Raw genomic sequence first — 60,948 nt, 5'->3', positions numbered from 1 at the left:
TGAGCGAATCCCAGAGCTGCCAGAGGGCTTGTTAGTATCCTTCCCAGCCAGAGGACAGAGATGTCTAGAGCATGGATGTTTAGTCCATTTTTCTTTGCTGTGACAACATTGCTGGGACTGGGTATGTCATAGATCAGGGTGGTTTTCGTAGCTCAGTTTCAGAGGATAGAAATCCAAGATTAGGTAGCCCTGCCAGTTTAGTCTCTGTGAAGCCCTTACTGGTTTGTTTGTTTGTTTGTTTGTTTGTTTGTATCATAGTGGATGGGATCCTAGCAGGAGCAGATGGAACTGTGGCTGGAGTGGCGGGAGCCGAAGCAGTCCTAGTGGGAACAGATTGTGGTGGTGGACACTGGGGGTAATGGATGGGACCCTGGGCGCTGCTGATGGTGAGAGCACACTGGACATGGAGATCACATGTTGAGACAGGAAGCCAGAAGGAGCCGGGGAGGGGCCTGTGATCGTTGTCCACTGGGCCTCCCTTCATAAAGATCCCTAAGGAAACCACACTGGTAACCAAGCTCCCAACATTGGATATACTGGAGTTCTCAGCAGCTACCATGCCAGCTCTCAGTGTAGTGGTACAGCCCTGTGTGGCACCATTGCCCCTCGATGGAAACCAGCTGTTTCAGTGCACTTCCACTTCTGGGTGATAATCTCAATGCTGCAGTTGACCGTGACAGATTTTTTTAAAAATGTAATTGTATTCCTTTAAATTACGTGTGTGTGGGGGGGGGGGTAGGTGTGTGAATATAAGTGCGGCGCCCATGAAAGACAGCGTTGGATCCCCCATCCCAGAGTTGGAGTACAGGCGCCCGTGAGCCCCCTGATGTGGCTCCTGGGAACTGACACAGGTTCTGTGCAAGAACGCTGTGCACTCTTGACTGCTGAGGCATCTCTCCAGCCCTGTGATGACAGGGTTTTAAAAGGCAAACCTAAAGGAGGTGTTGGGTGGGAATTCTGTTGCCCAAATTCTCTGGCCGTTGAAAGCAACCGCGTAGGAGCAGAATGTGACATATCTATAGAGTCAATAGGTAGCCAGGTGTGGTGACAGGCCTGTAGTTCCAGCATTCAGGAGACTGAAGCAGGAGGATTGGGAGTCAAGGCCAGCCTAGGCTGTAGTGAGATCCTGTCTCAAGAAACAAAAAAGCGGGGTTGGAGAGATGACTCTTTGGTTAAGAGCCCTGGCTGTGCTTTCAGAGGTCCTGAGTTTAGTTCCCAGTACCCATGTGGTAGCTCACAACTGTCTGTAAGTCCAGTTCCAGGGGATCTGACCCCCTCATACAGACATGTATGCAAGCAAAACACCTGTGCACATAAAAGTAAATTGTAGTGATGAGCAGTGGGCTGCGTTCCCGCCCGGCTCCTGGCCGCCTGGCTAGCTTATGCCCCGAAATAACAACACACAAATTGTATTCTTTTAAACACTGCTTGGCCCATTAGCTTCAGCCTCTTACTGGCTAACTCTCACATTTTGATTAACCCATATTTAGTAATGTATGTAGCACCACGAGGGGAGGCTTACCGGGAAGATTCTAGCTATGTCCACCTTGGGTCGGAGCTTCATTGCATCTGACTCGCTTCCCTTCTTCCCAGCATTCTGTTCTGTCTACTCCACCCACCTATGTTCTAACCTATCAGGCCAAACAGTTTTCTTTATTAATTAACCAATGAAATCAACAGATTGATAGAAGACCCTCCTCCATCAGTAAATTATTTTTAAAAAGAAAAAAACAAAAACCTTAGGTGAGTACTGTATTTATTTCCACGTTGCCCTTCCTATGTCGTTAAACTGGGCTGTGGAATGGAGGATGGCAGCCATCGGGCAAGGTGGCCTTTATAGTTAGGACACCCTCCAGCAGACCCATGGTCTCTGATCGGCCCCTGTACCCATGCCGTTGTGTCTTTGACCTGAATGTTCTTAAGGCGCACCTGTTGATCTGGGAAGAGAAGCTGTCTTGTTTGCATAGGTTGAGGTGACCGCAGCAAGCTCCTGTTTGTTAAGCACCATCCAGAACACATGAACCCTGCCCAAGCTCCCGGGAAAGGCACTCTTCCCTGAACACCAGGACGGGGTGTGGCTTGTACCTGCAGACAGGCCCTGTCTAGCCCCCTACTCTATCCAAGGGCATGCTGTGGTCCGGTCCCCGCCTGCATCTCTGTGTCAGGCGCTCGAGGAGGCCCAGCAACCTGAGCCTGCACTGTGTGTGGAGGACGAGGGTGACCACCAAGTTAATGCAACTCTCTCCAGAGAGGACCAGCTCTGCGAGGTTCATGAGCAGCTCATCCCTGGGGGAGCCCACATCCTTCCGAAGCTTCAGCTGGGCCCGATGCAGGAGGACCACATTGAAGAAGAGTCTACAGGCAAACATGTTGAGAGCCACAGCCAGTACCGCCCAGTGCCCAGAGGCTGTGTCTCTCGGAGCAGGATCCACCCGCCAGGCTGGCTTTGTAGCATGCAGGAGAAGGAGAACCATCTGAAAGCTCAAGGCAAGCGCGAAGCCCAGGCTGAACTTGACGATCTCATATTCGGGCCATGCCGTCAGTGGATCCACCTGGCACAGAGTGGTTGTGTGCAACTCCCCAGATGTGCCCAGTAGGGACACCAGGATGAGCGAACTACACACAGCACAGCCTCCGATGGCAGCTAGACTGGCCACAGGCCTCACCAAGAGCTGGCGGCCCGAAGATCCCGGCAGAAGAGACTGGACAAACATGGCCCCCTGCAGGTACTGAGCTGTAAAGTAGCAGACATTGGTGAAGAAGGAGAGTGTCCCACAACCCAGGTTTGTCGTGGACATGTAGTCAGGCCGGCCAGCAGCATTGAGGGACAGTAGAGTCACCAGGATGCTAGTGACTGTGAGGCCTGCAAGGAGCCTGTCCAGCACCCCCAGCCTAGTACGGTCCTGGATGAACACGCTTAGACAGAAGAGCCCTGTCACCAGGCTCAGTGGGACACACACTGCTACATACACATGCATGCACCTAGAAATGATGCTCTGTGCTGCAATGACATCCTCCACAGCTGGGGACACATGGCTAGGGTAGCGGATCCAGGACATGTTGTGACGGTCCATCTTCAGGGCAGCGGTCACACCTGCAACAGAAGCACATGCTGTGTGGCCGTGTGGCTGGCCCAGGGAGGGACACCTGTGTGGGACAAGGGGGCCAAGTCTCCAGAGGGTGCCTAGAGCCGGCCTCTGTGTGAATGGAGGGAGGATGTCAGAGCCCAGTCTTGGTGTCGAGAACAAGGGTACAGGTCTAGTGAGCCTGGTGCTAAAAAGTGCAGAATGAGTCGAGAAGCCCCAGGGACACTCACTGCTAACCCACAAGGACCCCTCCCCCTCCCTCCCCCGACACACATGCACACTGTTGCTTGGCAGCTAACAGTAGCCTTTGAACATGGCTCTTAGCATTGGTCTGTCTCCCAGGAAGGGTTCAGCCATCAATTTCCCGGGAACAAGGTTTTAGGGGCCCCAGCACTGAGTCACTAGCACTGGCTGCCGTTGCCGGGGACAGGTATGCCTTTGCATTTGAGACTCTGAGACATTCTAGACATTCTACATAGGCCAGTTTTGACCTATGTAGGGACCCTTTTCTAGAAACTGGGGTGCCATATTATAGAGGCTGGAATGATGTGGGGGCTTCCTGGGATGGCCAGGTTGACTAGGGGTCACTTAGTAGCTATAAATTCCTGGGTAGGGCTTTAAATAAGGACACTGACAGCCCCAGCACTCTGCCCGCCCATGCTTGATAAATGAAATAATTTTGTTTCCATACAAATGGCGCCTTCCGCCCTTTAAAATCTAACTAAATGGTAGTGGAGGCTAGGAAATAATATTGCCGTTTATTCAAAGGAAATTGAGGGTGATAAAACTGGAGCCGTAATTTTAATGGGATTCCTGAAGCCTGGCCTAGCTCCACAGCCAGCTTTTGTTTGCTGTGAAGATGGACCGCCTGTCTGGGGAGGTGCGAGTGTGGGTGTTGGCCTGGTCTGGCTCCTGTACACAGTGTGACTGCACTTTACTGGTATGTGACTCTGAAGTAGAGAGTGGCTATAACCAGCCAGCTTTTCCCCTTAGTAACAACCCGCATGGTTGGCTGAGCTCCTCGGAGCTAGCTATGCACTTGGTGCTGTGCCTGCTCTGTGCCCAGATTTAGTTCTGTGTATCTCTGTGGTGTTTTCGGTGAGATGGTCCCCATAGGCTCAGGTATCTGAGTACTTGCTCCCCAGTTGGTGGCGCTGTTTGAGGAGGTTTAGGAGTTCCGGCCTTGCTGGCGGAAGAATGTGGCCGAGAGCACACTTTGAGGGTGTGAAGCCTAGCCCCCCTTTCAGTTCCCCTGCTCTTCCTCCCTGGTTCATGACTGTGGTTCAGGATGCCCGCTGCTTGCTGCCATGCCTCCTCGCGTGTCGTATAAAGAATCTCTGTTTCTCTACAATAACAAAGGCTACAGCAGCGGTTGTGTATACAAAACACAGAGGGAGATACTGCTTCACTCACAGACAGGTTCCTGATCGGAGATGAGACAAGAAAGAGGGGTGGCAAGGGAGAGCACTGTGTGCAGAGGAGGTTGGAGAAGGGCAAGTAGACCTCTTGGGTTCTGGGCTTCAGGATCCCGCCCCGGTCATCAGCTCACTCGCTGTGCATTGCTGTCCTGTTCAGCAACCGGAGGACAGTTCTCTTTGGGTGTCCCAAGCAGCAGGAAGGTGACCCTTCTTGGCCCTGTGATGCCACACTGGACTTGACGTTGATGAGTCTGCAGTGTGTTTGGATGTTTACAGTGCTGCTGCTGACCAGCCTTTGCCACTCCCTGTGGGCCTGCGGGCTCCTCATCGTATCTGTCTCTTTCAGTCTGAAAAGACAGCAGTGGCCGTGATAACTTCCAGCTGCCGGTGCTTATGGAGCCAGCGGTGTGGAAATGAAGAGTCATGGCTGGCTCGGGAGGAAGCAATTTGAAGTCTGTCTTGTCAGGTGGAATGGGAAGTCGTCTTGTGATCTCTGACCATGGTCAGGAAGCGGAGCTGCTGAGCAGACATCTGATGTATCTCTGCAGCCACTCCATGCCTCATGTGCGCGCTGTGCTTCTGGGTACTGTGTCTGTGGCCATCCGTCACCAAGGGCCTCTCTGGCTGGCAGTAGTCAGCTCTGCCTCTGGCTGGCTATGGCCTGCCTCTGGTTCTCAGCCGGTGGACAAGGGTGGAGGGGCCTCACTCAGGTCCTGAATGCTCTAGCCAGGATGTCCTCTAGACACACAGAGTGGGCTTCATCACCTCAGTTCTTGGGTCTCAGCATTCCAACTACGTACTGAGTACCAGTATGTACTGGGTACCAGTACTCCTTCCAAGCTGGGAATGTGAGAAGAAAGGATGGATTCCTGAGAGGTGGATACTCGTGCAGCGCAGCCACGCCTGGGGGCTCTGCTTCCTGTACTTGACCCTGCTCAAGCTGTCCCTTGAGGGTGGGAGGAAACCCATGCAGGCTAGGTGAGCTTGTCTCCCTCCTGGGCCCCTAGAGCTCCCCAGTCCTGTTCTGCAGAGGCCAGCTGGGGAAGGAGTAGCAGAGCCTTCTACTTCATGCGGTGTGACTACCCTGTACGCAACACCCGTGGCACACCTCAATGCCCTGCTGCCACCTGCAGCCCTGTCTTTGTTAAGGTCGGGGGGTCTAGCCCTTCTTGGGAGCCACATGACTCCAGACCTAACCAACACCTCATCTATCCACGGGACCACCCGGCCACTTTACCAACATAGTCTACGTGGCACGGCCACTGAAACCATCTATTGTTAAAGCTTCCACAATCCACTCTTCACCACCCAGCCTCTGTGACCGGGGCTTCTCTGTGGCCTTGACAGCTCCTCGACTCCCCTTCCTCCACAGTCAACCCCAAGCTGAGTGGAAAGAGGAGGAGAGGCAGCGCGGCTGCCCAGGGAAGCCAGCCTGAGTGGCCCCCAGTGGTCTCTCACTGGGTAATGCTGCACACTAGAACTGGAGTGCTTTTGTCTGATAATGCACTTGAACCTCTCAGTTCAGTTGTGCGGTAGGACAGCCATGCCCTGCTTTAATTTGCCTGGGTCAGCCTAGTTTGGCTGAGCCTAGTTTGGCTGACAGCTTGACCCTCTTCTTGAGATCATTTTAAAAGAGCTTTTGTAGAAATGACACACCTCTTGGCAGATACCCCCTCGGATCTGGACACAGCCCTTGACATAGCTCCCTCCCTGACTGCCCTTGGCACCCAGCCCCTGCAGCCATTCATCTGCTTTATCTCTTGTAACTTTGACATTTCCAGATCAGCATGTGGTTAGTCTCCGTGGAACCTTCAGGTCTTGCTTTCTTGTGCACGCGAGGCGCCTCCCACCCTGCCTGGAGTGACCTGGTTGTCACTGCCTGGCCCTCTAGTAGTCTCTTCCTGTCACTAAGAAGTCCGAACAGTGTTAGCCGCTCTTCCACAGCTTCTCTCGGGCCTCCAGTGCAACCTTTCTTTTAGTCTGGGCGCATATCTGAGAGCAACGTGGCTAGCTCTAGGGTCAGATGAGGCCGCCAGCCTTCCAGGGTAGCTGCATCAGCCTACTCTCCTGCCACAGTCCAACCTAGCTTCCTGGAGAACCTAGAATTCCACAGAAGAGTGACAGACACTCCATGGACGCATATCAGACTGAGAACCTGGTATCTCCAGAGCCCAGCAGAAGAGCTGACTTCAGCAGCCCTGTGTCCTTTGGGAGCTCCCCAAGGCTAGCATCTGAGGACACTGTGTTCCTACGGTGGCTCTTGGCCACCACTCTGTGAATAGCCCTTCAGAATGGTTCCTGTAAGCGTGACCCCCTCACTTACCCAGCACTGCTTTGGTGGGGAAAAGAGGATGGGCAGAGCTCAGGGCATTTTCCAAAGGCCATGAGAGTGCTTCCCAAGCCCTCCACATGGGCATGATGCTCCTACAGACCCTTCCAAACCACACTTATTCTGTAGATCTTTCCAGCAGGGCCCACAAGTTCTGCACAGATGTGGCATGTGTGAGATACTATTGGGTGACCCATGGATGGCGTGGGTGGCCTTGTATCTGTGTGGTACAGCAGGTAAAGTGGCCTTGGCATACTTTTGTGGCACAGGTCACATAAGGATTTGCTGACTCCCCACTACCTCCACAGTTCCATCAGTCTCAGAGCAAGTCTTTTGAGGAATCATGGGTTTGCTGTGATGCCCCACAGACTGCCATCCAAAGGCATGGGAGGCCAGCGAACCCCGTGTGTGAGATTTCAGAGGTTGACAAGCTGAGTCCATGGCTGGCGCATGGAAAGCCAGAGCTGCCCCGGGAGGTGGGTTCCTGTACCTGACCCACTGCGCTCTACCCTGGGGACCCCACCTCCCTTCATCTCCTCAGCTGACTTCTCCTTCTGGCAGGACTTAGCCATTCTAGCGCCTCTGGCCTTGGCTCTGTAAATGTTTCCATCCCAGTCTCCTCCTGTAGACTGGAGAGGACCCGCTGGTGAGTCACTGTGTCTGCTTCACACACACGGCCCCTAGCCAGCCCTCTGCACAGAGGTGCGACCTTGGAGAGGAGCTCGGACTGACATCATGGTGGTGTATAGGACCTCCCCCCCCCCCCCCCCCGCCAACCCAGGGATCTGAAAAGGCAGCACTGGACTCACTGACTGTTCACAGTGGACAACGCAGGCCTATCTGTTCTTGATTGTCCTATTGGTCCCAAGGCTGTCTGTTTCTATGCATTCTTTTAGGAATCAAGACAATCACCTTCATTAAGATAAGGATAATAAACAGTGTCCTGTTTACTTTTCTCGAATCTTGCCGATAAGGTACATGTGCCTTTTGTCTCATGTAGACATGTGTATATGTGTGTGTATACACCAGACACATGAACATGCAAACATGCATGCTCATGTGTGTATACCCAGGCACACACCTACACACAAGTGTCTGTGTGCACACGCATAGGTAGATATGCATCTGCAGACACGGAAACACAAACATGCACACATCAGATGCACCCTGACATGTAGCTTTGTGCGCCTGTGCAGGCACAGCTTTACAAACAGGCACATATGAATACACATGTGGGCACACACCAACACACATTGTACTGTATGTACACATGCACGCGTACACACAGACGCTGGCCTCTGGGAGCTTCAGCATGCCTCCTAGCCCCGTGTGCTGTATGCCGCATGGGCACTCCAGTCCAGTGACCAGTGGCCTAGCTGGGCGGAGCTGCCTGGCCTCACACAGCCTTCATGCTTCCTGAAGACTGGGAGCTCCAGGGGCCTGTGGATAAGAAGGCAGACCCTTCCTGTGCGGTCCGACTGAGGCAGTAGGCCTCCTAGCACCCCCTCATCCTTCTTTTTGGGAACTGTAGCCTACTCCTTCCCTGGCAACATGTTAAATGGGAGCCCTCTTTGTGGTTATTTGAGGCCTGTGTTTTCTCAGCTTCCCCCTCCGTGAGCCTCAGAGATGAGAGTGAAGGGATGGACCCAGAAGGGGTGAGACCAGGGCCCTGGGAGGTTTCTGCATTTGCTGGTTATCTGCCCCTCTTCTGCCTTACACATTGCTGTGTGTGGCACCTTTCCCACAAGACTGAGCTTGGGGAGTGCTGACGAGCAAGCTCGCCTTTAAATCCCTGTTCAGGACTGGTGGTACCAACCCTGAACACTGGAACTGACCAGCCCTGTCACCGGGTGCCACGTACCACCTCAGGCCCTCTGCTGTCCTGAGATCCTGTAGCTTAAACAGCTACTCAGGGTTTTTCTGGTCAAAACCTGAATGGTGCCTATGGCTAGTGTGGGTGACCCACAGTTTCCCCAAAAGCAGGATTTGCCCCAGATACCAAGCAAGAAATCGAACCTTCCTGTGTTGGGCTCTCTGGGGCGGGGGTGGGGTGGGGGGAGCGCTAAGTAGTTCGGAGGTCACCAGGAGAGGTGTTTGGTGTTTTGCGAGTTTTCGCAGTCTTGAGTCACTCGCTGTTGCTCCTCTGAGGATAGACACAGACACCGAAGGGGGTGCCTTCCTACTACAGTGGCAGACCAAGGTGGGGGGGCACATGATCAGACCCTTTCCTGCCCTCACTCTGCAATATCTGGCACACAGCAGTGGCAGCAGTGACCGCAAGAGGGGATGGCAAAGGAGTCTGGTCTAAGCCACGGTGGCAAGGGTTTCTGAGAGTGAAAGTTATTGGTTCTCTCTGCAGCCTGCCCTCCATGGCGCCTCCCTGTGGGTGCTTCCCCCAGCTACAGGTCTTCCTGGCTCTTTTGGCCCGCTGTTCATTCTAGGTCTTGATGGCATCCTGCCTGAGCTGGGTGTGGACAGGAGGAAAACCTCTGACTAGCTAGAGCCAAACAGGTGAACCCCAGAAGAGGGGATAGGAGGGCAGTGGGGCACTTGACTGGGTCAACTTCCCTAGCAGGAGCAAAGGCTCCATGTCATGTTGTCTCTGGGGGCCCAGTGAGCCATCAGCACCACAGCCGTGTCCCCACGTGTCTGCAGGGAGGTGATGAGGCAGGGTTTCCCTTCAAGGCTATGGTCTTGGGCCCACTAACTGGCCCCAAGCAGGCACTGCTGAGCACCACTGGGAGAATCCTATTGGAGGTCTTGGGAAGTGAGCTGAGCCCGCTTGGCGAGGCTCTCCTCGCCTTGGCTCACAGGGACACGTGTCAGGGGCATCACACTAACTCATCTGAGCACAAAGCCCACCTTGTGCAGAAGTAGTCAGCCTGATGGTCCAGTCTCCAAAGGCTCTCTCCCAGCCCCCGCCTGTTCCTACTGTCTGGGCTTCCGTCTCACCCCGCCGCAGTCAAGCCAAAAGACTTCTCTGTTTTCAGGTTTCCCGCCCCGTGCAAACACACATTCCAGATGTGCCCACTACAGACCAGTCTTTATGTTCTGCCACACCAGGCTCTCCCCATCCTACCTCACCCCCTTGATGAAAATCATCCAGTGGTGGTTAGCCTGACAGCCCTGCCGACATTGGCTCTGCTTTCTGATCATCCTCGGACCTGTCCCCATTTCACTGTGAGAGCTGACTAGGGCCACCATGATGAACCCTTCCTTCAGGAAGCAGCTGGATCGCCTTACCAAATGCTAGAGTTTTCTTTTACTTAACGGAATTGACCTGAACCATAAGGAAATTGGTTTTCCACAAACTTCCCCGGGGCACATTCACTGGTAAGTCCGAGGCAGGAGGACAAGCCGAGTGGGCAGGACTGCTACCTCCCCAGGGCATAAGAAAGTGCTCACCTGTGCCAGGGATCCACACAAGGCTCCGTCAGCAGTCGGGGGCTGCTGTGGGACTGGGGCATGCTCCCTGTTCATCCAGCCATTCCTCCATTGCTCCACACTTGCCAAAGACAGCCTGGCACGGACGCCCACAGCTCCTGAGGAAAAACAGGATTCGGCCTGGAGTCATCCAAACCACACACTGTGTTTAAGCGGGCTATGGTTGGACCATGTGACCTAGAAGAATCCAAATGGACCTATGTCTGAGGTGGAAGAGTGACGTGTGTGTGAGTCTGAGGGTTTCCAGAGCTCTCTTGCAGAAGTGTGCGGGCCACTCGCAGAAGGTCCCTCCCAGAAGGCAAAGACATTTGCAACCTAAAATAGGAGCTGAAGCCCCACCCAGTCAGAAAAAGTCCTCCCAACCAGAACAAACCAGCGCCTAGAACCTTGCCACATGGATGAGGGGCTAGCCCCTCTGTCCCTGACACAGGGTGACTCAGGGCAGTGGACACTGCAGCCTGGATGGCAGGTGACACTGGACACACTTACTACCCATACACCAATGGCCAGAGCTGCACCTTGAGATTGCATGGAGTGGGGGCTCTGCCTGGACATGACGCCAGGAGGCACGTCAGCTTGCTGGTGTCCAGCATCCTCTCCACCAGGCCTTGCCCAGGATGCCATGATGCTGGCTGGGAGGAGTCCTGGGCGGAGGCACCATGTTCTGAAGGGAGAGCCTCGGCCAAATGGAGGTAAACAGTCTTGGGAACGCTTTCAAATCTTAAAATGCAGTGGTCTTTACCCCCACCCCCGTGCATGCACACTTTTGCAGCTTACCTTATGTTGTAGGCTGTTTGCATGGCATCGGCCCCAAGCCGCCTTGTGGTACTGGTCTCAGGCAGTTCCTTCAGCGTCCTGAGTACTGTGGAGAGCCATCCCAGCGCTGGGCCTGGGCCTCTGGGTAGTTCCTGTGGGGCACACTGCTCTCCGACTTGAAGGGGTGTTAGAAAGTCATTAACTGGGGACCTGGATCCTTCTTGAGTGCATTTTCAGCTCTGGATGCTGCCAGGATACTGCCCCAGGAAAGGAAGAATCTGACTGGTGGGAGAGAAGTCTGAGGAGGCCCTAATGGCTGAAGAGGCCTCATCCCTATGGCCTCCCTCCTCCAGGACAGTCTCTGCACCCTCCCTTGCCCCCTTCCTGCCTGATGTGTGAAGGCAGCTCTCAACCCACATCCGCTGTGTCAGCCGCCTGTGTTCCCTTCCTGGCCCTGAGTTCAGTGTGGTAGATTCAGTTCATGGACTCTAAGACTGTCTTGGAGTCACCTCTGGTACTTCCGTATTTGACCCCAATTCTCTGTGTGGCCACTGGTTGTGTCCTTCCTAATGACCTTTGACAGTTCTGTAAAACACTATTGTATCCCTACTGAGAATGGTCCCTGAGTGACCTCTGGCCTTTTCCGGTGCCCCTTGCATATCAGGCTTCCCCTCTCCAGCCTCCTTTGCCTCACTTGGGCCTTATCCCAAAGTGTTAGTGCCTGGCCCCTCCCCTGGGAACCAGACAAGGCGTAGAGGCAGGGTGGGGCCTCTGGGCTGATAATCCCCTCCTTCCCAAAATTCTGTTTACCCGCTGGTAAGGGAAGTACAGACTTGTGCTCTGAAGCCTGCTGCTGTTTCCCCTGCCTGTGCAGTTAGTCTTCTTCTGGAGAAGTGCAGCACCTCTCGGCCCAATGGGAGGAGCCCTGGGGACAAGCAGTGGAACTAGAGGCCCTGCAGCTTGAGTTGAGCCACAGTCAGGTGCTGACCAGCCTGCCTGGTGTCAGTGCACAGGCACTGGGACCTCATGGGCACAGCCATCTCCCCACCAGCCTCTCCACCTTGGGAGGGCCCTGCATGCCCTCCAGTCCTGAGGCTTCCTGCCTGCCTGACCCATGCTGGCCCTTAGGTTGACTGCACAGGTGTGGGACAACAGAGCTGCAGTGGCTGCTCTCTCTGGTGTGTGATCTTTAGAGGCAGGCGCCCCATCCCCAGGCCTCAGTTTCCTTCTGTGAGGTGACCGATGAGCGCACCCATGCTCAGGTTGGCTTTTGGGTGAGCTGACATCCCCAGAAATGTGACAGGAAGGTCAGTGGTTCTGGATGGTGCTGGGTAAACTGTGGTTACCTTAGGTGTGACAGGCCCCCAAGTGTGAGTCACCTCCCAGTCAGACTTCCATCCCAGCTCAATGACTGCTTCCTTGGTGTCATAAGGACTTCTTCAGCTTGTGATCCCTGCCTAAGCTGTGACTGCCGGGAGGTGGGCTGTCAGCCACCAAAGTGCTAGTCTGAACTTTTGCTCTGACCTGGCAGTTGAATTCAGGGAGACGTGGCCCCAGTAGCATGTTCATGCCGCCGTGGGAATTTAGCATTCAGGAAGATGTCGCCCCAGATCGTGTGCTCATGCTGTTGTGTTCATGACCTGCGCAGCCCACAGCCCTGCCCCACCAGGAACCCCCAGCACCAAGGGCAGCCTCTAAGCTGGGTGGGAAGAAAGGGAAGGACACTGAAGGTTTGCATAGGGAGGGAAGGGGCAGAGGGTAGATGTGGCTTCCTTCCCTCTGTCCCCGGCCACCAGCTGGGAGGCTTTGGCTGCCTCCACCCCAGCCTTCCCCTCTCATGTATTCATTTCCCCAGCTGAGCCGGTGGTGAGCATGGTGGCTTCATCCCTCCCTGTCCCCTCTACGAGGGTATAACTTGCTTTTTGAATGTTTGGTTGATCTTGTTTCTGAGACACAGTCTCACTATGTAGCCCTGACTGGCCTGGAACTCATCATGTAGACCAGAATGACCTCAGACTCACAGATCCACCTGTCTCTGCCTTCTGGGAGCTGGAATTAAAGGTTTGCGCCGCCATGCCGGACCTACACTTTGAGGTCACTTGTGCAGTGATTACCTGGCCACAGGCCACTAATAGTCCGGGCAGCAAGGTGTCCCCGGTCTTCTCTGTCTGCACTGCTGCAGGTCATCTGTACTGCACTGGGAGCCGGGGCGGGGGTTGGGGGACAGCTCACAGGATGGCCCTCCTTCTCTTAGAGACCTAATAGCCCACCGTTCACACAGCCAGGTGGTGGGGGTAACCAGAGCAGCATACACATCTGTTTGCACAGCCAGACACTGAGCAGGAAGAGGAATGAAGTTCTGATGCACAGCAGTGGGAAGCCCTTGAGACATCACACTTAGTAGGAGAAGCAGGGTGCAAAATGCCAGGTGCCTTGTGTATCCACTTCAGAAGAGACAAGCCTGGGGACAGAAGACAGACAGGGCTATGCAGTGTCATTTCTTCTCTTGTTTGTTTGTTGGTTGGTTTTTGTTGTTGTTTTTTTTTGTTTGTTTTTTTTTTGTTTTTTTTTTTTTGAGACAAGGTTTCTTTATGTAACAGCTCCAGCAGTCCTGGAACTAGCTCTGTAGACCAGAGATCCATCTGCCTCTGCCTCCCTTAGTGCCGGGAGTAATGGCGAGCGCCACCACCATCCGGCCACTGGTGTCATTTTGTGCTGTGCCAACAGTGACGACCTTTCTGGTCCTCTCCACTCTGCCACATCTTTACATTTTAAGCACCGCATCTCTTGAGGTTTGTGTTATAACTCTGCCGCTTTAAACATGTAGTTTGGTTATTTTGGGCACATGTACAAGACCAGGCGCCATCCCCAGGCTCAGGTAGGAATGTTGTCAAATCTTGAAGCTAGTTGGTAGCTCACCCCAACCCCTCTGAGCCCCCGAGACTGCCACAGTGTTGGCCCTGTACAGGGACGGGCAGGGATACCCCGCATCTGAGCTGCTGTGTGGCATCTCCTCCAAGATGCGCTGCCAACCCTTCTCCCTGAAAGTCTGCAGTGTGACCGCAGCAAACACCCCGTTTCACCCTCCTCCGGTGCCTTCCTCTGTGACCCTGCAGTTTGGAAAGTTGATGGTTACTGGATTTTGGCATCTGGGGGTTATGGCAGGAACTCAGGATGCAGCTCAGAGGCTGGGCAGGGTGGAGGCTCGTCTTACCATACTATGCCATGCTGGCTAAGGTGAGGGCCAGTGACTCCTGTGACTTAGGTCTTCCGATGCGACTTTGGTCTTCCGATGCGGCAGCCTAGGGGTCAGGAGGAACATGTTCACAGAGTGACCTGACTGCAAAAAAGCAGGAGGGGGACACAAGGTCTGGAACTGGGGCCAAGGATTGAAAGGCCAGTGTGGGTCCAGCCTCACTCAGCTCATTCTGGGTGGCAGAGGCTTTGTATCGGGTGCTTCTTTGTTGCAGACTAGGAGTCCTCACCGTGCTTGGCTCCTCCTGACCTCTGCTTCCCACCTCCTCCCCAGCTATCTCTGGTGTCTCAGCTCTCTGCCTGGCATCTTTCCTCACTTGTAGTGGCAAGGACACACTGCTTAGCAGACTCTTTGGCCCAAGTGCCCACACTTACTGAACACCAGTTATTCTGTCTCTTGTCTACCTGGAACTCGTCCTCACCTGGGGCAGTTAGTCTGTGCAGGCTGGACCTGGGGGTCTGTCGTGGGCCTCATCGTGCTGTGTCCCCAATGCACTGCCAACTGATCATCTCTGGCTGACTCCAGTGGCAGCTGCAGGCCCTTTCTAGGAATTTAGAGACAGATTTGAGTCTGGAATCCGGCTCTGTAACCTTCAGTTCCTGATCTCTCTGCCTCTGCTCCCAAGTTCTGAGGTTAGAGATGTGCACCACCACACCTGGTTCATGCCACGCTGGGGTTGGAACTCCTGGCTTTGTGCATGCTAGTCAGGCCCTCTACCAGCTGAGCCATGTTCTCAGTAACTTTTTTGTTGTTGATGATGTTTGTTTGGTTTGGAATTTTGCAGTGTTTGTTTTTTGAGATAAAGTTTCTCTGTATAGCCCTGACTGGCCTAGAATTCAGAGATCCACCTGCCTCTACCTCCCAAGTGCTGGGATTAAAGGCATGCGCCATCACCACCTGGCACTGTACTGGCTAATTAAATGTCAGTTTGACACAGGCTAGCGACATCTGAAACAAGGGAACTCAACTGAGAAAATGCCTCCATAAGATTGGACTGTCAGCAAGCCTGTAGGTCATTACCTTAATTAGTGATTGAAGGGGGAGGCTCAGACCATTGTGGGTGGTGGTCTTGGGTTCTATAAGAAAGCAGGCTGAGTAAGCCATGGAGAGCAAGCCAGTAAGCAGCACCCCTCCATGGCCTCTGCATCAGCCTCTGCCGCTAGGTTTCTGCCTTGACTAACTTGAGTTCCTGTCTTGACTAAGTTCTGTGCTGAACTATTCTGTGAAAGATGTGAAAGCCAAATACGCCCTTTCCTCCCCAACTTGCTTGTGGTTCTAGCATTTCATCACAGCAACAGGAACCCTAACTAGGATGCCACCCTTCATCATTGCCTCTTTAAATGAAAGAACTTGGGGTTGCTCTGTCCCTTTTCTGCTATCCACCTCCCTAGCCGTGGGCCGAGGCTCTAACACTGGGCTGCATTAGACATGTAGCCTGAGTCAGACACAAGGAATCTCAGAGCGAAGCCATGATGTGACCCCCAAGCATTGCTGAGCCCTTGGCAGGCACAGTCCTGAGCTGTGTCTGCACCTGTGCTGAGCTGTGTCTGCACCTGTGCTGAGCTGTGTCTGCACCTGTGCTGAGCTGTGTCTGCACCTGTGGCTACTCCCCACCGCCCCCAGCTTGCCGTGCAGAGAGAGCTGCCTTGGGGCTGCATGTTTGTGTGCATTAGTGCTGCATTGTGTGAGTGCGTGTAGTCGCAGCCCAGCCCCTCCTGTGCTCTGTTGATGCTTTCAGCTACTTTCTCCTTTCTGTGTCCCTAATACCTGACAGGGAGCACCGTAAGTGGGGAGGGTTGATTTGGGGCTCCTGGTTTGAGAGGATACAATCCATCATGGCAGGAAAGGCAAAGGCATGCAGTGGTCGCTGCTGGTCACATTGTGTCTGTGGTCAGGAAGCAGAGGGAGGTGGATACTTTGTTTGCTTTCTCCTTTTTATTGTCTGGGATGCCAGCCTATGGAATGGAGCTGCCGCCATTTAGGGAGCCCCCTCCCCCCCTTCAGTTAACTCAGTCTAGAAAATCTCTGACCAACATGTGAGCTTGTCTCATAGGTAATTCTAGGTCCTATCAAGTTGATATAAACCAGCACATTGGTCTTAGTTTCCTGTGGCCACAGAGAGCCTGTGTCCTTTATGTGTGGCTGACCAAGAGGGCAACAGAGATCCACAAGACCTGAGGAGATCTCTATCCTCCCGGCTGCCTGCATCTCATACACAGGACTTGGGAAACCTATAGCTAAATAACCTAGGCTCACTGAGCAGGGCCAGAACCCTTGGACTTCCCCGCAGGCACAATAAAGGGGAATCTAGGGACACCTGACAGAATGCCAGGTTCGTGAGACAAGACTCCTGCTAAGAAGCCACTGGAGCCTGGAAAGTGGAGCCTTGTCCACGTTCCCCACATCCTCTGAGTGTCTGCCACAGCAGGTGTGACCTGGGAGCCCCACGTGGTAGCAGTCCCACCCAGAGAGCAGCCTATACACACAACAGCCATGCCTTCCTTACCACTGCAGCATGTGGAGTTTTCGCCCCTGCTGGCTAGAATGCCAAGGACCTGCCTCTAGGGCTTCAGAAGACTATAGCTTGGGACCTTGTGGGCAAGAAGGCTGCCAGAAAGCAACCCTGGCTGCAAGTGTCCTCCTCAGCAGAGGAAAGGAATGGCCAGTGACAGAACCCCCATCCCTTTGGGAGCCATGTCCCTCAGCTTAGCCATAGCATGGCAAAGACCAACTGTCATCCCCAGACCCACATTTGTCAAGGATCATGGGGTAAATGCTTCAAGTCCACCGACAGCAAGTCCATCAGTGGCCACTGGGTGGAGCTCTGGAAACAAGCCTTTTTCAGACAGAAACCATGAACCTAGCAAAGTGTAAGACAGGCTATAGCTTGAAAGCGAAAGCACTTTTCACATTACAGCATTCTGTACGCATCTCCCAGGTTTGTATCATCCATGATGGCGATGGCATGGCGCTGGCCATCCTTGTCCCCTCCTCAGGGGACACTGAGGATCTCCGGGTTCCTGGCTGATGGGTTCTGACAGGTGCAAGCAGCCACAAATCCAGTGGTTCATTGAGAGACTGTTTCTGTCATTCTAGAAAGTTCCTCAGAGCCCCAGAGAGTGTCTTTTTTCCTGGGTCAGGGAGGCAGGCTGTTGGGTGTTCGGAGCTGTGGGTGGGTGGACATCCTTTCACAGCCGTGGTCCTCCTGTGCTGGAGAGACACGTCTGTCTGTCCATCAGAGGACAAGCTGTCTCCACCCTAGCTCTTGTGAGCACACAGGCTGTGGGGATTCAGGTGTATGGTTAGCTGCCCTTGTTTTCCCAGCCAGTGATCTCAAAGTGGGGACTGGGGAAATGATTTGGTGTTTGTTAAAGCACATGCTACACAACTTGAGTTTGGGGCCCCGGAATCCATGTGAGTTCCAGGTAGGCATGGCGCCCCACCCTTGATCCCAGCCCCTGAAGACCGAGATGGGTCTTCAAAGCAAGCTGGCTGGCAAGATGAGCCATATCAGTGTGCTCTGGGTTTGATTAAAAGACAGACCCTGCCTCTGTAAATAAGGTGGAAGAGCAATCGAGGATTGCCAACCCCCAACCTCCGACCTCCACATGCATGATCACCCCTCTTCAGACATGCACCCATAGTCGAACAGACATGTGTGCACACACATGCATATTGCACACACGCACACACAAATGGAGGGAAAGTGGGGTGGTCAGAACACGTGGTAAGTGTAACTTTCCAGCAGGGGTGGGGTTTAGGTTCTTCCCTTTTCCTGAACTGTGGCCTGACACATTAGCCAGGAGCACCCCGACTCCGTCACTGGGGGCGGCTAGGGGAGCTGAATGGCAGGAGCCTGACTCATCCAGCCTTCCTTTGATAGGAAGCCCCAAGACTTGGCTCTGATGTTTCTTAGATTAGACTGGACAAAAGCCCCGGAGGCCTCATGCGTGCCCCAGAAGGAACCAGTGACTAGATCTGGGGATCTGGTGGATGCTGCCTTCCCTCTTGAGGGCTGAAGTGCATGTGATGGCGTAGCATAACCTCTGCCAGTTGGATGCCCGCCTTAGGAAGTTCCTGTACTCCCATGGTCCAGTCCCTTCTCCAGACTGTGGGGCATGCTAGGTGGCGTTGGAAGCTATGTGCCCTGGGCTTGTGGCCGCAAGGATGTCTCACTTGCTGAGGGCAGTTGAAGAATCTTCCCCATTACCTGAGGGACTCAGGGTCCCTGAGTCATACTCTTAACAGTGTAGGAGGCCCGGGAGACTCACTGCTCGAGTCCAGTCCTTGCACTACCCTGGCATGCCCAAGCCAGGACCATGGAGATCCTCTAAACAGGGTGACCTGGCCTCAAGTTAAGTTGGACCCACTGGATTGGACTCCCCTGACCTCAGCTCTTGGCTTTGCTGATGCCGACTGCAGCATAAGAGTGCCAGGAAAAGCACACCCCCATGCACGTTCATTCACACATGCATGCAGCAAGATCTAGCAAGCTCACGGCATAGTCCAGGCTGCGTGCTCTTTACTGATAGCACCGGGTCCCCTCCGCAAACATCATTCCCAGGTTGTCACTTGTTCACCTATCGCCCAGCACCATGTGCAAAGTCGGGTCAGCTGCTGCTGCTGGGACGGACCTCCCACGTGTTCCAGGAGCTCCAGGAGAGCTGCTAGGCCATGAGCATACCCTCAGCCTGTCCCTAAAGACGGGTGACATTTGGGGAAGAAGTAGGACAGTGCATGGGTGTCGCCTTTCCTTTGCTAATCTGTGGCTGGCAGAGTGACAGGTTCAAGTTCCCTTTGTCACCCCTAAGGCTTGCTGATCTGCAGCAACCACAGGGCATGTGGCATCTGAGTAACGCTTGGCTTATCAGCTTCATGTAATTCTTAGACAAACTACAGAGTAAGCTGAAAATGTTATTTATATTGAGTGGAAACAACCTTTTAAAGAAAGGGTGTGTTATTTATTCATGTGTATTGTGTACCTAAGGAGGCCAGAAGAAGGTATTAGATCCCTGGAACTGGAGATATATAGGTGATTCAGTCCAGGGGACTGAACCCAGGTCTTCGGGAAAAACAGCCAGTGTTGTTGTTTTTCCGAGACAAGATTTCTCAGTATAGCCCTGGGTGTCATGGAACTCACTCTGTAGTCTGGGCTGGCTTTGAACGATGAGGTCCATCTGCTTCTGTCTCCCAGTGCTGATATTAAAGGTGTGCACCACCACAATGGGTTTACAGCCAGTCTTCTTATAATCACTGAGCTATCTTTCCTGCCCTGAGCAACCTCCTTTTCTCTTGAGACATGGTCTCCTGTAGCTGGGCTCAAACTCAATTCTGTAGCCAACCTTGAACTCCTTTGGCCTCCCAAATGATGGGATTGCAAGTGTGTATCGCTACACCAGGGTCACACAGGTGCTGGAGACCAGACCCAGGACTTCGTATGTGCTAAGTAGGCAGCGCTGAGCTCCATCTCCAGCTCAGAAACAGCCAGTGTCGAGGGACTGTTTTCTGATTCCTGATACACTTTACATACCCCTAGAAATGCATGTTTTAGGGATCCAGACATTGGGCCTGCTTGCAGTGCTTACCATGCTGCTGCAAAGCCCTGGTGTTCGATTTCTCCCCACCATTAAAAAAAAAAAAGAACCAGGGTGATGAGTGTTAAATAATTTAATAGTATTCAGATGTGTGAATCTCATCAGTAGTTTCTTTTTCACAGTCACGGAATTTGGCCAGCCGCTGGGGTGGATGCCGTCGGTCAGGAATGGGAAAGCCCCCATCTTCCCGAGAAGCAGACAGGCAGTTTATCATCTTGTCCCTGGGTTGCCCTTTGCCGAATGCTTTCTCTAAAGAACAGGTGTCTGTTGGTTCCTGGGTATATCTGCCCCAAAGAGCACTGGCTCTGGTTTCCTCTGTCATGTCATGTGACATCGTGAAAGAAATCAAAGAGAAAGGTCACTTTCTGGAATCCTAAGTAACGACACACCACAGGCTTTCTTGTGAGTTAATGAAAATAAGAGCATTCATCGTAAATTATAACCATCAAGAAGTGTTGACAGCCAAATTAGCGATCCTTGGGGAACTGTGTGTCCTGCCTGGCATCTTAAACGCATGCGAGAAAGCATTGTGCGCATGCGCGGCTGTTGCAGCGACCTCTTCTCTATGTGGTTAGGTTCTTTCCTACTTTGGGAGAAAGAATTGGAACGCAGACACTGGGGGCTCCCAGGATGAACTCAGCACAGACTCACAGACAGCAGATGTCAGAGCGTCTATGTGGTGCTTGGGTGGCTGTGGTTGGACTGGGACGAGGAGGCAGGCGGTGGGAATAGGGTCCTGAGTGGGAGGGCGAATCACACTAGGGGGTCTCTACAGGGAAGGTCTGCACTGCAGATGGCCACTATTCTAGCCATGTGCAGCTCCACCCAAGCAGACAGCTGGGTGCGCACTGGGCTATCCCTGCAGGACAAGTGGCTATACAGTTGATGCCAGTCACAGGGTCCTGGATTCTAGTCCCTCAAGGGTCCCCTAAAACATGGTCAGTTTGTCTCTAAGGCCACTGAGAAATGCAACAAAGGAACATTTGGGCCTCTCCCCACCTTGCTTAGGGATGACTGGGGTGAAGGATTCCAGGACAGAGCCCTTCCTGGACCTGGGGGTCTGCCCCTCCCTCTACCTGGATCAAAGGGTGTAAAATGGTCAGCAAGGGCAATGACTGCTTTAAGCTGGACACCGACATCATGAACAGCCCCGCCCATCTGGATTCTGTTTCCCCTATGACCCACAAAGCTTAGGCTGACTTTGCTTGTCCTGACCTTGGCCCCTGGGCTTGCTTTCACCATAGGAGAACTACAGTTGGCCTGCAGGGTAGGCTCTGCTAGAACCTTCATGGTGAGGGGTTTTGTTTCCTCAGCCAGCAAGCATTAAGGTGGTCGGTGTGGCTGTGGCCTGGGACCCTGTGAATGAGGCCTCAGAACCTCCATTCAGCTGTATGTCTGGGAGGACAGAGAAAGCTCGGCTTGCCATTTTAAAAACCTCACAGCAACACTTTACAGCCAGAAGCAATTCTGAGACTGTTGTCTAGCCCAGCCTTGTGGTTTACTCTTGAGAACGAGGCCCACAGAGCGTGCCCAGTGATCACAGCTAGGGCTAAGAACCTCATGCACCTCAGTAATTCTCCTCAAGGCAGATTAACTCTGCACTCACCATCCAGGAGATGTAGTTTGCATAAACTAGATAAAACTAAACTTACTTTTAGCTGGAGTTCCCGAGCAGCTAGGACAGCCTCAGGGCCATGTAGGAAGGCCACTGAATATGGATCACACCCGCCTTCTGCAGAGACAGGTTAGACAATCATATGGAGGAGATCTCTAGAACTGGGGAGCAGGGAGTTGTGGGCTTGCAATGTAACCCTAGAGAATGGGGTGGTGACAGTGATGGGGTGGGGGTGGTGGGAATTCTTTTCATGCCCACGTGTTAGAGTAGTTAATTACCAAACACAAGGCCCCAGAGGCATGTGGGTGAGGCCTGGACCCAGACACCTGTGGAAGGCGAGCCTCATCCTGTACCACCCCACAGCTGTGTGAAACCAGCCAGGCAGGGCCCTTAACCTGGATGCCAGTCCCTGGTCATCTCGGGGTGCCTGGCCTCCTACCATCCTGCCTGGCTAACACTTTACCACATCCAGATCTCTGTCCTGGGCTCTTCCGGTTTCTGCGCTAAGAGAGTACTTTCTTCCACTTACTGATGTGCTCGTGTTGAGGCCCTGGAAGGACAGGCCTGTTCTAAGATCAGTTCTCTAGGAGGTAGCCAGGTATGTGTGGCTGGAGAGAGGTCCAGCACTCACGGCTATCGCTGTCAGCAGCTCAGGCCTGGCAGGCACTGTCCTGTCCTCAAGCTGTAACACTGGTACCAGCGACAGCCATGTTCCCTTGTACTGTTTTTATCTTAATACTAGGCATTTTTCTAACACTTCTTTTTATTTAATAAAAAAGGAGAGGAGAATCAAGTATTGTGTCAATGTAAAGTATAAATACTGGCTTTAGATTTCATCACTTCATTTAGAAAGCCCAAATACCAGGGAGGCCGAAGGTCAGCCTGCTTTTGAAGACATGGACCCTGGGAGAAAGGCACACACCTTGCGGGGAAGGTGGGGAGGTTAGTTAGAAGCAGCCCGTTAGCACAAGGCACTGCCGCTTTCCACAAGGCAGCATCAAACCAAGACTGGCCTTCTAGGGAAGCACACAGAACATGTCAGAGACGTGCCCCCTGTGCCATTCTGTTCTCAGCACGTCTCCCGGGGGTGGCAGCGCCGTGCTTGGTGAACAAAGTGCTGTGCATCCGGGTGAATTTGAGTGTTCCTCGTGGTCAAGTCCTCCCCTGGGACCCAAGACCAGGGAGGGGCGAGCTACGCCTGTGCCATCACCTGCTGGATCCCCACAGGGTCAGGGGGGCAGTGCCGGTGCCCACAGTGTATTCTCTTTACCAGCCGTCGGAGCTTGCTGGGGAAGGCTTTGTTGATGTAACGGTAAAGCAGCGGCGTCACGGAGCTGCTTGAGAAGGCCAAGAACTTGGCCAAGTCCTTAGCAACCTGCAGGATGCCCAGATAGTGCCCCTCTGTGGTCCTCCCCCGTGAGGCCAGCACTGTGTGCCCCAAGCTCAGGTAGTAAGGCGTCCAGAGCCCAAACTGTGTGCACACGGTGGCCACCAGCAGCCTATGCACCGAGGGGTCCAGCCTGCTGGTGTCCTGGTCCAGGGGTGTGTCTTCCTTCCCAATCCTTGAGATGAGGGCCAGCGCATACAGCACAGCCAGGCCTGGCACCACATAGCCGATGAGCACCAGGATAGCGTCAGCAGCCTCCGTGTTCTGCATCCGGGCACACTCAGCGATGCGCGAAGACACATGGCTGCAGATGTAGAAGAGCAGAGAGGAGAAGCTGGTGAGCATGGCCCCACCCCAGACGAAGCCACACACGTGCCGGGTGTTGTACACACTGGCCATGTAGGTACGTGGCAGGGCACGTTCGATGTAGTAGTCAAGGCTCAGCAGGGCAGTAGAATACATGATCACCAGGGAAGCCACGTTGAACAGGATGAGCAGTGTCACATGGGCCTCGCTGCTGAGGCTCCACAGGGCCCACCTGGAGTGGGCGGGGCCCAGCAGGTATGCAGGTGCCAAGGCTGTGAGCACCAGCCCGGCCACAGCCATGTTCACGAAGTACACGTCCGGCATAGTCATGCTGTTCTTACTGGTCAGGTTGGCCAGCACCAGCAGGGCATTGTAGCCCAAGCCCACAGGGACACCTGCTCCCAGGTAGAGAAGTGAGAGGACCCAGAGCCCCAGGCGCAGGTTCCGGCACAGCGGCTCCTCACCCCACTCTGTGCTGTTGAGTGGGCCACAGCTCCACATGGCAGCTCACCCCAGCTTCACAGCTCTGCTGAGAGAGAAGGAACAGAGTTAGACTCCAGGAAGCACCCTCCTGCATATGTAGGGGTGTGTGTGTGTGTGTGTGTGTGTGTGTGTGTGTGTGTCTGCAAGCAGGAGGCTCCAGGCCAGGCTGCTAGAGGCAGGCCTCTGAGACTTCAGGGACATTCATGGCCATGGTGAGACTCCTAGACCGTTTCTGAAGGAAATCAGAGTTCCAGGTGAGCCACCAGACTCTTCAGCAGAAGTCTTTAGAAGCGTTTTACACGTGCCCTCCTGTGCCGTGGCCACACCAGCTGTGCCTTTGGCTTCTCACCACCATCAGAACGCCTGCTGCCTTTGGCACTGGGGGCTTTTTGGGGACAGAACCCGCACAACCTCAGACCACATCCTGTGCTGGTCTGCCCCAACCACCGTCCTCACCTGATGGCTATCCCCACCCACTCTCGTGTGTACAAGACAAGCACAGCCTGTCATCTGGGACACACATCTGCCTGGCGCGGGGAGGGGCGTAGGAGAATGTATAGGTGGCGCACGGTATCAGATGTCCCCCAGCACAAGCACACGTGAGCAAATGTGAGATATGAGTGTTGTACACCTGTAGCCCCCGCGCTGTACCCTGTGAGCAGGGCCTGGAAAAGCTACTGCCCTGGAGCTGTGTAGCAACCGGAGGCCCAGGCGCCTCTGAGGCTGATGATGCCTGGGGGCCTAGCGTGGATGCTCCATTGTGCTCATAATTTCCATAATTTCTCTCAGACGGGCTGGCCCTTTGTAGTTACTCTTGAGGCTTGCTGGATTTGTGGGCAATGCTGGGAGACGTGGGAGGCCTGGGTGAGCCCAGGCGTTCCTTTTCCTCCCCCAGGGTCACTGACCTATGGGGCAGCATAGAGCCCGTGTTGCAGTTTGTCCAGGTAATCCTGATGTAACTGTGGATCTATAGAGAGCATTCTTCTTTACTTGTTCTTCAGGGACATGCAGCTCTTAGGGGAAACCTTACATTCAAACTGTACTTCAGCCCAACCAGACCTCCTGCCCACACAACCAAAAAAGAGAAAGCGTCCAAACAGACACACTGGAAGCGAACATTCCCATTTCCCAGAGTGCAGGGGACACAGCTAGGAAGCTAGGCTGCTGGTGTTGGCACTGGTCCCGCCAGCCTTAGGCCCCCCACTGGGAGGAAGCTTTGCCACCCAAGCGCTGTTCTTCACTTGCTCGACCCAGCATACAGGAGTGTACTGACTGGGTCAGGGCATTGAGTGGCGGGTCTTCCTGCCATGAGGGACACTACGGATGCACAGGTTGGCAGCAGGCTCCAGATGGGATGGGGAGGCTCATCAGGAGGAAAGAGAGACCCACGCCATGGTCTGTTCCAGTGGTAGCCATCATTCTGATGCCAGGTGCACTGTGCATTTCTGGACATCAGCTTGTACCCTCTTCCTCCCCAGGTCAGGCACTCAGGGTTCAGCTCAGCAAGTAATGCTGGGACCCTCATTCAGATGCACATGAGAGGCCACTGAGTAAGGACACTGCAGTCCTAGCCTGTGCCCCCAGCAGCTAGAACAGTGGGTGAACAAAAAGCAAGGCCACGGAGCGGGGTCCTGGGAAGTGCTAAGTGGCTCTGCCTCCTCCAAGGACAGATGCTTGCTGTATCCTCCACCAGACATGGGTTTCACTTGGTGACCCCCCTGCTTGCTGCTTCATGGTAGGGGGCTAGAAAGTGGCTACTGGGGGGTTGGTGTACCCCAGCACTACCCTCCTGGCTCCCTCCTGAAGGGTACCTCTTTATGGCTTCTGCTATTCCGGTCACTCTGCAGGGTCTACTTTGTTGTTCCTTCTGTTCTGCAGCACCTCCCTGCACACTCAGCACAGAAGGCCCAGTCTCCAGGCAAACTGGCTCTCCCTGGCTGCCTGGCTTTGGAGGCCAGTGATGGCTGAACAGAGCACACATAGGAATCTCATCCACCAGACTACAGTTCCACGGTCTCCAGGGAACAGTGGGTATTCTGTGGCCACTGTGGCTGATATTAGTGAGTGTTCTGTTTTCTCCTGGTCACCAGCCCACAGCCATGTTCCTGATGACCTGGTCTTGTGTAGCCTTATGGACCCAGGCTTTATGGATCTTCTCCACCTGGTCCCCTTTCAACCCTCCTTCCTCAACATGGGACAGAGGCTATGAGAGCCCACGGGTCCTCTGATGAGAACAAGCTCCCCAATACTGATGACAGGGACCATGACCTCCAGCTCACTCGGACCCTGCATCTACAGTACTTTTATTTGAGTAAATCTGTCCAGGAATTCGGGTTCTGTTCTGTCCTCCATGTCTGTGAGACCCTCACTAGTGGCAGGCAATCAGTTCTCTCCTCCCGTGGGACTGCCCTCCCTGGCCTCCTCATTGTCAGCCCCACTCAGCTGGTAGCAGCAAGTGACAGCCACCAGGCTCCTACCTGTATCACAAGTCCCTCCTTCCTTTATACTGTGAACTCCAGAGGCCGGCAGCAGGCAGCATGGCAGAGCCAGGGCCCGTGTCTCGGGAATCCTAGCCTCTCTGCAGCAGCCAGCGATGCGCGTGAGCGTGGCGCACACTCCTGCTGCACTTGTTTTCCTTGAGTCAATTACTCACACGGTCGCTGCCTCCCTTGGCAGGCATGGAGGCCCCTCCCTATCTGTGTTTACAGCTGGTTTCGAGAGGGGAGGCGGCACTTGGACAGTTTGCCCTCCAGATCAAGTGTGCTCCCGGCCTCTGCATCCATCCCATGGAGCATCCAGCCCCTGGGTAGGGCCTGCAGGTTGGGTACAGGCAGCTCAGGTCCTGAGACCCAGAGCTTAGTTTAGTTCAGCCCTAAGTTCCCTTTTCTCTTGAGGAAATGAACTGAACAGACGTTTGTCTGTAGAACTGAGGACAAAATAGTTGGACCTCACTGAGACTCTGCCATAGAGATGCTGGCTGCGTTCACTGCAGACCCAGGGACACACAAGGCTCTTTGAAGACACAGCAGTAGCACAGGGGCAGGCTTAGAATGGAAAACATTGGAACTGGGGTAAGGGGTCTGTAGCCTCCCACACGTGCATTTCCAGATGTACGTGCATGTGACCTGCTGGGGGCCACAGGAGCAGATGGAACCTCCTCTTTGGCTACAGAGTGCTGTTCCTGGCAGGGCTGCTTGCCCCGCTGTGCCCCCATGCAGCCTGGTGGGCACAGCAGCTGCCCAGACTGCTAATGGCCTGCAGTAAGAAGTGGAGCAGGAGGTAGGGCTTAGGGCCTGCACTGGGCGAGCATCTGGGCTCCAGGGGAAGCATCGTGTGGAACAGTCAGGTTAGAATTCACTCAGTGTTCACACGCTACCTGCCATGGCCTGGCCCCTAGGTCTGAGAGCTGCACAGCACCGTTTATCCAACCTGGATGCACTGCAAAGGGTGTTTCTGGCCAGCTTGTGGGTGCCGAGCAGCTGATAGGCTTCATCCAGAAGCTAGGTTTAACTACTGTTCAAAATAGTCTTACTCGGCAGAACTTTTATTTCAGATGACAGAAAAACAGAATGGTTGCTTTCATTTATCTTCTGAAAGTGATATTCTTTGCTGCTTGCTATGATGTTGCTCCCAGGAGGTGCCTCCTCCTAGCAGGGAGATCCCAAAAGCAGAGTGGCTGTGTGGGCTGCGACATCCATGTTAGGGGTGTAGGTCTGACAGAGTGTGTCACTAGAGCCTGTGTCCCATCTTCTTTGCCCTGGGAATGTCCCTGTGGCCACCCTGAGAGTGTCCCTCCCACCTTAAGGTGTAGGCTGCGGTTTGGGGAGGAACAGCTGGGTATGGCCTAATGACAGGTGGACGCAGCAGGCAAGGCCCCAGAACCACAGCTGGTCCCTGTGCTTGGCTGTAGAGCTCTGGCCATGGGAACCTCAAGTCTAGGCAGTTCCCCTTGGGGCACCCTACAGTGGGGCTCCACCTGTTGAGGCTGTGGGCACCTAACACTAGTGTCTCAGTGAGTCCAGGGGCCTCAGCCAAATACCTTCCTTAGCCACAGAAGGGGATCAGGAAGGCTGACCTTCATGGCGTGTGGGTGTGGATGTGTTCACAGGCCTCTCAGGGTTCCTATCTCCCTACATCTTCACTTCCTCCCTGTACTCCTTGCTGTTGGAGAAGATGGACTTCCTGTAGCCAGTGAACAATGATTTGGTTTCTACCCTCTGACCTGGGCTAGGCTGTCTTTCCAGTTAGCCAGGCCATCTGGTAATTTCCTTCCTGAGAAACTGGCTTACAAACCAGTGGGAGGCTGGGAGAAATCTGATGGTCTCCACAGAGGTGTAGTCTGTACCTGACGGTGTCAGGGAAGTTCCAGGGCGGTGCCCCCCCCATGCAGCAATGTGGGGACAGCAGAGATGGAAGCCCAGCATGTAGACTGCTCCCAGAGGTGTCCGCCACGCTCTGCCTGAGAAAGTGCAGTGTTCATTCATGACCCAGCTTCTGGAGCCCCGCCAACTGCTGCCACCAGGGAGAAAACATTCATTCCCTCCAGTCAAAAAGCACTGCCCACCGGCCCATCACACTTCAGGGTCCCTGCCTGCCCCTCACCTCTCAGCCATCTTTCCCAACACCACCTTCCTCGCTTGTCTCTCTTGCCCTCATCATGGCTCCCTTCCGCTCTCGATCTGGCTATTCCCATCCCTGGAACCCTCCCCCACAATTCCTGCCATTTCTACCCAGGTTTCCTTTGATTCCCACATCCCTCAGACATAGTACCAGATCACACCTCTCAGGCCAGGCCAGCCCCTGACCCTGTCTCCTGTTCAGTGCTCTGTCATTCCTCCTGCTTGTCAAGTCCTGACTGGACAGCCACGGGCTCCTCATACTCATAGCCCAACCTTGCCGAGTCCTTCCACTGATAAGCGGCCCCCACACCATCAGAGGGGCTCTTGGTCTCTTCTGCCCTCCCTGTTTCTGAAGGCCCAGCCTCCCCATAGCTGGCCTGTCAAGTTAGTTTCAGGCTCCACTGAGTCCAAATGTGTCTTCCTCTAGAAGTACCCCCAGAGGATACTGTGGCAGCCCCAGCCCACACCCTCTCCACATTGCCATGGCGCTGCCCACTAACCCTCAGAATCCGGCCAACACCAGGCCCACACTCACTCCCACCTTCTCTGGGTGCCCTTATATAGTAGGTCAGCATGTCCCTCACCCCAGCAGGGGAACCTTGTCGAAGAGAGCAAAGGAGCTAGGGCCACACAGGCTACCCAAGAGGACTGCAGTCAGTTCGTTAACAATTTCATTAATGATATAGTGATTCACCTGCCCTCTTTCATACTTGCTTTTGTTTCCTTAATTACATTCATAAAAGAGTAAGGGGGTGGAATGGATCAGTTGCTAAAGCACTTCCGTGCAGACATGAGGACAGGACCTCCAGGATCTATATAGCAGGCTAGGGTGACTCTATACGTCTGTAACCCTAGCACTGGGGAGGCAGAGCCAGGCAGATCCTCAGAGCTTGCAGGCCAGCCAGTCTGGATGAATCAGTGAGAAGCGAGACTGTCTTCAAAAATAAAATGGAGAAGACGACACAGGATGTTGATCTCTGGCCTCCACATTCCTATCTTTTCTCTCTCTTTCTCACGCGCACACCATGAGACTAGCAACGGAAGCACCACCTCAGTTGAAAGCTCTTAAGGTTCCAGCATGTGAAGTCAGCAGAGGACGAACGAGAGGGCAAGGAGGCCAGCCTAACTGGGCACATCTGCTGTGTAGGACAGAGATGGTCCTCACTCGGCACAGTGTAGCAAAGGGAAGAGCAGGGCACAGGTGTAACAGGGCTGAGAGCAGAGCAGGACCAGACCAGGCATCGGGACCAAGGTGGTGGGAGGCGCTCCTGTGGCACTGGAATTTGCTTGGGGCCTGAGCAAGGTGTTGCCAGAAGACTGGAGGGAAAGACAATGGTGCAAAGACAGTCCCTCACCCCAGCCAGGGTGGCAGCTCAGAATAGCCACCAGGGAGGAACTTGGGGCTCTGCATTCCTATTTCCTGCCCAAGCCGCCTTGCTGACTCCGGGATGACCTCAGCCAACCTGTTCATCACCCTTCAAGTCTGACAGAAAGGCCGCGTAATGAGCGCCGCCTCCATCCGGGAGAGGTGAGGCCTAATTAGTACTTGGAGCTGAGCAGGCCGGTGGGCACCTAGGCGGTGGCTCTCTTTCCTCAGACACCACCCTTGAGTTTCTGAGGACTTGGCTGTGGGCCTCCTGCTGAACAGCCCTTCCTGTCCAGTGTTCTCAAGGGTGGGAGGCAGAGATGCCTTCCTGCAGCCCCGTTATCTCCCCCATTCTGGGCCATCCCAGAGCACTAAAGAATGTAAGCCTCATCTGGATCCCAGCCCATGGAGACCTGCAAGATGGATCTTTAGCAAGAACACAGCTCTCCTCTGTTGACTTGAGTTCCTAAGAAGTGTCTGTCCAGGCTGGGAGTTCCCACCTCACTTTGGGCCCTGAGCATATAACTCTGGCGTCTTGAGTTTTGTTGAGACAAGGGTTTCACTAGGTAGCCCAGGCTGGCCTCAAATTGTGATCCTCCTGCTTCCACTACCTGAGTGCTGGGATTCCAAGTGTGTCCAGTATATCTGGCTCACCCTTGGACAATCTCAAGGCAATTGATCAGGGCACTCTGTGGCACTACTGCCAATCACCAGGTCCCTGTTCAGAGCTGGGTGCAGACAGGACTGAGTGGAACTGCACCCTGTGGTGTTTGCTCCACTGCACAGCCCACCCTGTGGCACCCGTGATGAACAGACCAGAGCATCTGGGGTCCTGAGCTTCGGGGGACCAACAGTGTGGACGTTCCTTTCCTTAACTATGCCCAGGGCTAAGTTTGCAGTGGCCACTGGGCCTGACTGATAAAATGGGATAGAAACAGGTGCACAACGGGCACTGCTGTCCCTACAGGGAACCTAGGGCTTCTGCATCCCTAACAGGCCACATCAGGGTGTTTCAGGCACAGTTGTGTTAGCCCTAAATAAAGGGTTGAGGTTTTGTTGTTATTATTTGTTTGTTTAAACAGGGTTTCACTCTGAAGGCCAGGCTTGCCTTGAACTCCTGATGCTCTTGCCTCAGCCTCCTGCATGCTGGGATCACAGGCATGAGTCACTGTGCAAGACCTGAATAGCATCCTTACTTACAGACACTGATTAGATCCCTGGTCTGATGTATGCTGCACTGCAGGAAGGAGTGTGAACATGTGGGTGTGGCCTGCTGGACGTGGGGGTAGTGAGGCTCTTGGGACACTCAGCCTGTCTTCCTGTGACAGACAGGCATGGGGGCTGAGACTTTCGTGCCAGGCCTTATGCCCCTCTGGTTAGGCAGGTTGTTGCCACCCTGTCCCTCAGTTTCCCCAGATTTAGATTAGGAAACTCCTCCCAAGCATGTGAGTGTGTGGTGGAGGGGGAGGGAGGAGATAAGGCACCGAGGGTGCCCCTGTGCTAGCTAAGCCCAGGAAGTACTGGGCACAGCAATCCAGTCTTTTCCCTGGCTGTCATGAGAGCAGCAGAAGCTGGTCTGTGACCTTTCGCTCAGACTCTGTCAACTGACACTTGGGAAGAGGAAAACGGAGGGAGGCTGGGCAGGAAAGCACGTGGGCTCAAGAGACACACTGCACGTGAGCCTTCATGGGGGGTGGGGAGTGCTGCTACCAAAGCAAATGTCAAGAAAGGCCTTCCAGAATTCTCTCTGGGGACATGGCCACATGTGGCAGAAGCTTTGCAAATGTAGTCTGCTTGGGCTTGGGCTTGGGCTTGGGGATGGCACAGAGAGCTTCCTGGTGTTACTCTACTATGAACCCACAGGTAAATAGTTGGCTTCGCAGACTTGTATTCACCACTTTCCAGGGAATGTGGAATTGGGAAGGGAAGTAGTTATGGGGGGGAGCGAAGAGGGGTGTTCTGCTCGTAACTTAAAAGTTTTTGAAGCTCTGCGTCTTGCAGTGGACCCCTCATGGGGCTCTCTGTGTAGCACAAGCACGGCAGTGACCCTACTCAGGGTCACAGTCGCTAAGGACAAGAGTCCATTCTCAGGCTGACGGTGAAAGCGTTTCAAGGTGAGACGCTGTCGTCTTTTCTGTATGTCTTATTCTGAGAGTCCATGGGGTCTAAATTAGGTTGTTACTAAGGAATTTCTCTAGCAACAAAATGACCAGCCTGAGTGAAAAATAGTGATCTCCTACGACAGTGGGTGACCAGAAGTAGCCAGAGGCAGCAGCCCCCAGAAGAGACTGGCAATGCTGGCAGGCCCAGACCCAGGGGCTTCCTGTTCCCATGTGGCCGGAGCAGACTCACTCACATTTGTATTTCATTCTTTACCTACGAATCAGGCAACCCCATCCTCTGCTGGGCATCTCTGTCGCCCGCTGCCCCGCAGTTCAGCACCATTTGTCTACTAGGTGCCATGGTACAAGTCTGGTATCTTCCCTGCTCAGGAGGCTGGGGTAGGAAGATCCCAAGTTCAAAGTCAGTCTGGGTTACAGAGTAATGTAAGACCAGCGTGGGCAACTTAGAGAGACCCTGCCTTAAAGTAAAAAGAGGGCTGGAAGGTGTGGCTTGGCAGGAGGTCGCAGGGCTGAGGGTGACTCAGCAGGAACCACTTTCCTACCTTCATCCCCAATACCATCCAAAAGAGAGAAAAGAAAAAAAGAAATCGAGATGAGACATTTTACAGATCTGATCATTAGGACTGGGAGCAGTGCCCATTCCTTTTATAGGATCGTGTTTTAACTGTTACACCTGTGCCCATTAGAAACTGAGGCATAGGGCTGGAGAGGTGGCTCAGGGGATCAGAGTACTGACTGCTCTTCCAGAGGACCTGGGTTCAATTCCTGGCACACGTGTGTTGGTTCACAACCTCTGAAACTTCTGTTCCAAGGGATCTAATATCCTCTTCTGACTTCCAAGGGCATGAGTCAGCCCCTTGGTTCACATGTCTACATATAGGTGGTCAGCCCACCCGTGCATATAAAGACCTTGCTCCCTGCTCATCTGGTATGTCTTTGAGCGCACCTTCAGGGACACTTCTCTGACCCTCCTCTCCTAAGACCCTCCACCAGACACTGGATGAGACCATCTCCCCAATGGGGCGGCTTCTCTGCTGTGTCCCAGTGCCTGGCCGGAGATAAGCAGACGAAAGGACAGCAGACATGGACATGGAGCCCCCGGTACAGGACTGTGGTCATGCCCTAACTCCTTCGACATTCAGATCTCTATATGAACGGTCACAGCGGGCCTTCAGCTGCTGTAGGCCTGGTGGGTTATTTTGTTATCAAGTGGCCTGCTGTGCACCAGGAGATGCTCAACTTTAGTTGTGTGTCTGGAAACAAAGTGCTTCAAAAATGACTTCTAGATGTTTATCTCCCTTTGCAGTAGTGACCGGAAGCCTTGGTAAACAACACTCCGCTGTAGGAACTCATGGCTCAGGAAGGCAGGGGCTGCGGCAGGCCTTCTGCGCACATAGATTGCGCAGGCTAATTCCCGTAGCCACCCCTGCACCTTCCTGGCGTGTGATAAGAGCCAAATGACGTACAGGAGCGGTTTTGATTCTCATAGCCTTTTGCTTTTCACAGTTCACAATGCAGAGGAAGGAGCATGGGCCAAGCAGCCAGCCTCAGATGCATTCAGCACAGCACCCTGTCTCTCTCTGTTTAGCTCAAACTTGGACCCAGCAGCCTGCCTGAGATGCATAAATACATCAGCACCCTGTATTTATTTATGCAGAGGAGCCCGCCTCCTGCCAGCTGCATGGGTGATAGATAGGTTGGGACCAAACCACCCCTGCCTCGGAGCAGGCAGGGTGCCTACATGGGACCCTGGGCTGTGTCTTCCCCTGGAGCAACGTGGAACTCATGCTTTTGCTCTCAATTTACTCGGTAACTTGACCTTCTTTCCCTGACTAACAAGGTTTGAGGCCTTCTCAGACGCAAGATGGGGGAAAGAAACAACAAAAAACATAAAAAAGAGGCATCCTGAGAAGTGCAAGGAGCACACTCAGCACAGATAGATTCTCCATGTCAGTCACTGGGTAGACACACACCCCATGTGGGCGCTGATAGCCTCCAGCTTCTATCTGATGTGGCTCCACCTGCAGGAAGCGGTGGAAGCCACAGATCTTATCATGGCTCTGCTGGCTATTTTTACCATCCTGTCACAGTGGGTCTGGTCACAACAGTTGCTGGCTGGGTTTGCTTTGGTCCTAATGCAGATGGGGAAACTCCTAGCCTCTCCTCCTGTTGGTATGAAAGGGGCCCCAGGGTGAGCACTGGGGTGCACGGGTTGGCTGCTCCATGTCACTCTGCCCCCTCTGCTTTGTCTTAGGGTACGGGAGCTCTGTCAGCAACATCTCAAAGGAGACAGAAAACTCACAGCTCTGCTCTGTGAAGCTTCAGAGGCATTGGAGTCCTGGGCCTTTGAGAGCCTAGGGATCGATGTGACCCAGTGCTGGCCAGACTTGTAGGTTAGTGAAAGCCTAAGAACCTGCAAGCAAGAGGAAGTAACTAGGGCAGGTTTAGGGAAAACAGAAAATTCAGTCATGAGCACTTACTCTGTAGACCTGTGGTCTACTCCCCAGAGGCATGGCTGTGGTGTGCATCTCAGTATGTTTGGGCCACTAAAGGAGGGAATCATTACCACTTCAGAATTCCAAAGGACATCATGGGTGAGGAAAGCCCAGGGAGCAGCAAGCCCCTCATCCAGCCAGTGAGCCACACAGGCATTTACCCCCAACTTGGCATTTACCATTCATTTCTCCACCACCATGTAGATCTGCTCAGCCTACACCTCCTGACCTAAATCCCCATATGCCCTCACATAAGGTCTGGGTGGATGTGTCTCCTCTTTCTCATGAATTCATTCAGGGGTTACAGCCACACCAAGTCTACCCTGACACATTGTACCCTGGAAGACACTAGAGGTTCTGGATTGGAGATCTGGACCTTGTGGTGGGTAGTTCTTCATACCCTTAGTGTAATTATTAATAGTGTCTCTGCACTCTCAGCGATAGTATCTAGTCCCCTATGCATGAGTGGCATTGGGACATGGTCAGAGCCATTTCAATGGTATTAATTTACAGTTCTTTAAAGCTAGCTTGTCCCCAGGTCATCAATTGCCTCTGATACATGCGTGGATGTGGGGATGGACACAGATGTCCGGCTGCTAGGTCAGGACATGAGCAGGATTGCAGCTCTCAAGTGTGTAATCACAGACGGGGCGCTAAAGTGGCAGGTGCTGTTCAGGACAGCGGGTACCAAGTTAGCCCTGGTCGGCATGCCTGCAGACCTCATCCTTCACCTGGGATTTCTAGTTGCTGGTGTTGCCTCTCGTGCCCGGTGACTGACCAGGGCAGACGGCGCCAATTCCGCTATCTCCATGCTCTTAACCCTCAGAAGGGACGCAGAGGTAACCGTAGCGTCCCAGGAGAGCCCGTCGCGGGCAGCAGATCTGCCGCGCGCCCGGGGTTCAGGACCGCACGCCCGGCCCCTGGCGCCCGCCCAGCTTAGCCCAGTTTAACCCAGCGCGGTCCCCTCCCGCCCAGGACGGAGCTCTCGGGGCTCCCCGCCCCGGGCCCCACTCACCGCTCGCTGGGCGGCGGCCCGCGCACCGGCCACTGGCGGGCAGCTGGGCTCACAGGCGACAGAGGAGCTCACGGCGCGCACGCCGCGGGGGCTGTGTACACACGTGACCCCGTCCCTCCCCCGGGGGCCGCTGGCGTGGTCCCGCCCGCAGAGCAACGCCGTCAGGCCCCGCCCCCTCTCCCGACCGACAGCTCCTGTGGCCCCGCCCTTTTCCTGGAGCGGCCGCTTATTTCCCCGTAGTCCCCGCCCCCAGTCCGAATGGACAGTCTCCGTGGCCAGCCCTGATTGCCATAACTCAGGCGGGCCGCGCACCTGCCTCCTTCCAAGTTTGTGGCTTCCACGACCCGTGACTCCCGGGCCCTAGGGGCCTAAGTGATGTGGTCCCGGGAAAGCATCCTGACCCACTGTGTAGCTGCTGTCCAACGTGAAAGTGGAAGGATGCCATTTACTATGCCATGGTTTGGCCTCACACTCTGGATGTGAGGACGTTTTCTTTTTTTACCTAGGTTCAGAAAGCCCTGCGTTTCTTCCTCAGCACCACATATGCCAGAGGTAGTGGCAGACACATGGAATCCCAGAACTCGAGGTAGAACAGGAAGGATCAGAAGTTCAAAACCATCCTTGACGGCGTGTTCAGGGATATGTGAGATCTTGTTTTAAAAACAAACAAACAACAATAACAAAAAATACGCACACAAGAGACAGCCCACCTGGACATGGTGGTGTCCATCTATTTCCTCAACACTCAAGGCAGGAGCCAGGAGGCCTGCCGTAAATCCCAGGCTGATCTGGCTTACACAGCAAATTCTGGGCCAACTGGGATTACAAAGCAAGACTGTCAAAGAGGGAGGGAGGGCCCTGGAGTAATAGCCCATTTCAGGGCCTATGTTTGCTTCCTGGGAACCCATGTCAAAAAGGCTTGGAATCCCAGTACTGGGGAGGTGGCAGGCAGATCCCTAGGGCCCCTTGGCCAGCTGACCAGCCTAGCTTACTTACTGTTTCAGGCCACCACCCCACCACCCAAAAACAAAAACCCAAGCCGGGCGGTGTTGGCGCACGCCTTTAATCCCAGCACTCGGGAGGCAGAGACAGGTGGATCTCTGAGTTCAAGACCAGCCTGGTCTACAAGAGCTAGTTCCAGGACAGGCTCTAGAAACTAAGGGAAACCCTGTCTCAAAAAAACAAAAAAAAAAAAAAAAAAAACCAGTTTTATAACAAGGTGGACAGCACCCAAGGAATGACAACTAAGATTGACCTCTGACCCCCATAGGCACACATACAAAAACAAAGCAATAAATAAATAGCCTAAACCCTCAAGATTCCTGGTCAGAGCCTGGGCTGTAGTACCCATCTCTGGAACTTTGGGCCTCCAGGGGCCTAGCAGAAGGTATCTGTGAGGCCTTTGTTCACAGCTAAGAAGTGCCGCGGGTTAACTGAGCCCCTAGTACGGAGGGCCCGCTGGGTGTCCATTCTGCAGAACAGGAAGTGCAGTACAGGAACCACAGTACAGACTTCAAAGTGAAGGCATCGCTACAGGACAATCCAGGCAGGAAGACCATGGCAGAGGGCCACAGCCTCCCTCTGACTCCCATCGTGTAGGCTGGTCCCCAAGATAGACATCTCAGGTGTGGTAGGGGGTGTGTGAACCTGTGTCCTTCCTCCTGCTCTGGGGTTCATGTGTGAAAATCACCGGAGGTTGGCCTCCCCCGGGCCGCAAGGAGGCCTCCTAAGGGTCAGGCACAGCCCCTGCTCAGGCCGCCTTCATGATATGTACGCTATGATCACGAGTCTCATTGCATGCTGCAGCCCAGTGCCCTGCTAAGGCCAAGCACCATGGAAACGCCGGAACTTCCCTTCCCAGGCCACATTCTTGGGACTTGGCAGGTCTTCCTGGCTGTGCTGGAGTGGCAGTCGATAAGAGCAACCGCATTCCACAACAAGGGCACTTAGGACTGCTGGGCAGGAACCTGAGAGTGGCCCTGTTTCCCAAGACTTTTCATCTGGTCTTTCTGGGGTTTGGGGTAGTGCTGGATTTAATCTGCCCCCACCAGACAACAGCTGGTTCCCCCTTTTCTCTACTTTCTCTTGTGCGTTTGTGCATTGTTAGGTAGATTAGATTCCAGGGGACACACTGGCCAGGGGAGAGAATGTTTTTAAGTTAGTTTATTAGTTTTTGATGGGGGCTAAGATGTAGCTAAGTTGGTAGAATGCTTACCTAACATGCATAAACCTAGGTTGCGTCCCAGGATGGCACCATTTCAACAAGGTGTGGTGGATGCCTGTGACCCCAGCACTTAGGAAGCAGGACCGAGAGAACTCAAGACCAGCCTTGCCTATAGAGCAATTTTTAAACCTAGCTTGAGCTACATTAGGCTCCATAAATAAATATTTTGTTTGTAGCGTTAATATAATATAATGCCACCAAGGGCCTAGTGTATTAGGGACTCTTTTTTTTGGGGGGGGGGACACCATCTTGCCCAGGCTAGCCTTGAATTTGTGATCAACCAAATAAGCAAAGTTGGAGGAGTTGAGCAGGGGTGGGGCAGGTGGTTCCTACATGGACAGCCACAGGTCTCATCTTTGTCAGCACAGGTGCCCATGCCACTTCCTGGTACCCCTCCTATTCCTTCTCATCAGATTCTACCTCCCTGGCTGCCCACCAGGACTTTTCTGTCCCCCATGGAAGCAGATCTTCCCACTAGTAACACAAGAAGGGACAGGCTGCATCTCCAACCATATCTATCTAAGCCTTCTGGCCTCAAGATGATCCCATGTCATTTTTAGTTGCTCTTGGCAGAGAGAGCCTGGCATGCACTGACACAGTTCATACACTGCAAAGACCATGCTGGGCTCTTCTGCTGGGCACAAGATGGAGTAATCGGGACTAGTGGCTAACGGAGTGCCTGCCTTGACCAAGTGTCCTCTAGAACCCTAGTCACAGGCATGTGAGCAGCTCCTAAGGCTCTGGGGAAGACTCCAGGAACAGCAGGCATTTGCCTGCATGTGTGGCGCAAACAACCAGCCATGGGGTCCTGCCAAGATACAGCAAGCCTTTCTCCTGTAGCCCTGGGAGCCCTGCTTCCCCTAGCCTCCTCCTCCCCGTCTCTAGCCTGAGGCTGTGGGAGCTCTGCACTAGGACAAGCCTACCTTAGCCCTGCTGGTTATGGACCTGGAAATTCTGACCCCAGAGATCACTGTAGAAATAAGCAGTGGCAGCTGGAGAGAGGGGAAGCAGAAGGAGGTGGTTTTCCGGCTGGCAGGTGCTAAAAATAGAGATGTATGTGTCTGTCCTCGCTCCCGGCCTGTCCTCTTGTGGTCTGTGTGCTGGAGATACTGTTCCCAAGCAGACAGGGCTACTCAGGCCATTCTCACTGCTGACTAGGTAGGGGATAAAGAAGCGGCACCACCATCTACACTGTCTCCTCACCTGAGGGCTATGGTACCTCCAGCTCCCATTTGTCACTGTGTGCCTCTGTTTGATGCACAGATCCACAGAGGGTCACCTTTGTTGCCTGAGCCTCTGTCACTCATGGCCATTCATGGCACTGAGTGACAGGGAATGTTCCAGCTGAGAGTCAGCAGAGCAGAAAAAGGACAGCAGGCGATGAAAACCACGCAGGGATGCAGGCTAGGCTGACCCACCTTCAGCACTGTGCTGGGAGAAAGTGGAGCCTTCGGAGCCATTGAGTACCCATAAAACAGTGTAGGAGACACACTCCTGTGCTGGACTTCATGCACGACAGGGATGGTCTAGTTGATTTTCTGGGTTGACCCCAGTGAGGTGAGGCAGGAGCCTACCTCTTGTTAGAAAGTGAAGTCTTTTTTTTCTTTTTGTTTTTTTTTTGGGGGGGGGGGGGGAGTAGGTTGGTTTTTCGAGACAGGGTTTCTGTGAAGCTTTGGAGCCTGTCCTGGAACTAGCTCTTGTAGACCAGGCTGGCCTTGAACTTACAGAGATCTACCTCCCAGTGCTGGGATTAAAGGCACGCGCCACCACCTCCCGCCCAGCTAACAGGCATGCATCTTTCAAGGTAGGTCCAGCAGTTCCTCTGCTAGACCCAGGAGGAGTGCCTTCCCTCTGGCTTGCTTAAGTGCAAATGGTCACAGAGACACCTCAAATTTACTTAGGCTTGTGATTGCAAAAAGTCTAGTGCAAGCCTTCAGGAGCCTGGATCAATCGGCTTCCAACTGTTGTTGTTGTTTGGTTTTTCGAGACAGGATTTTGCTGTATAGCCCTGGCTGTCCTGTAGACCAGTCTGGCCTCAAACTCAGAGATCTGCCTGCCTCTGCCTCCCAAGAGCTGGGATTAAAGGTGTGTGCCACCACTGCTGGGCAGCTTCTATCATCTGAGAGTTAAACTTAAAAGCAATAGTAGATGCTGCCTTAAGGGTCATTCACTGGGTCCATCTGACTGACAGTCACTTTGTTCACGGCACCTTGGCAAGCAAGGGTGAGCCCAGCAGCTGCCAGTTAGGGAGTCACATTGCCTTTCCCCCACGTCTTTGCTAGTTTACAAGGAAATGAACATCTTACTGGACTTAAAGAGCTTATCGTTAATGTTATTAGTGTTATGATTTTTGGAGTCACTGCGAGCCGGGATGTGGTGATGCACACCCTTAACACCTGAGTACTCCGGAGACAGAGGCAGGTGGATTTCTGTAAGTCTGAGGCTAGCCTGGTCTACAAGAGCTAGTTCCAGGACAGGCTCCAAAGCTACAGAGAAACCCTGTCTCAAAAAACAAAACAAAACAAAACAAAAAGATCCTTACCTGTGATTGGTGCAAATAGAAGACTCATTGCAAGTCAGGTTTGCTGTGATTAGGGCCTGTGGCCTTCTCTAGCTATATAAACAGATTCAGCTGAGGGACAGGCTCACTGCTCCCCTGGTGCTGTGCCATTGGGGGTGCTGTGCCATTGGGGATACTGACAGGGGCAGGGGAGACAGCTCAATGGATAAAGTGCTTGTTGTACAAGTGTGAGGACCCGAGTTCAGATCCCCATTACCCTCTAGGTGCCTGGTGTTCATGACCTGTATGTAATTCCAGCTTTCAGAAGATGGAGATGGGATCTCCAGAGCAAGCTGGCTAGCTGACTAGTCATGTTGATGAGCTCTAGGCCCAAGTGAGGGATCCTGACTCAGATAATAGGATGGAGAGCAATCTGAGACTCAACTGTCAATCTCAGACCTACACAAAGACACTGCCCATACATCCACAAGCTAAAAGAAAAACAAAAGCCTCCGTGGGCAGCAGAGCACCCAGTCCACTGAGCCACAGAAGCCAAGAAGCTGTTTGAAAGGATTGTTTAACCGCAGAAGTAGAGCCATAAGACAGACCGCCACCACCAAAGCAATGGCAGCAGCTGGTGAGAACAGTTCTCAGGCCTTGGGTGTGCCCCATCAGGGTGGCAGCTCCTTGGCGCTCTGAGCGCTGTCAGTCTGCCCTCTCTCATCCCTTGTTCCTCGAAGCCATCTTTCTTTAGTTCCCCCTCTGTTCTTCTGAGGTCTCTTCTCGTCTCCACCACCTTAGCTTCTTATCATCTGTGCGCTAGCCAGTCTCTCTTTTTTTTTTTTTTTTCCCGAGACAGAGTTTCTCTGCAGCTTTTTAGAGCCTGTCCTGGAGCTAGCTCTTGTAGACCAGGCTGGTCTGGAACTCACAGAGATCCGCCTGCCTCTGCCTCCCAAGTGCTGGGATTAAAGGCGTGCGCCACCACCGCCCGGCTCTAGCCAGTCTCTTGTCCTGTCTTCTCTTCATGTCACCAGCACTGCCCACTCTACTAATGATCAAAAATTAGGCGAGGAGAGACCGCTAGGATCGCCTTACCCTGAGCTCGTTGCCACCATGAGCTGCCTAGGCAGTAAAGGGGTGAGGCTAGTGTGCTTGCACCAGTCACAGCAGTTCTGCGTGCAAGTGAAAGGTTGTGTGTGCATTAATCACAGACCATCCTCTGGGCTGCCAGCAAGAAGTGCCCCAGTCCCAGCTGGCGAAAATGATGGCCAAGTAATCTGGAATTCACTGAGGTCCAGTAAACAGTCGTGGCTATGATGATGTCCTTCAAGGTGGCTACCTCACCGGCCTGTGGAGTGTTCAAAGCAGGTGGTCTGCCATGAGGGTGGTCCAGCCACAGCCAGCACGTGTGCAAACACTTGCGTGTGTATGCAGGCTAGAGGTCAATGTCTGGTGTTTTTCTCAATCTCTCTGCATCTTCTTTTTTGGTCCAAAGTCCCTCCCTGCCCTATTATCTTATTGCTATTGCTGTGATGAAACTCCATCACCAAAGCAACTCGGGAGGGACAGTGCTTATTTGGCTTACGCTTCCATAGTACTGTTGTTCATTGTCGAAGGAAGGCAGGACAGGAACCTGGAGGCAGGAGCTGATGCAAAGGCCATGGAGGGGAGCTGCTTACTGGCTTGCTCCCCCTGGCTTGCTCTACCTGCCGTCTTATAGAGCTCAGGATCACCAGCCCAGGAGTGGCCCTGCCCACAGTAGGCTGGGCTTTCCCGTCAATCACTAATTAAGAAACGCCTCACACAGGCTTGCCTACAGCCCGATCTTATAGAGGCAGTTTTCTCAGTTGACTCCTCGGTTGACTCTAGCTTGTGCCCAGCTGACATAAATCTAGCCAGTTCACCCCCTGATCCTGGAGCTCACAGATTAGGCTAGGCTGGCTGTCTGTAGAGCTCTGGGAATCTTCTGTCCCCACCCCCAGTACTGGGATTAGCCAGTGCACCATGTCCGGCTCTTTACTGGATGCCAGGTGTGATGGTGAGAGTCCATTGTAAGCTTGACAGGCTCTAGAGTCACCCAGGAGACAGGCCTCTGGACATTCCTCTTCTGGATTAGCTTGAATGTGATAATTAATGTGAGAAGATGGGCAGGAACATCCCATGCCTCGGAACCCGACTGTGTACATGTAGAAAGGGAGTTGAGTGTTTTTCCCTGTTTCCTGATGACTTCAAGTACTTGCCTTGACTTCTGTGATTGTTTTTTGTGGTTTGGTTGGTTTCGTTTGTTTGTTTTGTTTGTTTTTGAGGCAGGCTTTCTCTGTAGCCTTGGATCCTCTCCTGGAACTATTCTGTAGACCAGGCTCGAACTCACAGAGCTCCACCTGTGTTCTGCCTCCCAAGTGCTGGGATTAAAGGTGTGCGCCAACACCGCCTGGTGACTTCTGTGATCTGGTGGACTTGACCTTGAACTGTGAGCCAGAGTAAACCCTCTCTAGCTTTCGTCAGGGTCTTTTCTACAGCAGGAGAAGAAACAAAAGGCACTGAGGTCCTAGGTCCTCACGTCTGTGCCCGCGAGCTATCCCCAGCCCCTCCTAACAGTTTCCATGGCGCCTAGAAGCCCTGGAAGGGTTTGTGTGGGGCTTAATGAAGCTCACCCCAGCTTGATTCTGATGCCCTTCAGTGGCACTCGGTTGTATTCAGAGAACTTCACTGTTGAAGTTGAACTTCACTGTTGGGCGTGGAGGCAAGAGGATTGCTTTAAGTTTGAGGCTATCCTGAGCTAGAGAGACAAGGGTCTCTCTAAAGAAGACAAAGAAGACTTAGCTGGTAAAGGCCCTTGGCACCAGCCCCGAATTCGATCCCAGGAACCCACGTGGTAGAAGGAAAGAACCAGTTCCTGTAAATTATCCTCTGCCCTCTTACTTGCCTGCACCCTTGGGTGCAGCAGGTGTCTGAGACTGCTCTTCATTTACAGGATGTCCCACCTTGCCTATCAAGCAGCAGCGGCTTTCTCCCAGGAAGCGTACATTGAAGGACCCAGGTCCTTGGATCTAGCCAGCCAGGTCTATGTGGGCAGGTACTGAGGACAGGTCCAGAATGAGCTTCGCTCAGAAGCTGTTGTCCACCCAGGCTTGAGGAGACAGGCTGGCTTGTTTTGTGTTAGGACTGGGTCTCATGTGAGCAAGACTAGCACTTTATTACGAGGCTATATCCAAGCCCTACGATTTCATGTTTTAGCCTGACACACCCTGATGAAGGCAGGAGGAAACCCATGCTGTTCTGGGGGAAAGTACTGAGTCAAGGGAGGCTTCCCATGACGGGGTTCTTTCCCCAAGGTTATCACCATTAGTTCATGGCTCAAGTGAAGTCAGCTCCCCTGGGCTGCTCAGGCTAGCCCAGGTGTCTTTGTTAGGCTTTCTTTTGCTATGATAAAACACAATGAACCATGCTGGGTGTAATGGCACACATCTCTCTAGGCTGAGCCAGGAGGATCTCTGTGAGTTTGAGGCCAGCCTGCTCTACAGAGCGAGTGCCAGGATGGCCAAGGCTACACAGAGAAACCCTGCCTTGAAAAAAACGGAAAACCACAGTGACCAAATGCAACTTGGGGAGGGAAGGGTTTACTCCTTCATGTAATGCTCTCAGGCCACCCGTGATCACAGAGGGGAGTCAGGGACTGAAGCAGACCTTGAAAGAGTGCTGCTTACCGGCTTGCTCTCCAGGACCTGCCCAGTTTGCTTTCCTTCAGCACTCAGGACTAGCTGCCCAGGGATGGCACCACCCACAGTGGGCTGGGCCCTCACACATCAATCACTAATAACAGAGAAGGTGCCCACAGATTTGCCTACAAGCCAGTCTGATAGACGCATTTTCTTAATTGCTCTTCCTCTTCCTAGATGACTCTGGCTTGTGTCAAATTGACAAAATCTAGCCAGGACAGCTAAAGCCCCAAAGATGCTCCGGAGAGTCCTCTTCTCTACCGTTGCTATTTTCAACTTTGTATTTTGAAATAGTTAGGGGTTTCCTGGTTGGAAAAATAGCACAGCAAATCCTCGTAACTGTCTCAGTGTCCCCACAGGACCAGGATGCCGTGTGTCCTGCACCTTGTCCGTGGCCGGCTCTGATGCCGCAGGTTCCTCCCATATCTCTCCAGATATGCCAGCCCTGCTTCCTGGCAGCCTTGTGATAGGAGGATTTTTCCGGTGCTTTATGAATAGAGCCCAGCCTGATAATGGCCTTGGGGGCAGACTATCATCACATGCCCTGAGGTCAGCCTTGGTGCATCGCCATATTGTCTTCACTGCCAACGTCAGGAGTCTTCGGTGTGGAAGTGCAGCGTGTTCTTAGCCTCCAGCTGTAGGTGTTCTTGTGTGAGCACCCGGCAAGGTGGCTTAGTCCAGTGATGACATCACTTGGAGACTGAGGCAGGAGAATCGCTGAGCTTTCTTCTTTGCCTTGTTTATTCATTTATTCATTATTCATTCATTTTCTCTGTGTGTGTGCTTGTGCGCACAGTTTTGTGTGTACACATGTACCCCCGTTGAGCTGGAAGTGCAGATGGTTGTGTGTTCTGGAAACCAAACGGGCCCTCTCAGCAGCAAGTGCTTCCAACTGCTGAGAGCCTCTCCACCTCTTCCTTAATTTGCGAACCCTGTGTCCAGAGCTATGAAATGCTGGTCCCCAGCATCCTGGAACGGGAGCAAGGCACTATAGCACTCCTGGTTACAGCTTCACCTGTCCTTGGATGCGGCCACCCACATCCCCGACACTAAATGCAGCCCCACGGTGCAGGCACGTGCGCTGGCAAAGACCACGCCCACCACATGCCAAGGGCACTTATGTGCCTGCATCAGGGTCCAGCAGGCTGAATCTGGTTCCGGCCTAGTCCCGGGCTCGCTGTTGTGGAGCATTGGGGTCCCAGCTGCCCACACCAAGGACTCCCGACTGTCTACAAGGGAGGTCAGTGCGTGATCAGGTATAGGTGGCTCGAGGTGGCCCCAGGCTCGGGTGACAGCTCACCATGCAAGGTTGCCTGGGTGTCCCCAGCTCCGCTGCCTATCCGCAGCTGTTCCACTGGTTTTGATATGACTTGCCTGGTTATTTAGCCAGCCCATGGTGTGGACACTTGAGACTGTCTGCGGTGTGTGCAGAGCCCTAACCCCAGAAATAATGACTCAAATAAAAACTACATGTAAATAGTGGGATGGGCACAATGACAAACTTAATGAAGTCCCCGTGTAGTGTTATTCCGCTGTTGCCTGCTTCAGTAGCCTGTTGTGTTTCTTCTCCCAGGGGGCAGATGTTCTTGCAGGCCCTCTCAACAGCGCGAGGCCAGGTGCGCCCTTCTGCAGGAAGCCCTGAAGCCTAGGGTAAAGGTGGTGAAGTAAGGACCCTGAGGTGAGACTGCAGTCCATGCTACAGGTTGGCACTCACAACATCACCGGACCTGGAGAAGGAGGAGCCTGGTTTGATAGTCTTACTGTGCGCAGTTGTGGCTGTATGCACCTGTACCTTGTGACTACACTTTGCCTAGTGGACTTTTCAAGCTTTTGGAGTCTGGTTTGCATTAAAATAGCAAGATCAGCACGAACTAGTAACAGCTGTCAAGGAGCATGCGCCTGTACGCGTGTGTGTCTGTGTGTGCTATTTGTGCCTCTGTGTCTGGTCATCTCTGCCCTCGTTGGCCCAGAGCTATCGTCACATTTTTGCTAAAAAATCAGTGCCATTTTAGATTCCTATGGAGTCACTTGTTTTTCTTTTTTTGTTAATATTTATTGAGCTCTACATTTTTCTCTGTTCCCCTCCCTGCCTTTCCCCTCCCCCTTCAACCCTCCCCCAAGGTCCCCATGCTCCCAATTTACTCAAGAGATCTTGTCTTTTTCTACTTCCCATGTAGATTAGCTCTTTGTATGTCTCTCTTAGTGTTCTTATTGTTGTCTAAGTTCTCTGGGATTGTGGTTTGTAGGCTGGCTTTCTTTGCTTTATGTTTAAAAACCACCTATGAGTGAGTACATGTGATAATTGTCTTTCTGTGTCTGGGTTACCTCACTCAAAATGTTTTCTAGCTCCATCCCTATGGAGTTACTTTGTACAGGAGAACAGGGCCAATAGTAGCAGGAGAAATGGCCTTCCTTGGGCACAGCAAGAAAGCTTCTGTGAGCCTAATGTCACTTGTGAGTCCACCAGACAGTTTTGTGTTTGGCCACAGCCGCTGTACCAGAGGAAGCCAAAATCAAAGGACTTGTCTGTTACCCACAGGCTCAACTAGAATTGGAGGATGCACTGTGGGTGGGGCCTGTGGGACCAGGAGCACCAGGCCAGCAGGTGGGAGCAGCCATCTCTGGATGGTGGGCAAGCTGTAAATCTCTAGAGAAGGGGAGGTGGGGACCTGACCCTGACTAGAAAGAAGCCTACTGGCCAAGGGGCTGCAAAAGGAGAGTGCCCGAGAAGCCTCTTCAGACATTTCCTAAAAAGGACCCTCAGCTAGGGTGAGGGAAACAGATTGCTGCAGAAATTGAGCAAATGAGATTGGGGCTCAACTCCAGGGATGCAGTGTGGTCTCTGCACAGTGCAGAGGGTCTGTGCAGGCTGGCTGTCTGGATTGGGAATGTTCAGTTATGTGTGCAGAGGAAGGTCGGCCCCTGTCTGCCTGCCTCGCTTACGTAGAAAGCTGTGTGCCGCTTCCTAATCGTCCCAGAGCCCCGCTCTTTTCCTTCAGGGTCTCCTACTGCGGGTGTCTGATCAGAGACCTCCCTGTTTCCCAGCCCTGCTGATGGCCGCTTTCTGCTGCTTCTGATGCTGGGAGCCTGGCTAGCACACCGTGTGTGTGTGTGTGTGTGTGTGTGTGTGTGTGTGTGTGTGTGTGTGTGTGTGTGTGTGTGTGGCAGGGACTGGTTTTATCCTTGCTCTTGGCCCAAAGGCTGCTCTCGTGGATGCAATGGACTTCACACTTGAACTTGAGCCAGAGCTGAGCTGCTGGGACCAGTTCCCTGTGACTTTCAGGCAAAGGGACGGAGGTGGTGGCTTTTATCTTCTGGGGCCAGCCCTTTATCCTAGTCAACAAAACCTCCACTCCTGCCCATCTCCTCAAGCTCCTGGGGTCTGTCTGTTCCCGTGGTGGGACTGGGCACGCAGTGATGGTGGACTCGTGAGTGGCTGGCCGTGAGAGAGCAGTGGTGGAGCTTGGGACCTTTGTAACCTTGTCACTGGGGCCAGGCAGCCTGAGTCAGGTGGCTTAAGGACAGAGAACCAAGAAGACCCTTCCCACAGTAGGGGGCTGAAGGACTCCCAGCCTAGAGGTCATGTGTGTGGTCTGTGCTCAGGTCGGGAGAGAAGTAGCTCTCTGGGTTCTGTACTCCCCTACCTTCAACCTGAGGTCAAGGTCAGGTTTTAATTTGTCTGTTTAACCTCCAAGTGACACATAGTGTTTTTGCTATGACGGCAGAAGGGGCTGTGTGTGACCTGGACAGAACCTGATCCTGGTGGCAGTGACACCGTCACCTCTGGGGATTCTTGTGTCCTGTGATAGCTGGCGATGGCTCAGTCTCCTTCACCTTTGCTTCCCAGGTGGGACCTCAGATATGCCGCTCAGTTCCACCGTTCAGCTCACTGAGGTGATGCAGGGGTGCCAGGGCTGATACCAAGTTTAAGTAGCATTTTGTATATCTACACGTGCTACCTTGTGCATTTCAAAAGCCATTTCTAGAAGGACTCCTTAGGCGGACGTGACCCTTGCCTTGGCACCGAGGTGGCAAGCGCACAGCTATGCAGAGCTGGACGGGGCAGCCACTGTCCCTGTCCTACGGGAGCTCACGTATGCCTGCCTGTGAGCGGCTTGACAGCAGAGCCGGTGTCTCCCCCCCTGCACTGCCCACGGTCCCTTGCAACAGCAAGCTGTGCAGTCCATTCCGGAGTGGAGTCTGCAGGTCATCCCATGGTTCAGAATGGAGGGGACTTTGGTTCCTCTGTGCAGCAGTGACACAAAGCACAGATGCCCCTGGTGTCCAGATCATCCTAATCTAAGCAAACACTGAGGAGGGAGGGAAGCGAGAGGGAGTGGGCCTCGGAGGTACTTCCCTGTGTGTGCCCTGTGTGGCGCCAGTTGGAGTCAACTGTGTATGACCTGGTAGGAGACCAGTTGGCTTGGCAGTTGGTGTCCCTGGGTCACTTCCCACATACACCCCCTGTTTCAACATCCTCTCTAAATAAAAAGCCTCATTGAGAACACATTCCCTCCTCATTCTTCCTTATTTTTTTGTGCTCTGGGTTTTGTTTTGCTATTTCAGAAAAAAGTTTGCTGCTGTGTGTGTGCATGGTTGGGCAACAGTCTGTTGAGGTCTGGGCTCTCAAGGTTGTACACTCCTGTGGGATCCTGCACTTGGCTGGAACCCGAGTGGGTGGAGGCCGGGTGACTCTGGGCTGTGGAGTGGGAACAGGCTTCCTGTCTCTAGACAGACTCTACTGGCCTTGTCATTCAGCTCCTGACGTCTCTACGGCTCATGTTCCTCCCCTCAATCATCACTGTCACCTGGAGACCATACCCACAGCATTCCCAGTGGCTGGTGAACAGGTACAGGGGCATTAGGAGACCACTCTTCAAACCGTAGGAACATCACCTGGGTATACGGGAGAAGTATGACCTGGTGCCGGCCTCTGTCAGTCAGCCCACCTGACTATCATGTGTGAAAGACCGGTCGGTGTCCCTGCCACATGCTCAGTTGTGTGCCCAGTTCTGCCGCTCTGTTCACATAGAGGGGGTGGGGACAGGAGAGGGTCATTTCGCCCTCACCTGTGTTCATCCTTGCACCTGACCTTAGTGACTCCCAGGAAAAGGACCCCACAGAGCAGTATGGCATTGGGCCCGAGCCATGCAACTCACCTTTGGGGTATTTAGTTTTGAGACAGATTTGCTGCAGATCCCAGCCTAGCTTTGAGTTCTCAATCCTCTTGAGTATTAGTTATTCTGTGTGTTCAAAACTAAAAGCGTGGCCAGCGGGGAGTGTGTGCTTAGCATAGAGTGAAGAAAGGTCCCTGGGACCCTGTGGCTCTTGAACCTGGGACAGTGCATCTAGAGCACGCGGGACTGTGGGGACTGAGAGAGAGCAAGCCCTGCTTTGCCCCCCACTGACCACTGCAGCCGAGCTGAAGGTGTCCTGTTGTAGGAACACTGCCTTAGGTAGGCTTTTTCCTGAGAGAAACACGGGCTAACAGTTAAGTGGCCTGGCCCAGTTTTTGGCAACTCCTGAATCCCCTCTGGGCATTCACCAGCCACCTCTATGATTCTAAGAATATTTGATCAAGACATTCCAAGCCAATGGATGCTCAAAAACCCCTGGGTGCTCACAGCATGGGGGCCCAGGACAGCACAAATCCCTATTAGAATGTACCCCAGTCACACTGGCCCCCACACACATCTTTGATGGGGGCCAGAGGTACAGCCCCTTCACCTGCACAAGTGACATCCTGGCCAGGGTGAGCAGCTCCATTCCTCCAGCTCTGGGGAGAGGGGAGAACATCCCTTTGCCCTGTGAGTTTGGGGAAGAGCAATGGGCTTTTTCTCCACCTCCCACACAGAGGGCCTCTTGACCCTCGTGGAACCCAAGGGAGGCGCTCGAGACAACAGCTGGGTCCCGGCAGCTTGGGGTGTGCTGCAGCACCCGCCCCTGTGTGTGCTCTCAGGCCCTGAAGCTTCAGAACGGTCAGGTTTCAACCATTGCTTCCTGATCAAACCCATGAGCAAACAGGAGCGAAGCCCACGCGGCTGTCCTGGGTTCAGGGCTTTTCCTGGGTTTGCATGCCACCTGGTAATGGCGGGGGCAGGCAGGGGGAAGGGTGCTACCTTCAGCTGGCAGAAAATGCCAGGTTACCTGGATGCCTCTGCTCACAGGGCCGCCCACACCTTGCAGCAGGCACAAACAGCCCAGGTTCCTGCTTCTGTGTGGCGCAGAATGGCTGGCCATGGCTCTTGAGAGTAAAGCAGATATATGTATGCCCAGAACTTGGGGAGGCTGAGGCAGGATTGCCCCGATTCCAGGACAGCTGGAAGCCTATCCTGCCAACCAATCGCCACTCCCCGTCATGCTATTCAGCAGACACATGGACCTGGGCATCCCAGCTGTGGAAAGTCGTGTACACGGAACCTGTTGTCAAGTGCAGGAGCTCTGAGTCCTTGAGTCCTAGGGATAATGAGGACATTCTCTCACCACCCAGGCTAGGGCCAGTGCTCTGTCCTGGGCCCTCCTGTTCTCCCCTTTCCTTTCCAGGCCCTCCGGGGTGTAGTGGGCACCAGGAGAGTGGCCACAGCCACTTCCGTGAGAAGACACACCTTGTGTGAGATCAGGCAATCTTGAGCTTAGCTACTGAGGCTACTGGGGACTGGTCCAGGTTCCTTCTCAGTCCCCAGAGTGGCTCAGCCAACCGTGCCTGTCAGCATAGGACTGGCTGCTCCCCCAGCCTGGATCAGTGTAAACCATGAGTGTCAATGCAGACATGGGTGGAGGAACCCCACATGTGTGCCATTGGGAGGATGCTGATTCTGCTGTGGCCCCAAAGACAGCCCACCAAGGACAACTGGTTTCCTCCTTGCCTCTTGGTTTTAGTAGGGATGACAAGATGCCTAGCCAAGTGTCCCCAGAGTACCGTGGGACAGACAACACCTCCAAGTTCTCCAAATCAGGAACCAGTCTCCCTCAAATCAGCTTTCTAGGGACCTTGTTTGAGGTTTCAGCCTGATCCAAGTGCAAAGGGCCCTTTCAAGTGAAGTTCGTGCCATTTCTCAAGGGAAATGGAGCTCAGAAGATTCATGACTTAATTTGGGACAGGAAAGCAATTCTTAAGAAAGTGTTTGGAGCCAGGCGGTGGTGGTGCACACCTTTAATCCCAGCACTTGGGAAGCAGAGGCAGGTGGATCTCTGTGAGTTCAAGGCCAGCCTGGTCTACAAGAGTGAGTTCCAGGACAGGCTTCAAAGCTACAGAGAAACCCTGTCTCGAAGGGGTAAAAAAAGAGAGAGAGAGAGAGAAAGGAAGAAAGTGTTTGGATGCTGCATGAAAAGTGTGGGGTCCCCAACCACTGTTCTTGATGCAACAGCACGCTGTGGGTCATGTTTTAAGTTATTGTTTGGATTTTATTATGTATACATGTGTGTTTTGTATGTGAGCTACAGATGTGCCCACAGAGTTCAGAAGAGGGCATTGGACCCTCTGGAATTGCAGTCACAGATGGTTGTGAGCCACCACGTGGGCACGGAGACCCAAACCCAGGTCTTCTGTATGAGCAACTCATGCTCCACAACCACCGAGCCCTCGCCACAGTCCTGAGGCTGCCTTTCTATTGCATGTGCACACAGCATCTGCAGTGAGTTTAAGGCAAGAGTGAGCCGCACGAAGCCCTGTCCGTAAAAGAGGGGTGCTGAGCGTGGTAGTGCTAACCCCAGATGTGTGATCTCCCTTTTCATCAGATCCTGAGCTACAGTGACTCCAATGGCTGCAGACAGACTTCGGGGAGGGGGGGGCAGCATGGCCTCCCTCAGAGCTCCAGTGGAAGGCAGTGTTAGGTTTGGGGTGGAGCGACACAGATAGATTCAAGGGGAGCCCTGCCATGGATGACTGTAGAGGAGGGGCTGGGCCAGAAGGGCTGGACAGACAGGCGACAACATGGTGGGGTGTCTGAAGAATGACATGGGGGACATGTAGCAGAAGCAGGAATCTATTCTTGCACTTCCTGAAGATGGGGGAAGTTGCATAGCAGGAGGCTGCAATGTGGATCTCTGATTCCCAGGCAGGGACATGGGTAAGGAACCCAAGTGTGGTTTCGATGTGAACTCAGTTCCCCAGTGAGAAGTACTGATACCTGGGATTGCCTGTTGGCTAGGGTCTCCTGCAGTGTCTGAAAAGAGCCTGCTGCAGAGAGCGGGCTGCGCAGACTGGGTTCTACGGTTATGTTCTTAGCGGCACCTTGACTCTTGCACCAACTAAGTCCAGGGACCATGGCTCTTTTTCCTGGAGGGCACATGGACTGCAGAGCCCCAGGACACTTCAGAGAGCCATCAGAGCTTCTCGTTTGTGTGATAGGTCAGCAGGCAGCATCCCTAGGCCAAGACCAGGATCCTGGGGCTAGGGGTTGCTGATATTATGCCCAGCAGACAGTGGGAGGTTGGTGTTTCCTGCCTTCCCCAGCTCATCCATCTAACTGCTCCATTGCCCTGCCTGTTCCCTTGCTGGACCTTGGCCCTGGTGGTGCTGTGCCGCCCACGTGGCTCTGGGGTCAGAGGCAGGCCGGCCCCAGGGCAGTTCTCAGTGCTGCAGTTTATATAACACACACACACACACACACACACACACACACACACACACACACAGCCTCTGGGACCTAGGCTATAGGCAGGGAGCTGCCCAGAGTCAGTCAGAGCTGGTAGCCAGGGCAACCAAGTTTCCCTTCTACTTCTAGGGCCCAAGTTAACCCCCCAGGCTCTTTTCCTTGTCTCCAGTGGGCCCTCAGGCACCCTCCCTACAGTGACTCCTCAGGTTAGGAACTCTCCAGCTGAGGGAATACAGGGTGACTGTGGGGGAGGGAGGCAGAGGCTCCTGTGTGGAGGAGGGTGCCCTACCGTAGCCTCTGGAGTCCCCATGTCCCTTCACTGTAGACTGAGGAGGAAGTGCCCTTATTTGAGCAAATGTGGTCTCCTGTGGCTGGACTGTGGGTGTGGGGTTTCCCAGGGCGGGGGAGGGGAGTGCATCTGTTTGCGATATCTTGTTACTGTCCTGGGGTGCGACCAATGAGAACCTGGGATCGCGGAGAGCTCACCCTTCCTGGAAAGCCTGGGGTAGGTACTTGGGTTCCTCACCATGTCCCCACGCCCTTTCCGAGCTGCTAGCTACATCTGAGTCAATACTAGTTACGCTTTTTCCAGGAAAGACAAAGTGGGCTGACCTCCCTGGAACTGCTGAATGACTGCAATGCCATCCTCTGCCTTCCTCCTAGGGGAAGCGGGGAGGGCAGGGCAGGCATGGGCTTCCTCGGCGAGATGCCAACAGAAGTGGTGATTCATGAGGTCGGCGCTCCACCACAGCGGAGCTCCCACCGTGTGGTCCTTCACTGAGAGGTGTCCCTAGCAATGGAGGTCATTCCAGCCCCCACCTGGGTCTTCAGGACAGACTGGAGCCAACAGCCAGGGACTTGCCAGAAAAGAACAGGCAAGGTTTCCATGAGACTGCTGCCCTCTGGTGGCTTCTGTGGTCACTGCACAGGGCTCAGGAAACTGAAGGAATGGGACTTGTGCTCAGTCCACTTGACACCTGTTGGGTCCATCCGGCCCCTGAGCTGAACTCTCCTACCACGCATGCCTCCCATATATGGCTGTCTCTGAAGCCTCTTGTGAACTGTGGTTAGAAAGAGTGGGCTGGCAGGGGTCCAGGGGTCCGATCCACGCCCGGCTTGACAGCCTGTCGTTGACTTTCAGGAGCTAGAGGCCAGCACTGAACTGTCCCCTGAGGAGCGGAGGGTCTTGGAAGGAAACTGAAGAAGGAACGGAAAAAGGAAGAGAAAAAGCGACTGCGAGAGGCAGGCCTTGCTGCGGCTCAGACAGCAAAGGGCCAGACCCTGCCAGCCAAGCCCTCGGCTGCCGTTCTGGCCCTGGAGTACCTCCAAGGGTAAGCACCACTGTGGGCTGAATCCAGAACATTCTGCCGCTGCTATGGTTCTGGGTAGAGGTCCATTGTGGCGGGTGGGGAATGCCACCCCTTGACTGGTGTTGGGGAGGCCCCTGCCCTGTCTATTCTGTATCCACACAGCTGCCCTCAGGCACGTCCCCTCTGTGGCCACTGTGTGCCCAGCCTGCAGACACACCACCATCTTGGCTGGGCACTGAAAACAGGTATTCTGGAAGGCAGGGAGGCCACGCCCCTGATCCACAGGGCGTTGCAGATTGTGACAGCCCCACAGCTGGGAATCTTCCCGGGTTTTTGTTTGGTTTGTAGGATTAATTTTATCTTCAGTTCCTGGAGCTGGACTTTCAGGCAGGAGAGTGTGCTGATCCTTAGCTCCTGGGCTGTCATTCCAGCCTCCCCCCAGGTGGGCTTGCTAAGCCACGACGTCTGCCTACAGGAAGAAGGGTGTTATTTAGGGCCACATCTCATCGTGGTGGAGAAGGGTGACACAGCTAGTCACGTCGTGTCCACGTGTGACAGAAAGCAGAGACGTGAACGCTGGCGCTTCCTCCTTCCTACTCTCTCAGTCCAGAGCCCCAGCCCATGGGGCAGCACTGCCCACACTCAGGGCAGGTCTTCCCGCCTCCAGTAACCCCATCTAGACACTCCCTCGCAGATGTGCCCAGAGGCTCGTCTCACTGTGCATCAGTGAGCAAGGTGAAAGAACAATTGTAGCTTCTGTGCATGTGTGCACACATGTACGCGCACATACACAACACACACACGCATATACACACACCCTTGCAAACATGCATGCATACACACATGAAAATGCAAATGAAAAAAACTGAGCTGAGCATGCTGTCACATATTCTGTAATCCCAGCACTTAAAGAGGCTGGGGCAAGGGGATGACCCTGGCTACATAGTGAGTTTGAGGCTAGCTTGGCTATTTAAAGCTCTCTCAAAAAAACAACAGAAAAGAATTGATAGATTCAAGAAATTTAGAATGCTCCCTTTAAAGTCATTAAATAACAGGATTTTAGAGTTGGAAATTGATCCTGTATCCCTATGGTTACAAATAGAGGTACCCAAGATGGAGTAAGGGACCCCCACAGTAGATGTGCTGAGGGTGCACATTCCCCTGAGACAGGCTCCACCACCACGAGCTTGCAGGTGATCTGATCTCAGAGCCCCTGGGACCATCCTCCATATCCTGAGTGTCTGTCTTGGTTCCCAGGTGGGCCAGAAGCAGGAGAGCTGGAGATTCCAGAAGGACGAGGCAGACGTGGCTCTTGCTGAACATGTATGACGAGGACAAGGTCTGTGCGCAGTAGACGGGCCAAGGTGGGGCCCTTCATGGGCAGTAGGACATTCGAGTGACAGGGTCCGCAGGGCCCTGAATGGACAATGGGACCCTTGGGTGACAGGGTCCATGCGCAGGTGTCCATCTAAGCAAGGGTCCTGCATGCAGATCAGCACCTGGCCAGGACACCTGCATAGGGGCTGGATCTTCCAGGTGCCAAGAACCTATACATGGCATGCTGCACATAGATGGGGTCCGTTTGTAGAGGTTAGCTCACCTAAGTGACCGGATACATATAGAGTAAGCAGGGTCCAGGTGAGGGACTCTGTGCACAGGGCAGGTCACGTGGGCCCCTAAGGCAGAGGTGCAGCCTGGGAAGGCTGTCCTTGTGGTCCCATACAGTGGTGTGTCATCTTCTCTCACCCCTCCACCCCCTGTTCGCCAGGGACCAATAATCCCTTCCTTGTCCTCTGTGCCACCTGTATGTGCAAGAGTGTGGGTGTGCCGGGCTCCTCTCAAGGAGGAATCTGGTTCCTTGGGGAGAGATGGAATTTGGACAGCAGAACCCCACAAGCTAAGTTAGGGGGCTGGAGCTGCCCTGTCAGTGCTGAACTCCCATAAGCCCTCTGTCCTGCAGGACTCTCCTACCCTTCCCCCAGGGCCACACCACTGCTTCCCCCTAGGCTGCTCCCTTGAGTGTCTATCTGTCATACAGGGTGAAGGATGCTCGTGTGTGTCTCTTAGGGTGCTGGGTGCCCATATCTGGAGGCATCAAGTGAGGGCTGTGGCCCGTCAACCCCACCCACCTTCAGGCACAGGCCTGCCCCCACTGTGTGGGTCTCCCCCGCTGTATGATGTCTTCACGTGGGCATACTGAAAATAAATGATCTTGAAATAGAAACAAAGTCAAAAGCTGCCGCTAGGGCTCGGTAGGTGGAGTGCCTGTCTAGTGGGCACCAAGACCTTGGGTTCCGTCCCCAGCCCGGCATAAACTGGGTGTGAAGGTGCACACTTGTAACCACAGCACTGCTGTGGGAGAGGGAGGGAGAAGGAGGAGGAGTTTGGGGTCACCCTTGGCCAGCCTGAGCTAGAGATGGTGCCTCAAAAAAGTTTTTTAAAATGTATATAGGGAATGTCTGAAGCACAGGAGAGTCATGCCACCACACTGGCCTCTTTTCCATGATGTCCCCCCTCTTGTCTTGACAAAGTAGCAGCAGGGTGGTTGCGGGGGAGGGGTCACTTGCACACAGCTCTGCTGGGAGACCCCATTGTGGGGACAGTGTAAGCTGGACGCCTAGGCCAGCACGGGGAGGAACCCTGGTCCCTGCCACTGCTCAGGATCCACATGCACTGTCCTCTTTCCCCCCAGGTTCCTGACGAGCACTTCTCTACCCTGCTGGACTACCTCGAGGGGCTGAAAGGCAGTGCCCGTGAGCTGACAGTCCAGAAGGCCGAGGCCCTGATGCAGGAGCTCGATGAGGCCGACACTGAGGCCAGAGATGCGCAACTGGGAAAGATGGAGCGCCTCCGGCAGGTGCTGCAGCTGCTCTCCTAACAGGAGGAGGTGGCCTTGGGTCCTGAGGACACGTGGGCTACCTCCTCTGCCGCTGTGGAAGCAAGAAGGCCACCAGAAGGTCATGTGCCTTGAGGACTTCCTTCCAAAGTCCTGGAAAGGACCCTATCCATACACACACACACACACACACACACACACACACACCTCTATACGCAATCCTGGTGCCTTAAGAGTTGAGCATGGTCTCCCGGAAACAGCTCCCAGGTGCCACTCCCATGTGTGTGGCCCCAAAGTGACTGTGAACAGATTCTATGAATGAAATCTCAGAGACTGGCCCACCCATGCCGGCTTTCCCCATCAGCTAGGGTTCCCTGGTGTGGGGATGGTGGATCTCCTACATACTCAATCTGAGGGCCACTGCAGTACAGCCTAACAACTCTCCTGCCTACAGGGAAGCCCTGCTGGGGACTCAGAGTGAGGATCCTGGGCCTGTATGGCCGCCAGGAGCTACTAGAGGCTGCTGCCCCTTGACCCCAACGGGCTTTCAGCAACCACGTGTTGTCCCTCAGTGTCAGGAGCTAGATCCAGTTCCTTCTCACTGGGTTGTCTCAGCCCACGTGTTGGAAGCAGAATGACTAAGCCTTTGTGTCTGGACCCGTGTCACTTTCAGAGCACATAACCGACTCTCATTGGGTGACTTTCCTGGGGACCATGAAGAAACATCCATAGATAGCATGTATGGAGGGCACTGACCGGCCAGAGAGGATTTAATGCAAGTCCAACTCAGTGAGCATTAAGTTCACTGGGTTCTGCGTGGGAGCCGTGCAGGGTCCTCTCTCGGCCTCCTGGGCCATCCAGCCACAGCTTTTCAGAGCCCCTCACTCTACCCCTGGGCATCAGAGTAACTTTTATATACCCCTGGAATAGAGCTGTATAAAAGAGGTATACAGATCAAATATTATCTACTAGATCATGAGAAATTTATTTTAAAGCAATTCTGAATATATTTAATTTTTATTCTTTTATTAAAGATTAAAACAAGTTTGCAGCACAGCCCACAGATGTGTGACCTTGTTGCTGAGAACTGAGGGAGAGGACGGAAAATACTGAAAGCTTGTTTTCCATAAACTGTCTTAAACCTTGAGACTCTAATCCCAGCTCTCGGGGGGCAGAGGCAGACAGATCTCTGAACTCGAGGCCAGCCTGGTCTACAGAGTTGAGTTCAAGACAGCCAGGACTGCACAGAAACCCTGACTTGAAAAACCAAAATAAATAAATAAAGCCCTGAGACTGATAGCATCAGGTCGTGAGCCAGGGTGTTTCAGGTTGCAGATCATGTGGCAGGATTGCATGTACAGTGTGTTCAGGTCATGCGGCAGGAGGGCATGCATGGTGTGTTCAGGTCTTGCGGCAGGAGTGCATGCACAGTGTGTTCAGGTCTTGCGGCAGAAGGGTGTGCACGGTGGTTCTGAACATGCATGTGTGCCCAGAACCAAGGCTACAGGGAAGTTGTGCTATGTGACACCAGGAAACAGGATTTCTTACACGTTTTACTGTTTATTTATTTTTGGTTTTTCTAACCAGAGTTTTTCTGTGTAGACCAGGCTGGCCCTGCACTCAGAGATTCCCCTTGCCTCTGCCTCCCAAGTGCTGGGATTAAAGGTGTGCGCCATCACCCCCAGGCTACACATTTTACTTCTAATTTTTGATTGTTGCACAGAAATGTCTGACTTGCCAAATGTGGTTTTTTTTGGTTTTTTTTTTTTTTTTTTTTTTTTTTTTTCCTGAGTAGAGTTGCAGCCCACAGTTGAAGAGGCAGGAGGGAATGGTGGCTGGGATCTCAGGTGGACCAGGTGACCCTCCCACGCTGGTACCCTCCCTACATGGATGTTAACCGGCCCAGTCTCTCAGGGGTCTCCTTTGGGTGGTGACAGCTGCTCTGAGTGATGCAAGGCCCAAGAGGACAGAGTTCCACCGCCCACTCCCAGCTCCAAGTGGACAGGACTTGCGTCACACTGAGGAGATTGATGGCCAACCAGAGCCATCTGGGCTAAAGCCAGGCTGCCCTCAGCTGCTCTCAGCTACCCAGAGAGGTCCAAGTGAGCCTGTGAGAGCAGCCGCCGTTCCGTTCAGATCCTTCCGCCACTAGAGGGCGGTCCAGTCCCTACCGCCTTAAGCACTGGCCTCCTGCCTGGAACAAGATGCCACATGGCAGAAGAGAGGGCGCACACTGGGGTAGCCCCTGGGCTGCAAACTCTACCAGATCACTTGAGTGAAGCAGAGCTGAGCTGTCCCTGGGTCTTGTGAAAGTGTTAGGATGGAACTGGGCAGTGGTGAAAAACACTGTTAATCCCAGCACTCGGAAGGCAGAGGCAGGCAGATCTCTGAGTTTGAGATCAGCCTGGTTCTCACAGTGAGTTTCAGAACAGCCAGGGATGCATAGAGAAACCCTATCTGGGAAAAAAAGTGGTAGCTTGTATCAAGTCCCTAGCACTTGGGCACAGTGGCAGAATTCTGCATTCGTGTGGGAGAGAGGCAGCCGACCAAAGTATGCACCTTTCCCTGGGTCATGGGTCTCAGGCAGTCTGGCTATTTGTACTCAGACCCTATCTCACCTACAAAGCCCTGTCCCCAGCCTTGTCCTGCATCCCTCAGACACTTCTGACACTTAAGGTTTAGTTACTTTAAAGCCCTGGCTGGGTCTAGCATCAAAGCAGTGTGACATCAGAGCCCAAGGGGGACTCATTCACCACCAACCACCGGACTGTTGGTGCCAGAAGGGACCCAAGTGTCACCTGATCTTTACTCCAGCTGGCTCTTCCCACTCCTGGTGACATCCAACCCTGCCCTTCCGCACTTGGGGAAGCCTTGCACTGTCTGCCGCTGTCTCGGGCTACGGGGATGCTGCTGAAGAAGGCACTTCTGGAGCTGGCATGTTGTCACAACAGACATGCGCAGCAGGGTTATCAGCCTGCACATTCCAAAGCCTTGAGTGGGCACACAGAAACAGAGAATACAAACAACAGCACAAAGAAGGGAGTAGCCAGGAGGCTCAAGAGCCATAGCGCTGGGTCTCCTGGTAGCCAGGTCAAAGGGAAACGTGGTGAGTTGCTCACTGTCAGTGAGACCTGGCTTTAGGAACCTGGGAGAGAGGTTCCCAGGAAATCAGCTGGGAGATGCTCTTCCTGCCAAGTGTTCTTGCCCCAGGTCACCACAGCGTGTCAGTCTTCACAGGAGAAGGGGACAGAAATGTCACCTGTGGTCAAGCTCTGGGATTCCCTTGGTTTTGGTCACAGGTGGAGCACCCCGAACTGTGACTGGCAGATTCTGCCTAGTTAGAGAGATAGGAGGGTGCACTGGGAACTGTGGAAGGGCTATAGGCCAGGTATCTGAGTTTGGGGACCCCCCGTGGCCGGGTGCGGAGCTGGTATAACCAATGGTAGGCTCTGGTGACGGAGAACAATGGAGAACTGAGGCCTAGTCCATGCTCTGGGGATTTGACTGCCTTGGGAACCAGAGTAGAGAACAATCTGTAGTGTTCGGAATGAAGGAGCCTGGAAGATAGGTTTCTAGGAACATCATATCAGGCCAAGGTAGAGCTGCTAGGCTAAGCAGGACACATATATACTCCCCCATGCCCAGATGAAAGGCCAGCTTCCAACCTCCAGTGGACAAACTTGGGCAGCTTGGCCCTACTGTACACTGTGGCATAAAAGCTGTGGTACTCATCTTGTGGTTCAGAGGGACAAAATAGGCACCGTCTGCCTGTCATTCATTGCTAGGGGCGCTTCAACCACACCATAGCCTGCAGTGCGCCCCGAGGGAGAGGCAGTGAGGCTCTGACAGTGTGCAAGCACCCTAGGATCTAGGCACTGCACACAAGGTCTGGGCAGGTGGCCGCATGGTAAAGGCTGGGGCAGGCCGCAGATCCAGGTCTGCGGGGCTGAGGCCGGGTGGGGGCAGCAGATGGTACCGCTGGAGGAGGCCGGCAAACAGCAGGAAGAGCTCCGTCATGGCCAGGCTTTTTCCAACGCAGACCCGGCGGCCTGAAAGAGAAACCACAGCACCATGTAGGGTGCCAGGTCTGCTTCTGGAGGGGAGAGGGGCAGGCAAGAGCTAGCTAGTGAAGGCACTCCCTGAAGGCTGAGGGCCAGCAAGTTACCAGTGGAGAAAGGCAAGAAGGCACCCCGCTTCACGAACCGCCCGTCGGCATCCAGGAAGTGGTGTGGGTTGAACTGGCTTGGGGTCTCCCATTGCGTCTTGTCCAGGAGCACTGAGGTCAGCAGCGGAATCACAGGGGTGCCCTATAGGGTAGAGGGGTCCCAAGGTAGGCTGATCTGCTTGGAGGGAGGGGAAGTGGCAGAGCGCCACCTGGCGGAGTTCCTGCCTCCCACCTCCACCACCTGGACAAATGAATATGAGACCCAGGAAGTCCCCTGTCAACCCAGTCAGAGCAAAGAAGTAGGA

General features: G+C 53.7%; 4 protein-coding genes across 9 annotated transcripts in view; 1 reads left to right on the top strand and 3 right to left on the bottom strand.

Annotated features, from left to right (window-relative positions):
* Positions 1-1,656: 1,656 nt before the first annotated feature.
* On the bottom strand, positions 1,657-12,640 carry LOC119824466. Of its 4 annotated transcripts, XM_038344599.1 has the most exons (5): positions 12,558-12,640; positions 11,867-11,958; positions 11,055-11,208; positions 10,239-10,375; positions 1,657-3,094 (listed from the first exon to the last, which is right to left on the bottom strand). In XM_038344599.1, exon 5 carries the CDS (start codon positions 3,072-3,074, stop codon positions 2,103-2,105), a length of 972 nt encoding a protein of 323 aa, XP_038200527.1. In that variant the 5' UTR covers positions 3,075-3,094; positions 10,239-10,375; positions 11,055-11,208; positions 11,867-11,958; positions 12,558-12,640; the 3' UTR covers positions 1,657-2,102. The 4 variants fall into 4 exon arrangements, with proteins under 4 accessions (XP_038200527.1, XP_038200529.1, XP_038200528.1 ...); XM_038344601.1 differs by lacking the exons at positions 11,867-11,958; positions 12,558-12,640 and adding an exon at positions 9,872-9,875 and having other exon boundaries at positions 11,055-11,402; XM_038344600.1 differs by lacking the exons at positions 11,867-11,958; positions 12,558-12,640 and adding an exon at positions 4,500-5,344 and having other exon boundaries at positions 11,055-11,402.
* Positions 12,641-19,941: 7,301 nt separating this feature from the next.
* Gpr146 (G protein-coupled receptor 146) lies at positions 19,942-35,427 on the bottom strand. 3 transcript variants are annotated; one of them, XM_038344595.2, is made up of 2 exons: positions 35,293-35,427; positions 19,942-23,717 (listed from the first exon to the last, which is right to left on the bottom strand). In XM_038344595.2, the coding sequence occupies exon 2, from the start codon at positions 23,690-23,692 to the stop codon at positions 22,691-22,693; it is 1,002 nt and encodes a 333-aa protein (XP_038200523.1). In that variant the 5' UTR covers positions 23,693-23,717; positions 35,293-35,427; the 3' UTR covers positions 19,942-22,690. The 3 variants fall into 3 exon arrangements, with proteins under 3 accessions (XP_038200523.1, XP_038200524.1, XP_038200525.1); XM_038344596.2 differs by having other exon boundaries at positions 19,942-23,720; positions 35,293-35,424; XM_038344597.2 differs by lacking the exon at positions 35,293-35,427 and adding an exon at positions 34,263-34,280 and having other exon boundaries at positions 19,942-23,720.
* A 17,853-nt stretch (positions 35,428-53,280) lies between these two features.
* C10H7orf50 (chromosome 10 C7orf50 homolog) lies at positions 53,281-57,534 on the top strand. Its single transcript, XM_042055848.1, is given in 6 exon segments — positions 53,281-53,388; positions 53,474-53,519; positions 53,522-53,663; positions 54,900-54,981; positions 56,335-56,513; positions 56,562-57,534. Coding segments are annotated over 6 exon segments (609 nt in total). The 3' UTR covers positions 56,614-57,534.
* A 1,811-nt stretch (positions 57,535-59,345) lies between these two features.
* LOC119825641 (cytochrome P450 2W1) overlaps positions 59,346-60,948 on the bottom strand; it is a 5,330-nt gene continuing 3,727 nt past the window's right edge. Inside the window, exons 8-9 of the mRNA XM_038346629.1 lie at positions 60,644-60,785; positions 59,346-60,527 (exon numbers count right to left, since the gene is read on the bottom strand). Coding sequence (XP_038202557.1) covers positions 60,340-60,527; positions 60,644-60,785 — 330 coding nt within the window. The 3' untranslated portion in view covers positions 59,346-60,339. The remainder of the gene's footprint in view (positions 60,528-60,643; positions 60,786-60,948) is intronic.

The sequence above is a fragment of the Arvicola amphibius genome, chromosome 10, assembly GCF_903992535.2.
Source record: "Arvicola amphibius chromosome 10, mArvAmp1.2, whole genome shotgun sequence".
Classification (NCBI taxonomy): Eukaryota; Metazoa; Chordata; class Mammalia; order Rodentia; family Cricetidae; genus Arvicola; species Arvicola amphibius.
The sequence above is the reverse complement of the archived record's forward strand: the minus strand, read 5'-3'. Positions and strand labels throughout refer to the sequence as shown.

Bases quoted from the DNA above. Each gene is read 5' to 3' on its own strand.
- LOC119824466 (XM_038344601.1), bottom strand. From the start codon at position 10,313: ATGAACAGGGAGCATGCCCCAGTCCCACAGCAGCCCCCGACTGCTGAC.
- Gpr146 (XM_038344595.2), bottom strand. From the start codon at position 23,692: ATGTGGAGCTGTGGCCCACTCAACAGCACAGAGTGGGGTGAGGAGCCG.